The sequence below is a fragment of the Arachis hypogaea genome, chromosome 15 (genome assembly GCF_003086295.3).
Source record: "Arachis hypogaea cultivar Tifrunner chromosome 15, arahy.Tifrunner.gnm2.J5K5, whole genome shotgun sequence".
Classification (NCBI taxonomy): Eukaryota; Viridiplantae; Streptophyta; class Magnoliopsida; order Fabales; family Fabaceae; genus Arachis; species Arachis hypogaea.
In genome coordinates, this window is record NC_092050.1 from 10,532,744 (window position 1) to 10,599,544 (window position 66,801).

A 66,801-nucleotide genomic window follows, 5' to 3' on the forward strand; every position below is an offset into this window, starting at 1 on the left:
ATACATATATGAATTTTGGTGTATTAAAATATTTTATATAATTATTTAACCGCATTCAATTTTTTGAATAATTATTCATACGGTCAATATAAAAAATAATTATTTTATTGATATGATATTAAATAATAAATATACTAGTAAAATTATTTTATATTAATTGTGCATAAAAATTTTATATATAAAAAATAATTTTTTTATTAACATAATATTATATAATTAAATATAATTAAACATTACTTTATATACAATAAATCAAAATTATATATTATTTTAATATATATTCTATATATATAACTAAGTTATATATATATATATATATATATATATATATATATATATATATATATATTAGAGTCAGATAGTGATATCTATCAATTTGAGAAATGATTTTATTATTATTATTATTTGTTACAGATCCGACCTTCAGATCTCTATCTAAAACAGCCTCCGAAATTGAAATACCGGATCGAATTGCTTTTTTCTTTTAGAAGGACCAAAATCGGCCCACTAAAATTTCTAACCAACATTTAAATTTAAATGACTTTCTTAGCCAAATAAGATAAGATAAGATAATCTATAAAAGGAAGTCTAAGTCCCACTCTCACGCATTCCACTCACCTCTTATCTCTTAGACTCATTTTAACTTGAGTATTAGAGTATCTTTGTAAGTACCATCCATTACCTTACAGCACCATTAAAAGCTTTCTACATATTAGGAGGACACAGTTTGAAAGGTAAATTATAGTGTGGCAGAACCACGAATATGACGACGGGACAGTTACACGTCGACATTGACGGAATTCCATCCCAATCTTTCCACTTTCTCCATACCCTAATTCACCTAGTGCGAATAAATTCCGAGTTTCCGTTTTGTTCTGTTCTTTTAACCCATAGTGTGATTGCATTAGTATAAATAATGTAACATCATCCATGACTATCTCTATAAATTTGGGACCCACCACGCATGAATTGTCTCAAATAATAAGAAAGATAAATTGTCCATCTTAAATAATAGGGAGAATGGACGGTCCATTTATTACGTTAATACGTTTACTTTAAAGGCATATAAGTGTACTGTTAAATTATTCACTATTAATGTTATTTAAATTATATTTTAATTTTTTATGTACACAAACAAAATTTTTATGTACTCCCATATAATAAACAAAATTTTAAATTTTTAAACGAAATAATTAAATATAATTTTTGAATTTTAAAATTTCAAATTTTAAATTTACAAAATTTCGTTTGTTGTATAGGAGTACATACGAAATTTTTATGTACTCCCATGCAACAAATGAAATTTGTAAATTTAAATTTAAAATTTCAAAATTCAAAAATTATATTTAATTATTTCGTTTAAAAATTTGAAATTTTGTTTGTTATATGGGAGTACATAAAAATTTTGTTTGTGTGCATCAAAATTTAAAATATAATTTAAAAAATATTAATAGTGAACTATTTAACAGTGCACTTATGTGCCTTCACAGTAAACGTGATAAATGGACCGTCCATCCTTCCTATTATTTAAGATGGACGGTTTATCTTTTTCTATTATTTGAAATATTTCATTTGGGAAAGTTTGGTCAAATTAAAAGTATTAATATTTTTTATTATTTTTAAAAATTATATTTAATTATCTATAAAGGTATATTGCCAACCCGATCCGCAGCGGGTAGGGTAGGGTGCGGGTAGGGTTCTCGTGCGGGTCGGGTATGGTACGGGTTGAGCCTCAACCCTACCCGACCAACCCGCATTCTATATTTGTTTATGTTATATACTTATATAAAAATATGTTTTAAGTGGATGTTGAATCAAAGACCTCTCACTAAATGTAAAAGATCCGTAACCACTAAAAAAAAATCATTAATTGATAATTTAATAGTTTTTTTTTACATAAAAATCAGTTCTATTTTAAATTATCATCAAGTTATATAATAATGTTGTATATTTTTTATAACCCGCAGGTAGGGTCGGGTACCCGCGGGTTAAGAGTGGGTAGGATTAGGATTGGGATATTCTCAACCCATGGGTAGGGTAGGGTTGAGTTTATATAAAAATCTCAACCCGCAGGTAGGGTTAGGGTTGGATCCAAACCCTACCCTACCCATTGCCACCTCTATATATATCTCATTTACACAATATATAAAAATAAAAAAATTACATATATTTTGTTTATATTGTAAACAAAATACGTACAAAATTATCTCATTTACAGTGTAAACAAGATAAAAAAAGATATTTATTTCGATAAATATTTTTTAAATTATTTATTTCGATAATTATTATATTTATTTTATTTATTAAAATAAAAAATCTCAAAAACTCGACATCCAAATCGAATATGTATGTCTATTCAATTCCCGCCAATATTCCCTCCTTAAAAAGATCTTACAAATGATTATACTATGCTTAGAGGTAAATAAAAAATGATATGTTCTTTCTAAAATAATATATATATGAATTTTGATGTATTAAAATATTTTATATAATTATTTAACCACATTCAATTTTTTGAATAATTATTTATACGGTCAATATAAAAAATAATTATTTTTATTGATATGATATTAAATAATAAATATACTAATAAAAATATTTTATATTAATTGTGCATAAAAATTTTATATATAAAAAATAATTTTTTTATTGACATAATATTATATAATTAAATATAATTAAACATTCTTTATATACAATACATCAAAATTATATATTATTTTAATATATATTCTATATATATAACTAAGTTGTAGTTAATTATATATATATATATATATATATATTAGAGTCAGATAGTGATATCTATCAATTTGAGAAATGATTTTATTATTATTATTATTTTTATTATTATTATTATTATTTGTTACAGATCTGACCTTCGGATCTCTATCTAAAACAGTCTCCGAAATTGAAATACCGGATCGAATTGCTTTTTTCTTTTAGAAGGACCAAAATCGGTCCACTAAAATTTCTAACCAACATTTAAATTTAAATGTCTTTCTTAGCCAAATAAGATAAGATAAGATAAGATAATCTATAAAAGGAAGTCTAAGTCCCACTCTCACGCATTCCACTCACCTCTTATCTCTTAGACTCATTTTAACTTGAGTATTAGAGTATCTTTGTAAGTATCATCCATTACTTTACAGCACCATTAAAAGTTTTCCACATATTAGGAGGAAACGGTTTGAAAGGTAAATTGGAATGTGGCAGAACCACGAATATGACGACGGGACAGTTACACTTCGACATTGACGGATTTCCATCCAAATCTTTCCACTTTCTCCATACCCTATTTCACCTAGTGCGAATAAATTCCGAGTTTCCGTTTTGTTCTGTTCTTTTAACCTATAGTGTGATTGCATTAGTATAAATAATGTAACATCATCCATGACTATCTCTATAAATTTGGGATCCACCACGCATGAATTGTTTCAAATAATAAGAAAGATAAATTGTCCATCTTAAATAATAGGGAGAATGGAGGGTCCATTTATTACGTTAATACGTTTACTTTAAAGGCATATAAGTGTACCGTTGAATTATTCACTATTAATGTTATTTAAATTATATTTTAATTTTTTATGTACACAAACAAAATTTTTATGTACTCCCATATAATAGACAAAATTTTAAATTTTTAAACGAAATAATTAAATATAATTTTTTAATTTTAAAATTTTAAATTTTAAATTTACAAAATTTCGTTTGTTGCATGGGAGTACATACGAAATTTTTATGTACTCCAATACAACAAACGAAATTTGTAAATTTAAATTTGAAATTTCAAAATTCAAAAATTATATTTAATTATTTCGTTTAAAAATTTGAAATTTTGTTTGTTACATGGGAGTACATAAAAATTTCATTTGTGTGCATCAAAAATTAAAATATAATTTAAAAAATATTAATAGTGAACAATTTAATAGTGCACTTATGTGCCTTCATAGTAAATGTGTTAACGTGATAAATGGACCGTCCATTCTCCCTATTATTAAAGATGGACGGTTTATCTTTTCTATTATTTGAAATATTTCATTTTTAAAGGTTTGGTCAAATTAAAAGTATTAATATTTTTTATTATTTTTAAAAATTATATTTAATTATGTATAAAGTTATATATCTCATTTACACAATATATAAAAATTAAAAAATTACATATATCTCGTTTATACTTTAAACGAAATACGTACAAAATTATCTCATTTACAGTGTAAACTAGATAAAAAAAGATATTTATTCGATAAATATTTTTTAAATTATTTATTTTGATAATTATTATATTTATTTTATTTATTAAAATAAAAAGTCTCAAAAATTCGACATCCAAATCAAATATGTATGTCTATTCAATTCCCGGCCAATATTTCCTCCTTAAAAAGATCTTACAAATGATTATACCATGCTTAGAGGTAAATAAAAAATGATATGTTCTTTCTAAAATAATATATATGAATTTTGATGTATTAAAATATTTTATATAATTATTTAACCACATTCAGTTTTTTGAATAATTATTCATACGGTCAATATAAAAAATAATTATTTTTATTGATATGATATTAAATAATAAATATACTAGTAAAATTATTTTATATTAATTGTGCATAAAAATTTTATATATAAAAAATAATTTTTTTATTGACATAATATTATAAAATTAAATATAATTAAACATTACTTTATATACAATACATCAAAATTATATATTATTTTAATATATATTCTATATATATAACTAAGTTGTAGTTAATTTTATATATATATATTAGAGTCAGATAGTGATATCTATCAATTTGAGAAATAATTTTATTATTATTATTATTATTATTTGTTACAGATCTGACCTTCGGATCTCTATCTAAAACAGCCTCCGAGATTGAAATACCGGATCGAATTGCTTTTTTCTTTTAGAAGGACCAAAATCGACCTACTAAAATTTTTAACCAACATTTAAATTTAACTTGAGTATTAGAGTATCTTTGTAAGTACCATCCATTACTTTACAGCACCATTAAAAGTTTTCCACATATTAGGAGGAAACGGTTTGAAAGGTAAATTGGAATGTGGCAGAACCACGAATATGACGACGGGACAGTTACACTTCGACATTGACGGATTTCCATCCAAATCTTTCCACTTTCTCCATACCCTAATTCACCTAGTGCGAATAAATTCCGAGTTTTCGTTTTGTTCTGTTCTTTTAACCTATAGTGTGATTGCATTAGTATAAATAATGTAACATCATCCATGACTATCTCTATAAATTTGGGACCCACCACGCATGAATTGTTTCAAATAATAAGAAAGATAAATTGTCCATCTTAATGGACGGTCCATTTATTACGTTAATACATTTACTTTAAAGGCATATAAGTGTACTGTTGAATTATTCACTATTAATGTTATTTAAATTATATTTTAATTTTTTATGTACACAAACAAAATTTTTGTGTACTCCCATATAACAAACAGAATTTTAAATTTTTAAACGAAATAATTAAATATAATTTTTGAATTTTAAAATTTAAAATTTAAAATTTACAAAATTTCGTTTGTTGCATGGGAGTACATACGAAATTTTTATGTACTCCAATACAACAAACGAAATTTGTAAATTTAAATTTGAAATTTCAAAATTCAAAAATTATATTTAATTATTTCGTTTAAAAATTTGAAATTTTGTTTGTTACATGGGAGTACATAAAAATTTCGTTTGTGTGCATCAAAATTTAAAATATAATTTAAAAAATATTAATAGTGAACAATTTAATAATGCACTTATGTGCCTTCACAGTAAACGTGTTAACGTGTTAACGTGATAAATGGACCGTCCATCCTCCCTATTATTTAAGATGGACGGTTTATCTTTTCTGTTATTTGAAATATTTCATTTTTAAAGGTTTGGTCAAATTAAAAGTATTAATATTTTTTATTATTTTTAAAAATTATATTTAATTATGTATAAAGTTATATATCTCATTTACACAATATATAAAAATTAAAAAATTACATATATCTAGTTTATACTTTAAACGAAATACGTACAAAATTATCTCATTTACAGTGTAAACAAAATTATCTCATTTACATAGGAGTACATAAAAATTTCGTTTGTGTGCATCAAAATTTAAAATATGATTTAAAAAATATTAATAGTGAACAATTTAATAGTGCACTTATGTGCCTTTACAGTAAACGTGTCAACGTGATAAATGGACCGTCCATCCTCCCTATTATTTAAGATGGACGGTTTATCTTTTCTGTTATTTGAAATATTTCATTTTTAAAGGTTTGGTCAAATTAAAAGTATTAATATTTTTTATTATTTTTAAAAATTATATTTAATTATGTATAAAGTTATATATCTCATTTACACAATATATAAAAATTAAAAAATTACATATATCTCGTTTATACTTTAAACGAAATACGTACAAAATTATCTCATTTACAGTGTAAACAAGATTAAAAAAGATATTTTTTTCGATAAATATTTTTTAAATTTTTTATTTCGATAATTATTATATTTATTTTATTTATTAAAATAAAAAGTCCCAAAAACTCGACATCCAAATCAAATATGTATGTCTATTCAATTCCCGGCCAATATTCCCTCCTTAAAAAGATCTTACAAATGATTATACTATGCTTAGAGGTAAATAAAAAATGATATGTTCTTTCTAAAATAATATATATATGAATTTTGATGTATTAAAATATTTTATATAATTATTTAACCACATTCAATTTTTTGAATAATTATTCATACGGTCAATATAAAAAATAATTATTTTTATTGATATGATATTAAATAATAAATATACTAGTAAAATTACTTTATATTAATTGTGCATAAAAATTTTATATATAAAAAATAAATTTTTTATTGACATAATATTATAAAATTAAATATAATTAAACATTACTTTATATACAATACATCAAAATTATATATTATTTTAATATATATTCTATATATATAACTAAGTTGTAGTTAATTATATATATATATTAGAGTCACATAGTGATATCTATCAATTTGAGAAATGATTTTATTATTATTATTATTATTATTTGTTACAGATCTGACCTTCGGATCTCTATCTAAAACAGCCTCCGAGATTGAAATACCGGATCAAATTGCTTTTTTCTTTTAGAAGGACCAAAATCGGCCCACTAAAATTTCTAACCAACATTTAAATTTAAATGTCTTTCTTAGCCAAATAAGATAAGATAAGATAATTTATAAAAGGAAGTCTAAGTCCCACTCTCACGCATTTCACTCACCTCTTATCTCTTAGACTCATTTTAACTTGAGTATTAGAGTATCTTTATAAATAGCATCCATTATTTTACAGCACCATTAAAAATTTTCCACATATTAGGAGGAAACGGTTTGAAAGGTAAATTGGAATGTGGCAGAACCACGAATATGACGACGGGACAGTTACACTTCGACATTGACGGAATTCCATCCCAATCTTTCCACTTTTTCCATACCCTAATTCACCTAGTGCGAATAAATTCCGAGTTTTCGTTTTGTTCTGTTCTTTTAACCTATCGTGTGATTGCATTAGTATAAATAATGTAACATCATCCATGACTATCTCTATAAATTTGGGACCCACCACGCATGAATTGTTTCAAATAATAAGAAAGATAAATTGTCCATCTTAAATAATAGGGAGAATGGACGGTCCATTTATTACGTTAATACGTTTACTTTAAAGGCATATAAGTGTACTGTTGAATTATTCACTATTAATGTTATTTAAATTATATTTTAATTTTTTATGTACACAAACAAAATTTTTATGTACTCCCATATAACAAACAAAATTTTAAATTTTTAAACGAAATAATTAAATATAATTTTTGAATTTTAAAATTTTAAATTTTAAATTTACAAAATTTCGTTTGTTGCATGGGAGTACATACGAAATTTTTATGTACTCCAATACAACAAACGAAATTTGTAAATTTAAATTTGAAATTTTAAAATTCAAAAATTATATTTAATTATTTCGTTTAAAAATTTGAAATTTTGTTTGTTACATGGGAGTACATAAAAATTTCGTTTGTGTGCATCAAAATTTAAAATATAATTTAAAAAATATTAATCAATTTAATAGTGCACTTATGTGCCTTCACAGTAAACGTGTTAACGTGATAAATGGACCGTCCATCCTCCCTATTATTTAAGATGGACGGTTTATCTTTTCTGTTATTTGAAATATTTCATTTTTAAAGGTTTGGTCAAATTAAAAGTATTAATATTTTTTATTATTTTTAAAAATTATATTTAATTACGTATAAAGTTATATATCTCATTTACACAATATATAAAAATTAAAAAATTACATATATCTCGTTTATACTTTAAACGAAATACGTACAAAATTATCTCATTTACAGTGTAAACAAGATAAAAAAAGATATTTATTTCGATAAATATTTTTTAAATTATTTATTTCGATAATTATTATATTTATTTTATTTATTAAAATAAAAAGTCCCAAAAACTCGACATCCAAATCAAATATGTATGTCTATTCAATTTCCGGCCAATATTCCCTCCCTGAAAAGATCTTACAAATGATTATACTATGCTTAGAGGTAAATAAAAAATGATATGTTCTTTCTAAAATAATATATATATGAATTTTGATGTATTAAAATATTTTATATAATTATTTAACCACATTCAAATTTTTTGAATAATTATTCATACGGTCAATATAAAAAATAATTATTTTTATTGATATGATATTAAATAATAAATATACTAGTAAAATTATTTTATATTAATTGTGCATAAAAATTTTATATATAAAAAATAATTTTTTTATTCCCATTATATTATATAATTAAATATACTTAAACATTACTTTATATACAATACATCAAAATTATATATTATTTTAATATATATTCTATATATATAACTAAGTTGTAGTTAATTATATATATATATAGATTAGAGTCAGATAGTGATATCTATCAATTTGAGAAATGATTTTATTATTATTATTATTATTATTTGTTACAGATCTGACCTTCGGATCTCTATCTAAAACAGCCTCCGAGATTGAAATACCGGATCGAATTGCTTTTTTCTTTTAGAAGGACTAAAATCGGCCCACTAAAATTTCTAACCAACATTTAAATTTAAATGTCTTTCTTAGCCAAACAAGATAAGATAAGATAATCTATAAAAGAAAGTCTAAGTCCCACTCTCACGCATTCCACTCACCTCTTATCTCTTAGACTCATTTTAACTTGAGTATTAGAGTATTTTTGTAAGTACCATCCATTACTTTACAGCACCATTAAAAGTTTTTCACATGTTAGGAGAAAACGGTTTGAAAGGTAAATTGGAATGTGGCAGAACCACGAATATGACGATGGGACAGTTACACTTCGACATTGACGGAATTCCATCCCAATCTTTCCACTTTCTCCATACCCTAATTCACCTAGTGCGAATAAATTTCGAGTTTCCGTTTTGTTCTGTTCTTTTAACCTATAGTGTGATTGCATTAGTATAAATAATGTAACATCATCCATGACTATCTCTATAAATTTGGGACCCACCACGCATGAATTGTTTAAATAATAAGAAAGATAAATTGTCCATCTTAAATAATAGGAAGAATGGACGGTCCATTTATTACGTTAATACGTTTACTTTAAAGGCATATAAGTGTACTGTTGAATTATTCACTATTAATGTTATTTAAATTATATTTTAATTTTTTATGTACACAAACAAAATTTTATGTACTCCCATATAACAAACAAAATTTTAAATTTTTAAACGAAATAATTAAATATAATTTTTGAATTTTAAAATTTAAAATTTTAAATTTACAAAATTTCGTTTGTTGCATGGGAGTACATACGAAATTTTTATGTACTCCAATACAACAAACGAAATTTGTAAATTTAAATTTGAAATTTCAAAATTCAAAAATTATATTTAATTATTTCGTTTAAAAATTTGAAATTTTGTATGTTACATGGGAGTACATAAAAATTTCGTTTGTGTGCATCAAAATTTAAAATATAATTTAAAAAATATTAATAGTGAACAATTTAATAGTGCACTTATGTGCCTTCACAGTAAACGTGTTAACGTGATAAATGGACCGTCCATCTCCCTATTATTTAAAATGGACGGTTTATCTTTTCTGTTATTTGAAATATTTCATTTTTAAAGGTTTGGTCAAATTAAAAGTATTAATATTTTTTATTATTTTTAAAAATTATATTTAATTACGTATAAAGTTATATATCTCATTTACACAATATATAAAAATTAAAAAATTACATATATCTCGTTTATACTTTAAACAAAATACGTACAAAATTATCTCATTTACAGTGTAAACAAGATAAAAAAAGATATTTATTTCGATAAATATTTTTTAAATTATTTATTTCGATAATTATTATATTTATTTTATTTATTAAAATAAAAGATCCCAAAAACTCGACATCCAAATCAAATATGTATGTCTATTCAATTCTCGACAAATATTTCCTCCTTAAAAAGATCTTACAAATGATTATACTATACTTAGAGGTAAATAAAAAATGATATGTTATTTCTAAAATAATATATATATATGAATTTTGATGTATTAAAATATTTTATATAATTATTTAACCACATTCAATTTTTTGAATAATAATTCATACGGTCAATATAAAAATTAAATATTTTTATTGATATGATATTAAATAATAAATATACTAGTAAAATTATTTTATATTAATTGTGCATAAAAATTTTATATATAAAAAATAATTTTTTTATTGACATGATATTATATAATTAAATATACTTAAACATTACTTTATATACAATACATCAAAATTATATATTATTTTAATATATATTCTATATATATATAATTAAGTTGTAGTCAATTATATATATATATATATATATATATATATATATATATATATATATATATATATATATATATTAGAGTCAAATAGTGATATCTATTCATTTGAGAAATGATTTTATTATTATTATTATTATTTGTTACAGATCCGACCTTCGGATCTCTATCTATAACAGCCTCCGAGGTTGAAATATTGGATCGGATTGTTTTTTTCTTTTAGAAGGACCAAAATCGGCCCACTAAAGTTTCTAACCAACATTTAAATTTAAATGTCTTTCTTATCTTAGCCAAATAAGATAAGATAAGATAATCTATAAAAAAAAGTCCTAAGTCCTACTGTCACGCATTCCACTCACCTCTTATCTCTTAGACTCATTTTAACTTGAGTATTAGAGTATCTTTGCAAGTACCATTAAAAGTTTTCCACGTATTAGGAGGAAACGGTTTGAAAGGTAAATTGGAGTGTGGCAGAACCATGAATATGACGACGGGACAGTTACACGTAGACATTGACGGAATTTCATCACAATCTTTCCACTTTCTCTATACTATAATTCACCTAGTGCGAATAAATTCCTAGTTTCTGTTTTTTTCTGTTCTTTTAACCTATAGTATGATTGCATTAGTATAAATAATGTAACAGCATCCATGACTATCTCTATAAATTTGGGATCCACCACGCATGAATTGTTTCAAATAATAAGAAAGATAAATTGTTCATCTTTAATAATAGGGAGGATGGACGGTTAATACGTTTACTTTAAAGGCATATAAGTGTACTGTTAAATTATTCACTATTAATGTTATTTAAATTATATTTTAATTTTTTATGTACACAAACAAAATTTTTATGTACTCCCATATAACAAACAAAATTTTAAATTTTTAAACGAAATAATTAAATATAATTTTTGAATTTTAAAATTTCAAATTTTAAATTTACAAAATTTCGTTTGTTGCATGGGAGTACATACGAAATTTTTATGTACTCCAATACAACAAACGAAATTTGTAAATTTAAATTTGAAATTTCAAAATTCAAAAATTATATTTAATTATTTCGTTTAAAAATTTGAAATTTTGTTTCTTATATGATATATGAGAGTACATAAAAATTTTGTTTGTGTACATCAAAATTTAAAATATAATTTAAAAAATATTAATAGTGAACAATTTAACAGTGCACTTATGTGCCTTCACAGTAAACGTGTTAACGTGATAAATGGACCGTCCATCCTCTCTATTATTTAAGATGGACGGTTTATCTTTTCTATTATTTGAAATATTTCATTTTTAAAGGTTTGGTCAAATTAAAAGTATTAATATTTTTTATTATTTTTAAAAATTATATTTAATTACATATATATATCTCATTTACACAATATATAAAAATTAAAAAATTACATATATCTCGTTTATACCCTAAACAAAATACGTACAAAATTATCTCATTTACAGTGTAAACAACATAAAAAAAGATATTTATTTCGATAAATATTTTTTAAATTATTTATTTCGATAATTATTATATTTATTTTATTTATTAAAATAAAAAGTCCCAAAAACTCGACATCCAAATCAAATATGTATGTCTATTCAATTTCCGGCCAATATTCCCTCCCTGAAAAGATCTTACAAATGATTATACTATACTTAGAGGTAAATAAAAAATGATATGTTCTTTCTAAAATAATATATATATATATATATATATATATATATATATATGAATTTTGATATATTAAAATATTTTATATAATTATTTAACCACATTCAATTTTTTAAATAATTATTCATACGGTCAATATAAAAAATAATTATTTTTATTGATATGATATTAAATAATAAATATACTAATAAAATTATTTTATATTAATTGTGCATAAAAATTTTATAAATAAAAAATAATTTTTTTATTGCCATGATATTATATAATTAAATATACTTAAACATTATTTTATATACAATACATCAAAATTATATATTATTTTAATATATATATATATATATATATATATATATATATATATATATGTATGTATAAAAGAGTCAAATAGTAATGAGAAATGATTTTATTATTATTATTATTTGTTACAGATCCGACCTTTGGATCTTTATCTAGAAAAGCCTCCGAGGTTAAAATATCGGATCGGATTACTTTTTTCTTTTAAAAGGACCGAAATTGGCCCACTAAAATTTCTAACAAACATTTAAATTTAATTGTCTTTCTTATCTTAGCCAAATAAGATAATATATAGAAGGAATTCCTAAATCCCACTCTCACGCATTTCACTTACCTCTTATTTCTTAGACTCATTTTAACTTAAGTATTAGAGTATCTTTGCAAGTACCATCCATTACTTTACAGCACCATTAAAACTTTTCCACATATAATGGAGGAAACGATTTGAAAGGTAAACTGGAGTGTGGCAGAACCACGAATATGACAACGGGACAGTTACACGTCAACGTTGACGGAATTCCATCCCAATCTTTCCACTTTCTCTGTACCCTAATTCACCTGGTGCGAATAAATTCCGAGTTTCCATTTGTTCTGTTCTTTTAACTCATAGTGTGATTGCATTAGTATAAATAATGTAACATCATGCATGACTATCCACCACACATGAAATGTTTCAAATAATAAGAAAGATAAATTGTCCATCTTATCCATCTTAAATAATAAGGAGGATGGACGGTTCATTTATTACGTTAATCCGTTTACTTTAGAGGCACATAAGTGTACTGTTAAATTATTCACTATTAATGTTATTTAAGTTATATTTTAATTTTTTATGTATACAAACGAAATTTTTATGTACTCCCATATAACAAATAAAATTTTAAATTTTTAAATGAAATAATTAAATATAATTTTTAAATTTTGAAATTTCAAATTTTAAATTTATAAAATTTCGTTTGTTGCATGGGAGTACATACAAAATTTTTATGTACTCCCGTACAACAAACAAAATTTGTAAATTTAAATTTGAAATTTTAAAATTCAAAAATTATATTTAATTATTTCGTTTAAAAATTTGAAATTTTGTTTGTTACATGGGAGTACATAAAAATTTAAAATATAATTTAAAAAATATTAATAGTGAACAATTTAACAGTGCACTTATATGCCTTCAAAGTAAACGTGTTAACATGATAAATGGACCGTCCATCCTCCCTATTATTTAAGATGGACGGTTTATCTTTTTAATTATTTGAAATATTTCATTTTTAAAGGTTTGGTCAAATTAAAAGTATTAATATTTTTTATTATTTTTAAAAATTATATTTAATTATGTATAAATTTATATATCTCATTTACACAATATACAGAAATTAAAAAATTACATATATCTCGTTTATACTGTAAACGAAATACGTACAAAATTATCTCATTTACAGTGTAAACAAGATAAAAAAAGATATTTATTTCAATAAATATTTTTTAAATTATTTATTTCGATAATTATTATATTTATTTTATTTATTAAAATAAAAAGTCCAAAAAACTCGACATCCAAATCAAATATGTATGTCTATTCAATTCCCGGCCAATATTCCCTCCTTGAAAAGATCTTACAAATGATTATACTATGCTTAGAGGTAAATAAAAAATGATATGTTCTTTCTAAAATAATATATATATATATATATATATATATATATATATATATATATATATATGAATTTTGATGTATTAAAATATTTTATATAATTATTTAACCACATTCAATTTTTTGAATAATTATTCATACGGTCTGTTACGGTGGGTAACCGGAGATTAATGGGCTGGATGGCGTTGGTTGGCCCAAACGTAAGAAGGAGGTGGCTTTCGAGTGGATCTGTTACTCGGTGTTCCTCCGTCCGACTTGTACGTGTGAGAGAATGGGGGGTGGTACCTGCAAAGACACTCCGATGCCTAAGTTAGCAAGAGTGTGAGCAGGTTAGAGAGTATTGGGACTTAGAGATACCTGAATGGTGTCAGTGTATTTATAGTGGTGAACCAATAACCACCGCTGAAGTAGTGCCACCTTTTTAGGTGGATAACCGTTCCCATATCTTAGGGAGGTTAAGATATGGCTCTATGAAGTGGTTAGAGAGTTTCTAGGGGCAGTTACTCATTCGAATGAGTGTTATCTGCCAGCTAACCCTCGTATCCGACTTCTTTGGAGCAGGTCGTGTTCAGTACCGACTTCTGGGGATGAAGGCTGGTACTGGGTGAAGGCCAACCCTTTGGGTTGGGCTTTTTTGCTTGGATCCTGGACCTTTATTATTGGGCCAGGGTATGAACAGTGCCCCTACTCGAGCCCAATTCTTTTTAGGATTTGGGTTCGAGTATTCAACTCGGGGTCGTAGCCGATTTGCAAGAGGACCGACGTGACGGTTTAAGAACCGACGTGATTTTTCGTGACCTTTTGGTTCTGACAGTTACGTCTAATCAAGCGTCGTGTCCGTTAGGGGCGTGCATAGGGATTCAATAGCCTTGGTAACGGTGCATCTTCATTAATGACTGCCCCTATTTTACCATTATGCCCCTAACGTTCTTATAAATACTTTCCCTCTCTTTCATTGTTTCGTTTCTGCAATCTTTCAAATCTCTTCTTCATTTGTTCGTGCTGCATTCTTGTGTTTCGAAGGCTTTTACTTCCTCCAGTCTTGATTTCAGACTTAAAGGTTAGCTTTTTCCCCTTCTGTAACATGCTTTCTATTTGCGTGCCTTTATTTTGTAGGTAGGTTGGTTTGTAGGCTTTAGTTCCGTACCCCCTCCCTTTAGAGACCGTGTGTTGATTTTCCTTTTCTTTTTGTAGGTTTCTTATCACCCCTTTTTAAGAAAAGAAAATGACTTCCGTAGATGTTCTCTCTCAGTGGGTTGATGTCACGGTCCTAGGGGAGGAGCCTTCAGTCGATACCGAGTTTATCACCCACCTTCGCACTCACCACAGAATTTGTACTTCTGAAGAGGATGAGCCGAAGTATGAGTTGGTAGTCCCGGGTCCAGAAGACCGGGTTTGCTTCGGGAGGGCCGACGAGGCGGCCCCTCATTTCTTTTTTGTGTATGAGAGTATGGTCACCCGTTTGGGTGTTTTTCTTCCATTTTCAGAGTTTGAAATGTCTGTGTTACGTCATTGCCGGGTTGCTCCCACCCAGCTTCACCCCAACTCTTGGGGTTTTTTGAAAATTTACCAATTTATCAGCCAGGCCTTAGAGTTTCTGACTTCTCTGAGGATTTTCTTCTATCTCTTCCATATGACCAAGCCCTTCAGTGGGCTAAATAATAAGCAACAGTGGGTGTCCTTCCGAGCCATACAAGGTCGGAGGCTTTTTACCCTTTTTGACGAATCCTTTCACGATTTTAAAAGTTATTTTTTCAAAGTTCAAGCAGTAGAGGGTCACCACCCCTTTTTCTTAGATGAGAGTTCTTCTCCTCGCTTTCCTCTATACTGGTTAGAGGCCTCCCCCTGTGAGAAATATGGTCTGGACGACCTGGACGAAGTGGAGGCGGCCATCGTAGGGTTCCTCCGAGAAGTGTGGGGGAGGGCCCATACTTGGATACTAAAAAATTTCTCCAGGGGTCGCCGACTTTTGTCCAGTCACAACTAGGTAGCTTTTTGCGTTTCTCATTTATTTCCGACTTGCAATTTCTTTTACCGACTTGTCTGACTTTTAGCTACCAATTTGTTTTTGCAGAGATGGCAAAGAAAAACGCTCAAGAGTCTTACCAGAGGGTTCAGGAAGCCAAGGCAAGGTCTCGTGCCAGATCTGGTGGTGCTAGGGCGGTTGTCTCTCCTCCTCCTCCTCCTCGGAACGTCGGGACTCCCTCCCAACCTATTGTAATTTCTTCCTCTGCTTCCTTTCTGCCACCCCCTTCTGTCCGACCTACTCCTGAACCAGAGCCGAAGAAGCGCAAGACCTTAGAGTCTGGCGCTTCTGGTGAGGCGGACGCTCTTGCGTTCGTCCGAAAGAACATTTATCCCCGTGCTCGTATGAGTATGGATGATGTTTCTGTTCGGCACTACCTCACCACTGTGGTTGAGGAGAGTCTCAAGACGGCAGGGGTTTGTGGCAAACTCTTAGATATATTTGAGAAGACTCCTCTCAGCTCTTTAGGGACGACCTCGAGGGTCGAGGAGCTGGAAGGCAGGCTTCGCATATATCAGGAGCATGAGAGGGAGTTGGAGGGGGAAGTTGCCAAGCTGAAGGAGGAGGGGGACAGCCTCCGGGAGAAGGAGAGGAAGTTGCAAGCCCAATGCAACATGGAGGTGGATTTGAGGAAAGCAGTGCAAGCCAGCTACAACAGTTTATTTGCTGATCTTGTGTCTGTAAAGAATGACTTGCTGAATGCCCGGAAGGCCTATACCGAGTTGGAGGACTCTATTGCGGATGGTGCTGATGAGGCTTGGAGGGTTTTTAAGGAGCAGGTCAGAGTCATTGCTCCTGACTTGGACCTTTCTCCTTTGGACCCTGATAAGATTGTTATTGATGGTGCCATCGTGGATCCTCCTGTCCCCGTGGTGGAGTCTGAGTCTGATTTGAAGACTCGGGGGCAGAGGATCATAGAGTCCCCTCCTCGCTCTAAGGACGCTCCGAGTTCTTCTGCCGCTCCTCCGACTTTCTCTCCAACTCCTGGTCCTGGTGGTGGTGATCCTTCTACTCCTCTTGCTAAGAAGTGATTTGTTGGCTATTGGGGCCCGGCCTGTGGGCCCCTCTTTTTAAACTCTTTTATCTTTATTTGTTGATGTTTGCAACAATTTTTTGGCCTTTTAGGGCCGTAAACAAAACAAATTTTCGATATCCTTTTTAATAAGGGTTTAATTTAGCGTTTAAATAAATGCCCTTTTTTGGATAAGGGTCTTGAGTTACCTTATGCGCGCATGCTTTTCTATTCGTGGTTCTTTTGACTCTTTGATCTTTTCTGGAAAAAACCTTTCCTTTGGGGCTTGCCTGCTTTTCTGAATCTTTTTTGATCTTCAAGGCAGCCTTATAACTTTTTCTTAGTTTTTCCTATCTCTTTTTGTTATTCCTAGTACTCAATTTTGTTTCATTGAGTTTTTCGTGACTTAGCCTACTTTTGCGATTCATTTTAATTTTACTCGGCTTCGCTTTCCGACTTATGAGTCGGATTGCTCCCGAGTTTATCATGATCGACTTCTATAGCCTCTTTACGCCGACTTGTACCTCGTCGTTTTATCCTGACGACCATCTAGGTCGGTTCATGGGATTTTCACGTTTTGTCGAGCTTAAATCGGCGCGTTTCGTAGAAAGAGAATAAAAAGGGAATTTAAAAGAGATATTTAAAATGAAAGAGATCTTTATTGATTGAGGAGGTACCTTATTGCTACTAAGGGCTTTTGATAATTTATTTTTTCTTAGCCCCTACTATGATGCCTCGTTAAAAACCCTTTTCAGAAAAAACCCTTTGATTTTGGGAAAAAATCATGAAATTGGGAAAAGAGTACATCAGGGAGTAGGGTTCGCTTTTAGCTGTAGTACCTTTTCATATTACAAGCATGCCATGATCTTGGTAACTCGTTGCCGTCGAAGTCGGTTACCCTATAATAGCCTTTTCCTAAGACCTCGTTGATCTTGTATGGTCCTTTCCAATTAGCAGCGAACTTTCCTTCCCCCGATTTGTTGACTCCAATATCGTTTCTGATTAGGACCAAGTCATCTGGGGTGAAACTCCTTCAAATGACTTTTTTGTTGTATCTCGCGGTCATCCTTTGCTTCAATGCTGCTTCTCTTATCTGAGCTTCTTCTCGGATTTCGGGGAGCAAGTCGAGCTCCTCTTTGTGCCCCTGTATATTCCCGATCTCGTCGTGGAAAATCACTCTTGGGCTTTGCTCATTGACCTCTATTGGGATCATGGCTTCTACGCCATAGACTAGTTGGAAGGGTGTTTCTCCAGTGGCGGATTGGGGGGTTGTTCTGTAAGCCCATAGTACTTGTTGGAGCTCTTCAGCCCAAGCTCCTTTCGCATCTTGTAATCTTTTCTTCAGCCCTGCCAGTATGACTTTGTTGGCTGCTTCGGCTTGCCCATTGGCTTGTGGGTGTTCCACTGAGGTGAACTGGTGTTTGATGTTCATACTGGCTACTAGGCTTCTAAAGGTGGAGTCGGTGAACTGGGTTCCGTTATCTGTGGTAATGGAATAAGGTATCCCATACCTTGTGATTATATTTTTGTAGAGGAACCTCCGACTTCTTTGTGCAGTGATGGTGGCCAGTTTTTCTGCTTCTATCCACTTTGTGAAATAATCTATTCCCACTATTAGGTATTTGACTTGTCCTGGCGCCTGGAAAAAAGGACCTAACAAATCCATTCTCCATTTTGCAAAGGGCCACGGGGAGGTGATACTGATGAGCTCCTCTGGGGGGGCCACGTGGAAATTTGCATGCATTTGACACGGTTGGCACTTTTTCACAAAGTCTGTGGCATCTTTCTGCAAGGTTGGCCAGTAGAATCCAGCTCGGATCACCTTTCTGGCTAATGACCTTGCTCCGAGATGGTTCTCGCAGATTCCACTATGTACCTCCTCTAATACCTCGGTGGCTCTTGAGGTCGGTACACACTTTAACAATGGTGTTGATATCCCCCTCCTATAGAGAATATTTTTCACCAAGGTATAGTGTTGTGCTTCCCTTCGGATTTTCTTGGCCTCCTTTTCCTCCTTGGGGAGGATGTCGAATTTCAGGTATTCGACCAAGGGGTTCATTCATCCGAGGTTTAATCCGACCACTTCAAAGACTTCTTGTTTGTCTTCCATTTTTACCACTAAAGGTTCCTGGAGAGTTTCTTGTATCAGGCTTCTGTTATTTCCTCCTGGCTTGGTACTTGCTAACTTGGATAGGGCGTCTGCTCTGCTATTTAGGTCCCGAGTTATGTGCGTGACCTCGGTTTCTGCAAAGCGCCCAAGGTGTTCCAGAGTTTTTTCCAAGTATCTCTTCATATTTGGGTCTTTTGCCTGATATTCTCCACTTATTTGGGAGGTCACCACTTGAGAGTCACTGTATATCATTACCTTCGTAGCACCGACTTCTTCTGCCAGCTTCAATCCTGCAATCAAGGCTTCATATTCTGCCTGATTATTTGAAGCTGGGAATTCAAACTTGAGGGAAACCTCTATCTGGGTTCCCCTTTCATCTACCAGTATTATGCCTGCGCCGCTTCCTGTTTTATTGGAGGATCCATCTACATAGAGCTCCCATGTAGTTGGTTTATCCTCCTGATCCCCTGCATATTCTGCAATGAAGTCGGCGAGGCACTGGGCTTTAATCGCTGTCCGAGTTTCGTACTTCAAGTCGAACTCGGAGAGCTCTATTGCCCATTGAACCATTCTTCCTGCAACATCCGTCTTTTGGAGGATTTGCTTCATGGGTTGGTTCGTGCGGACTCTTATTGTGTGAGCTTGAAAGTAAGGCCGTAGCCTTCGAGAGGCTACCACTAAGGAGTAGGCAAATTTCTCTAATTTGTGATACCTTAGCTCAGGGCCCTGTAGAACTTTACTGATGAAATAGATTGGGTGTTGACCGTCCTCGTCTTCTCTTATCAAGGCTGCTGAGACAGCCTTGTTTGCCACGGATAGGTATAGGACGAGGTCTTTTCCGGCTACAGGTCGGGTCAAAATAGGAGGTTGGCTCAAAAACTTTTTGAATTCCTGGAACGCCTCCTCGCATTCGGGAGTCCATTCAAACTGGTGTCCCTTTCTCAATAGGGAGAACAGTGGAAAGGATCTTAGTGCTGATCCTGCCAAAAATCTGGAGAGAGCTGCTAGTCGGCCATTCATCTGTTGGACCTCTCTCAAACAAGTCGGGCTTCTCATTTCTAGGATAGCTCTACACTTGTCGGGATTGGCTTTGATCCCTCTTTGTGTTAGCATGAATCCTAGAAATTTTTCTGCCTCCACCGCGAAGGCGCACTTTGCAGGATTTAGTCTCATCCCGTGCAACCTTATGGTGTCAAAGACTTGTGAAAGGTCAGACAAGAGGTCGACTTCTTTCTTGGTCTTTACCAGCATATCATCGACGTACACTTCCATTAAGCTCCCTAGGTGAGGGACAAACACCTTATTCATCAGCCTCTGATATGTGGCCCCTGCATTTTTCAATCCAAATGGCATGACCACGTAGCAAAAGTTAGCTCTGGGCGTGATGAATGATGTTTTTTCCTGGTCTGGTTCATACATCGGGATTTGGTTATACCCTGAGTAGGCGTCCATGAACGACAAGTATTGATACCCCGAGATAGAGTCTACTAGGGCGTCAATGCTTGGTAGTGGATAAGGGTCCTTGGGACATGCCTTATTTAAGTCGGTATAGTCGACGCACATTCTCCATTTACCATTTTATTTTTTGACTAGCACTACATTGGCTAGCCATGTTGGATACTTGACTTCTCTGATGAAACCGGCTTCTAGGAGCGCTTGTACTTGCTCCTCTACTATTAGAGCTCGCTCTGGGCCGAGCTTGCGTCTTCGTTGTTGTACAGGTCGAGATCCCGAGTAGACCGAGAGCTTGTGGGACATGAGTTCTGGATCTATCCCAGGCATGTCGGAGGCCTTCCAGGCGAAGAGATCGGAATTATCTCTTAGGAGCTTAGTCAATTCTTGTCTTAGGGTTTCCCCCAGGTTGGTTTCTATGTGAGTGTTTTTTCCTTCCTCTTCTCCGACCTGAATCTCCTCGGTTTTTCCTCCGGGTCGTGGTCGCAGCTCTTCTTTAATCCTTGCTCCACCGAGCTCTATTGTGTGAACTTCTTTGCCTTTTCTCCTCAGGTTTAGGCTTTCATTGTAGTATTTCCTTGCCAACTTCTGATCTCCCCTCACCGTTGCTATCCCCGCTGAGGTTGGGAATTTCATGCAGAGGTGGGGTGTCTTTTTGATATGGACTGTGAGAAGGGACCTTCTCTAAGACCATTGACTAGCCCCATGATGACTGCTTCGGTGGGCAAGTCTTGAATCTCCAAACATGCTTTGTTGAACCTTTCCATATAGGCCCGTAAGGACTCCCCGACCTCCTGTTTTATTCCCAGGAGACTTGGTGCATGTTTTACTTTGTCTTTCTGGATGGAGAACCTCATCAAGAACTTTCTTGAGAGGTCTTCAAAACTGGTAATTGACCTCGGAGGGAGGCTGTCGAACCACTTCATCGCTGCTTTTGACAAGGTTGTCGGAAAAGCTTTGCATCGCGTAGCGTCAGAAGCGTCAGCCAGATACATCCGACTTTTAAAGTTGCTCAGATGATGCTTTGGATCAGTGGTTCCGTCGTAAAGGTCCATATCGGGGCTTCTAAAGTTTCTCGGAACTTTTGCCCTCATTATGTCCTCGCTAAAAGGATCTTTCTCCCCTAAGGGCGAATCTTCTCTACCGTTGTGGGAGTTCTGACCTTTGAGGGAGGATTCTAACTTTAAGAGTTTTCTTTCTAACTCTTTTCGTCGCTCCATCTCCTCTTTTAGGTTCTTTTCGGTTTCCTTTTGTCGTTCCCGTTCCTGTTCTAGCTGCTCGAGGCGACTGTGGACTAATCCCATGAGCTCAATTGCGTGGGATGGTCCTTCTTTTTCTGATTCGCACCCCTCCGAGGAATTTACCTTCGGGTTTTTGATTCCGGAGGTGCCTTCCCTGTGTTGATCATTGGCTTCCTGGTGAAGGGTCTGGTCTGCCTCATTGTTTCCAGTGTTCAGATTCTCTTGTTCAGAATCTGTCTCCACATGACCCTCTTCATGGGATCTATCCGCCATCACTGGTTGATCTCTCGGGTCCCCGGCAACGGCGCCAATGTTACGGTGGGTAACCGGAGATTAATGGGCTGGATGGCGTTGGTTGGCCCAAACGTAAGAAGGAGGTGGCTTTCGAGTGGATCTGTTACTCGGTGTTCCTCCGTCCGACTTGTACGTGTGAGAGAATGGGGGGTGGTACCTGCAAAGATACTCCGATGCCTAAGTTAGCAAGAGTGTGAGCAGGTTAGAGAGTATTGGGACTTAGAGATACCTGAATGGTGTCAGTGTATTTATAGTGGTGAACCAATAACCACCGCTGAAGTAGTGCCACCTTTTTAGGTGGATAACCGTTCCCATATCTTAGGGAGGTTAAGATATGGCTCTATGAAGTGGTTAGAGAGTTTCTAGGGACAGTTACTCATTCGAATGAGTGTTATCTGCCAGCTAACCCTCGTATCCGACTTCTTTGGAGCAGGTCGTGTTCAGTACCGACTTCTGGGGATGAAGGCTGGTACTGGGTGAGGACCAACCCTTTGGGTTGGACCTTTTTGCTTGAATCCTGGACCTTTATTATTGGGCCAGGGTATGAACACGGTCAATATAAAAAATAATTATTTTTATTGATATGATATTAAATAATAAATATTCTAGTAAAATTATTTTATATTAATTGTGCATAAAAATTTTATATATAAAAAATAATATTTTTATTGCATGATATTATATAATTAAATATATTAAACATTACTTTATATACAATACATCAAAATTATATATTATTTTAATATATATTCTATATATATAACTAAGTTGTAGTTAATTATATATATATATATATATATATATATATATATATATATATATATATATATATATATATAGTCAAATAGTAATATCTATCAATTTGAGAAATGATTTTATTATTATTATTATTTGTTATAGATCCGACCTTGGGATCTTTATCTAGAACAGCCTCCGAGGTTGAAATATCGAATCGGATTGCTTTTTCTTTTAGAAGGACCAAAATCGGCCCACTAAAGCTTCTAACAAACATTTAAATTTAATTGTCTTTATTATCTTAGCCAAATAAGATAATCTATAAAAGGAAGTCTTAAATCCCACTCTCACGCATTTCACTCACCTCTTATTTCTTAGACTCATTTTAACTTAAGTATTAGAGTATCTTTGCAAGTACCATCCATTACGTTACAGCACCATTAAAAATTTTCCACATATAATGAAGGAAACGGTTTGAAAGGTAAATTGGAGTGTGGCAGAACCACGAATATGACGACGGGACAGTTACACGTCGACGTTGACGGAATTCCATCCCAATCTTTCCACTTTCTCTATATCCTAATTCACCTAGTGCGAATAAATTATGAGTTTTCATTTTTTCTGTTCTTTTAACTCATAGTGTGATTGCATTAGTATAAATAATGTAACATCATTCATGACTATCTCTATAAATTTGGGACCCACCACGCATGAAATGTTTCAAATAATAAGAAAGATAAATTGTCCATCTTATCCGTCTTAAATAATAAGGAGGATGGACGGTCCATTTATTACGTTAATACGTTTACTTTAAAGGCACATAAGTGTACTGTTAAATTATTCACTTTTAATGTTATTTAAATTATATTTTAATTTTTTATGTATACAAACGAAATTTATATGTATTTCCATATAACAAACAAAATTTTAAATTTTTAAACGAAATAATTAAATATAATTTTTGAATTTTAAAATTTCAAATTTTAAATTTACAAAATTTCGTTTGTTGCACGGGAGTAAGTACGAAATTTTTATGTACTCCAATACAACAAACGAAATTTGTAAATTTAAATTTGAAATTTCAAAATTCAAAAATTATATTTAATTATTTCGTTTAAAAATTTGAAATTTTGTTTGTTATATGGGAGTACATAAAAATTTCGTTTGTGTGCATCAAAATTTAAAATATAATTTAAAAAATATTAATAGTGAACAATTTAACAGTGCACTTATGTGCTTTCACAGTAAACGTGTTAACGTGAAATGGACCGTTCATTCTTCCTATTATTTAAGATGGATGGTTTATCTTTTCTATTATTTGAAATATTTCATTTGGGAAAGTTTGGTCAAATTAAAAGTATTAATATTTTTTATTATTTTTAAAAATTATATTTAATTATGTATAAAGGTATATATCTCATTTACACAATATACAAAAATTAAAAAATTACATATATCTCGTTTATACTGTAAACGAAATACGTACAAAATTATCTCATTTACAGTGTAAACAAAATAAAAAAAGTTATTTATTTCGATAAATATTTTTTAAATTATTTATTTCGATAATTATTATATTTATTTTATTTATTAAAATAAAAAATTCCAAAAACTCGACATCCAAATCAAATATGTATGACTATTCAATTCCCGGCCAATATTCCCTCCTTGAAAGGATCTTACAAATGATTATACTATGCTTAGAGGTAAATAAAAAATGATATGTTCTTTCTAAAATAATATATATATGAATTTTGATGTATTAAAATATTTTATATAATTATTTAACCACATTCAATTTTTTAAATAATTATTCATACTGTCAATATAAAAAATAATTATTTTTATTGATATGATATTAAATAATAAATATACTAGTAAAATTATTTTATATTAATTGTGCATAAAAATTTTATATATAAAAAATAATTTTTTATTACCATGATATTATATAATTAAATATACTTAAACATTACTTTATATACAATACATCAAAATTATATATTATTTTAATATATATTCTATATATATAACTAAGTTGTAGTTAATTATATATATATATATATATATATATATAGAGTCAAATAGTAATATCTATCAATTTGATAAATGATTTTATTATTATTATTATTATTATTTGTTACAGATCCGACCTTCGGATCTTTATCTAAAACAGCCTCCGAGGTTGAAATATCGGATCGGATTGCCTTTTTCTTTTAGAAGGACCAAAATCGGCCCACTAAAGTTTCTAACCAATATTTAAATTTAAATGTCTTTCTTATCTTAGCCAAATAAGATAATCTATAAAAGGAAGTCCTAAATCTCATTCTCACGCATTTCACTCACCTCTTATCTCTTAGACTCATTTTAACTTAAGTATTAGAGTATCTTTGCAAGTACCATCCATTACTTTTACAGCAGTTTTCCACATATAATGGAGGAAACGGTTTGAAAGGTAAATTGGAGTGTAGCAGAACCACGAATATGACGACGGGACAGTTACACGTCGACGTTTTCGGAATTCCATCCCAATCTTTCCACTTTCTCTATACCCTAATTCACCTAGTGCGAATAAATTCTGAGTTTCCGTTTTTTTCTGTTCTTTTAACTCATAGTGTGATTGCATTAGTATAAATAATGTAACATCATCCATGACTATCTCAATAAATTTGGGACCCACCACGCATGAAATGATTCAAATAATAAGAAAGATAAATTGTCCATCTTATCCATCTTAAATAATAAGGAGGATGGACGGTCTATTTATTACGTTAATACGTTTACTTTAAAGACACATAAGTGTACTGCTAAATTATTCATTATTAATGTTATTTAAATTATATTTTAATTTTTTATGTATACAAACGAAATTTTTATGTACTCCCATACAACAAACAAAATTTGTAAATTTAAATTTAAAATTTTAAAATTCAAAAATTATATTTAATTATTTTGTTTAAAAATTTGAAATTTTGTTTGTTACATGAGAGTGCATAAAAATTTCGTTTTTGTACATAAAAATTTAAAAAATATTAATAGTGAACAATTTAACAGTGCACTTATGTGTCTTCAGAGTAAACGTGTTAACGTGATAAATGGACCGTCCATCCTCCCTATTATTTAAGATGGACAGTTTATCTTTTCTATTATTTGAAATATTTCATTTTTAAAGGTTTGGTCAAATTAAAAGTATTAATATTTTTTATTATTTTTAAAAATTATATTTAATTATGTATAAAGTTATATATCTCATTTACACAATATACAAAAATAAAAAAATTACATACATCTCGTTTATACTGTAAACGAAATACGTACAAAATTATCTCATTTACAGTGTAAATGAGATAAAAAAAAGAGATTTATTTCGATAAATAATTTTTAAATTATTTATTTCGATAATTATTATATTTATTTTATTTATTAAAATAAAAAGTCCCAAAGACAACATCCAAATCAAATACAAATCAGATATGTATGTCTATTCAATTCCCGGCCAATATTTCCTCCTTTAAAAGATCTTATAAATGATTATACTATACTAAGAGGTAAATAAAAAATGATATGTTCTTTCTAAAAATTTATATATATATATATATATAACCACATTCAATTTTTTGAATAATTATTCATACGATCAATATAAAAAATAATTATTTTTATTGATTTTTTTTTACCGAAGATATGGAGACTTGAACCCACAACTTCTTAATTGAATATGAGAAGACTATGTCATTTGAGCTATTGCTTCTTGACAATTATTTTTATTGATATGATATTATATAATATAATAAATATACTTGTAAAATTATTTTATATTAATTATGCATAAAAATTTTATATATAAAAAATAAATTTTTTTATTGACATGATATTATATAATTAAATATACTTAAACATTATTTCATATACCATACATCAAAATTATATATACTATTTTAATATATATTCTATATATATAACTAAGTTAGTAGTTATATATATATATAAGTGTCAAATAGTGATATCTATCAATTTGAGAAATGGTTTTATTATTATTATTATTATTATTATTATTATTATTATTATTATTATTATTATTATTATTATTTGTTAGAGATCCGATTTTTGGATCTTTATCTGGAACAGCCTCTGAACTTGAAATATCGAATCGGATCACTTTTTTTTTTAGAAGGATCAAAATGGATCTATTAGAGTTTCTAACTAACATTTAAATTTAAATGTCTTTTTTATCTTAGCCAAATAAAATAAGATAAGATAATCACCATCACTTGTATAAATGGGAATCCTAAGTCCCCTTAGATACGTCACTCATTCTACTCACCACTTATCTCTAGATTCATTCTAACTTGAGTGTTAGAGTATCTTTACAAGTATTATGCCATTGTTTCAATCATACAATTTAGCCACCATTCCCATCGATAAGTTCCAATCCACCTCACAATCCATACTAAAATAATCTTGTACATTATTATTATTATTATTATTATTATTATTATTATTATTATTATTATTATTATTAGGTCAATTAACGATTTTTCGTGTGGCTGAGCTTAGCTTGACGTTCAAAGATCCTTAATTAGCTTACTATCCGACAGCCATACCGAATTGCCAACAAGGATCATACCAATATTCAGGTCAGATAGTGTTCACGGATAATTAAGAAACCTTATCCAACAGCAATAATCCAAAATATTATCATCTAGTAACTACTTATTAGGCATGTTTTTTTTTTTTGACAATTAGGCATTTATTTTTACTTATTTATTAGGTATATATTAAAAGTTTTCCACATATTAGGGAAACGGTTTGAAAGGTAAATTGGAGTGTGGCAGAGCCACGAATATGATGACAGTTACAATGACGTCGATATTGACGGAATCCTATCCCAATCTTTCCACTTTCTCTCTACACTAATTCACCTAATGTGGATGAATTTCAAGTTTTCCTTTTTTCTGTTTTTTCTGTTCTTTTAACCCATAATTCGTATCTCGTGTAATTACATTAGTATAAATAATGTAACATCATCCATGACTATCTCTATAAATTTGGGACCCACCATACATGAGCTTTTCACTGCTCACTGCAATCTTTTTCTTCTGATCTTCTTGTTCGTTCTCTTCTACTTTATATCTATATAAACGTGTGAGGATTAAGGGTGGTGATATATGCAGCTGGCTTGCCGATCCTCAAAGATCATATCATATACATAATTGCAATTATTGGAAAAGTAGATAGCCCAGGCAGAGAGATCTGATCTCTGATAATTAAGAATTTAAGATGGAGCGGGGTGGTGGTGGAGACGAAGGCCAGTTCAACAAATATGCTTTGGCTTGTGCTGTGGTTGCTTCCATGGTGTCCATCATATTTGGTTATGGTAAGCATCACTTCAATTCTCTCACTCTTTCTCAACCCTTTGTTGTTTTAATATATTTAGATTTCGCTATATTATTCTCTCTCCAACACAAACTAAGCTATATATATAGTGCGTTTATATACTTTCAATAATTTATGCATCTTGATCTATTTTGATGTCTCTAAGTTTAACTTATAATTTAATTTTAATATTTTAACATCATAAATTATACTAATATCTAAAAAATAAAACAAAAAGTGGCCAACAACGTGCTGTTAAAACGTTAGTAATAATATTTGAAACTATATTTTGATTAGCTTGATAAATTATAGTAAATAAATTCATAGTACAAATATTTTGTATTTTTTGTCAATATACTATTTTCACCAAATACAACTTAAGATTAATCTCACCATTTATTTAGACTTAAATTATAAATATTAAATCATACTCTTTAACTTTATCTATACTTATCACAATAAAAATTATCTTTTAACTATTTTTTACTTTTTATTTTATTTTCTTTTTCTTAGATTTCAATTTTATTATCTATTTTGTTTTTTTTTAAGTAAAACATTATATGAGTTAACTAAAGACAAATATTAAGATTATTATTATTATCAATAAAAGAAATAAATAATAAATGCATTAATAATTTAAATTTTATATTTTTATACAATTTTTTTCTAATTAGTAACATTAATATGTGAATATAAACTAGAATAAAAATGTTATGTGCATGCAAAGAAAATAGTCACTAAATTATACGGTATGTATTTATATATAAATATATTATTTAATTTATTTTTAAAGTATATTTTATATGTTAATAATTTAATCTGACAATTAATGATTTGTGTAAAAATATATACTAGTATGTAGTTTATTTTTAATAGGAAAAGTCTAGGAGACCAGCAATTTTATTGCATTTTGGCCAGCATGTAACCAGCAGAAAAATATGAGTTATTGGATGAAATCTCACATCAATCTCACACCATCAAATCATCATTGATGGCTAGTTGATAGCTACCAATCACAAATGTTGCTGCCCTAGCATTGCTCTTTTTAATATTCTTGTGTTTGGAAATTACATTTCAATATTAATTTGCTAATAAACGCATGCATTGCATGAGCTGAATTCAGATACGGGTGTTATGAGTGGAGCCATGATTTTCATCAAAGAAGAACTCGGAATCAGCGACACACAACAGGAAGTCCTCGCCGGAATCCTCAACATATGCGCATTGGTTGGCTCCTTAGCCGCCGGAAGAATCTCCGATTACGTTGGTCGACGCTATACAATCTCCATGGCCTCCATCCTCTTCATGCTTGGTGCAATCCTCATGGGCTACGGCCCAAACTACGCAATTTTAATGACTGGAAGGTGCGTCGCCGGCGTTGGCGTGGGTTTCGCACTCATGATAGCACCCGTTTACTCTGCAGAAATCTCCTCCGCCAAATCCCGCGGCCTTCTAACCTCCCTCCCCGAACTTTGCATCGGTATCGGAATCTTACTTGGCTACATACTAAACTACGTATTCGGGAAATTCTTGCCATTGAAGCTTGGTTGGAGATTGATGCTTGGTGTAGCCGCAGTTCCTTCACTCGCCTTAGCTATAGGGATTCTCTTCATGCCAGAATCCCCAAGGTGGCTTGTGATGCGTGGCCATCTACCAAAGGCAAAGAAAGTTCTGCTGAAAATTTCGAACACCGAACAAGAAGCAGAGAATCGGTTCAATGATATAAAGCTCGTGTGAAAATTAGTAAAGCTAATTTTAGAAAATAAATAAATAAATAAATAATAACTAAATAAAATGAAAGGTAATAAACAACCCTAGTTTATAACCTTAGGATTTTAATGGTTGAAAAAGAAAAGAATTATATACCTCTAATTGATGGATGGTTCATATTGAAGAGACTCACCTATAAATTGAGTTTTTCTTTAATTCATTTCAATCAAGTCATCCAAAGAGAATAACATAATATTTCTTTGAGTAGTTTTCTTCTATATATATAGAGAGAAGTGTGTTCTCCTTTTGTCAAGAGAGAGTGTTATTGTAGTCTCCTTGTGAGAGAGAGAAGTAGTAATTCTCAAAGAAAGTTATTCAATTGTTTCCATATTTTATACAAATTTCTAATTTTTCATCTCTATATTTTGCTGTGTCATTTGTCTGGTACCTAACAGTGGTATCAGAGCCAAAGGTTGCTGATTAAGATTTTTTTTTCCGCTGCGAGTTACCGTCTAAAAAAAAAAATGACAGCAAAATATGAAATTCCAAAATTCAGTGGGAGTAATTTTTCCATATGGAAATTGAAGATAAAAGCCATTATGAGAAAAGACAATTGCGTGACAGCAATTGAAGGTAGACCCACTGGAATTACAGATGAAAAATGGAAGGAGATGGACAACAATGCTGTTGCAAACTTACACTTGGCACTAGCTGACTCAGTTTTATCAAGTGTAGCAGAGAAAAAGACAGCAAAGGAAATTTGGGATGCTCTCACAAAATTATATGAAGTCAAGTCACTTCACAACAAGATATTCTTGAAGAGAAGACTTTATACTCTTCGAATGAGTGAGTCCACATCGGCAACGGATCACATCAACAATCTAAATACGCTATTTTCCCAACTCTCATCGTTGGAATATACCATAGTGGAAAATGAACGTGCAGAGCTCTTACTTCAAAGTCTACCAGATTCATATGATCAGCTAATCATTAACTTAACTAATAATGTTTTGACTGATTATCTTTCTTTTGATGACATGGCTGCTGCGATTCTTGAAGAAGAATCTAGGCGCAAGAATAAGGAAGATAGATTAGAGAGCTCAAAACAAGCAGAGGCTTTGTTGATGACAAGAGGAAGATCAATGGAGCGTGGTTCCAGTGGGAGTCAAAGTAGACCAAAGTCACAAAGTAAGAAGCAGATCAAATGCTACAATTGTGGTAAGAGAGGGCACTTCAAGAAAGATTGTTGGAATAAGAAGAGTATAGAGAAGGTTACAGAAGGATCAAGTTCTCAAGGATGTGTTGCGAGTACCTCTGATGATGGAGAAATCCTGTATGGCGAAGCAACAATTGGTTCTAAAGGCAGCAAACAGCTCACTGATGTTTGGATTGTTGATTCAGGAGCAACATGGCACATGACTCCTCATCGTGATTGGTTTTGTACATATGAACCTGTCTTAGAAGGATCTGTGTTTATGGGAAACGATCATGCCTTAGAAATTGTTGGAATAGGTACTGTCAAAATAAAAATGTTTGATGGTTCTATTCGTTCACTTCAAGGGGTAAGACATGTGAAGGGCTTGAAGAAGAACTTGTTGTCGATTGGGCAACTGGATGAACTTGGCTGCAAGACCCATATTGAAGGTGGGATCTTGAAAGTTGTTAAAGGAGCTCTTGTGGTAATAAAAGCAGAAAAGATTGCAGCAAATCTATATATGCTTGTGGGAGATACTTTGCAAGAAGCAGAGGCATCAGTTGCTTCAACAAGCCAAGAAGAAATGACGATGATATGGCATTGCAAACTAGGCCACATGTCAGAACGAGGTTTGAAGATTCTTGTAGAACGTAATCTCATTCCCGGGCTCAAATCGGTAAACTTACCGTTTTGTAAGCACTGCGTTACAAGCAAACAACATAGATTGACGTTTGGTAGATCAACTGCTCGGAGCAAGCACATATTGGAGTTGATTCATTCTGATGTGTGGGAATCGCCGGAGATGTCCCTAGGAGGAGCAAAATATCTTGTATCATTTATTGATGATTACTCTAGGAGGCTATGGGTGTTCCCGATCAAGAAGAAGTCAGACGTGTTTGCGATGTTCAAAGAGTTTAAAGCAAAGTTAGAACTTGAATCTGGAAAGAAGATCAAGTGTTTAAGGACAGATAATGGAGGAGAATATGTCGATGGCGATTTTCTAACATTTTGCAAGCAAGCAGGTATTCAACGACAATTCACAGTTGCATATACGCCTCAGCAAAATGGTGTAGCAGAGCGAATGAATAGGACTCTCCTAGAAAGAGCACGAGCTATGTTGCAAACTGCAGGTTTAGCCAAGTCTTTTTGGGCAGAAGCTGTTAAAACTGCCTGTTATGTGATAAATCGGTCACCATCAACTGCAATTGGGTTAAAGACACCAATGGAGATGTGGCAAGGTAAGCCACCTAATTATTCTTCTTTACATATATTTGGTTGTCCTGTGTACGTGATGTACAATTCCCAAGAAAGAACAAAGCTAGACCCAAAGTCTAGAAAATGTATATTCTTGGGTTATGCTGACGGTGTTAAGGGGTATCGCCTGTGGGATCCCACTGCCCGCAAGGTAGTTGTCAGTAGAGATGTGATATTTGCAGAAGATGAATTGCAAAAAGAACAAGAAAATGACAGCACTATTAAAGAGATAACCACTGTTCAAATAGATGAAAAATGCAGAGAAGGTGATCTTTCTGAAGCAGAACCACAGCACGAAGAACAAGAAGCAGAGGCTAATGACATAGAAGTTCGTCGATCCACTCGACAAAGAAGAACACCATCATGGCACTCAAATTATGTTTTGACAAACCATGATGCATATTGTCTTTTGACAGAAGATGGAGAGCCAACAACTTTTATGGAGGCTATGCGCAATCCAGACGCTTCTATGTGGATGACAGCAATGCAAGAAGAAATTGAGGCATTATATAGGAACCATACCTGGAAGCTTGTTGAACTTCCAGCAGGTCGGAAAGCCATTGGTAACAAATGGGTTTACAAGATCAAACGAGATAGTAATGATCAGGTGGAACGATATCGTGCGAGATTGGTTGTCAAGGGATATGCTCAGAAAGAAGGTATTGACTTCAATGAAATATTTTCTCCGGTGGTGAGACTAACTACTATTAGAGTAGTTTTGGCTATGTGTGCTGCATTTGATTTACATCTAGAGCAATTAGATGTAAAGACTGCTTTTCTTCATGGAGAACTTGAAGAAGAGATATATATGCTCCAACCAGAAGGTTTTGAAGAACAAGGAAAAGAAAACTTGGTTTGCAGGTTAACTAAATCTCTGTACGGTCTAAAGCAGGCGCCAAGGTGTTGGTACAAGAGATTTGATTCTTTCATTATTAGCCTTGGATACAACAGACTTAGTTCAGATCATTGTACTTATTACAAGAGGTCTGGTGATAATGATTTCATCATTCTACTGTTGTATGTGGATGACATGTTGGTGGTAGGTCCCAACAAAGATCAAATCCAAGAATTGAAGGCACAGTTGGCTAGGGAGTTTGATATGAAAGACTTGGGACCAGCAAACAAGATTTTAGGGATGCAAATTCACCGAGACAAAAAAGATAGGAAGATTTGGCTATCGCAAAAGAATTATTTGAAGAAAATATTGCAACGCTTCAATATGCAAGAATGTAAGCCAATTTCAACCCCACTTCCTATGAATTTCAAATTATCCTCAAGTATGTGCCCTAGTAGTGAAGCAGAGAGGATGGAAATGTCTCGAGTACCGTATGCATCAGCGGTGGGAAGCCTTATGTATGCCATGATCTGTACAAGGCCAGATATTGCTCAAGCAGTTGCGGTGGTAAGTCGATTTATGGCAGATCCGGGTAAAGAGCATTGGAATGTTGTTAAGAGGATCTTGAGATACATCAAAGGAACCTCAAATGTTGCATTATGTTTGGAGGATCAGAATTCATTGTCAATGGATATGTCGACTCAGACTTTGCAGGTGATCTTGATAAACGAAAATCTACTACAGGCTATGTGTTTACACTTGCAGGAGGAGCTGTGAGCTGGCTATCTAAATTACAGACTGTTGTAGCTTTATCTACTACAGAAGCTAAATATATGGCAGCTACACAAGCATGCAAGGAAGCTATTTGGATCCAAAGGTTGATAGAAGAACTCGGGCACAAACAACAGAAGATTTCTGTGTATTGTGACAGTCAGAGTGCCTTGCACATTGCAAGGAATCCTGCCTTTCATTCAAGAACAAAACACATTGGAGTACAATATCACTTTGTTCGGGAAGTAGTAGAAGAAGGAAGTATTGATATGCAGAAGATTCACACTAAAGACAACCTAGCAGATGCCATGACAAAACCAATCAACACAGAAAAGTTTGAATGGTGTAGATCCTCATACGGCCTATGGAATACATAAGCAACATGAATTTTGAAAATTTATCAAAATTAGCTTTAAGTGGGAGATTGTGAAAATTAGTAAAGCTAATTTTAGAAAATAAATAAATAAATAAATAATAACTAAATAAAATGAAAGGTAATAAACAATCCTAGTTTATAACCTTAGGATTTTAATGGTTGAAAAAGAAAAGAATTATATACCTCTAATTGATGGATGGTTCATATTGAAGAGACTCACCTATAAATTGAGTTTTTCTTTAATTCATTTCAATCAAGTCATCCAAAGAGAATAACATAATATTTCTTTGAGTAGTTTTCTTCTATATATATAGAGAGAAGTGTGTTCTCCTTTTGTCAAGAGAGAGTGTTATTGTAGTCTCCTTGTGAGAGAGAGAAGTAGTAATTCTCAAAGAAAGTTATTCAATTGTTTCCATATTTTATACAAATTTCTAATTTTTCATCTCTATATTTTGCTGTGTCATTTGTCTGGTACCTAACAGCTCGCAGCAGGTATTGGTGATGAAAATAACTCTTTAGCAGCTAAGGAAAACCAAAATGGCAAAAGCGTTTGGAAAGAGTTGTTGTTGCATCCTTCTCCTCCGGTTCGGTGGATGCTCATTACGGCGGTTGGGATTCACTTCTTCGAACACGCCACTGGGATCGAGGCGGTTATGTTATACAGTCCAAGAATCTTCAGGAAAGCCGGTGTTACGAGCAAGGAGCATCTTCTACTAGCGACGATCGGGGTTGGACTCACGAAGATTACTTTCTTGGTGATAGCGTCGTTCTTGCTTGACAGAGTTGGGAGGAGGAAGCTCTTGCTGGTAAGCCTCGGCGGCATGGTTTGTGCGCTTGCGGTGTTAGGGTTCAGCTTAACAATGGTGGAGGGATCCCCCGAGCAGAGGCTCGCGTGGGGTTTGACACTAAGCATAGTTGCTACTTACACCTTTGTTGCGTTCTTTAACATTGGGCTTGGGCCTGTGACGTGGGTCTATAGCTCAGAGATATTTCCCTTGAGACTGAGGGCCCAAGGGGCCAGTATTGGTGTTGCGGTGAATAGAGTGATGAATGCTACGGTTTCTATGAGCTTTATTTCGATCTACAAGGCCATTACTATAGGGGGAGCGTTTTTCATGTTTTCTGGAATATCTATAGTGGCTTGGTTGTTCTTCTTTTTCTTGATGCCTGAGACCAAGGGTAAGGCCTTGGAAGAAATGGAGATGGTTTTCACCAGAAAAAGTCATAGAGATGTTGCTGCTGCTGGAACTCAAAATAATACGAGATAGTACGTATGATATATATGTTTGTGTTTGTAGAGAGATATACGGTATTATTATTACTACTACTTCTACAAAACAAATATGTATATGGGACATCAATTTTGATGTTCAAATTACAATTTTTATCAGGTTATACGTGTACTGCTTGTTGACAATTTAAACTTGATTTCACTTTGAAATCCTGGTTGTGATTGAATCTCTATGTATATTACAATGGATTTAAGATGCTTAATCTAGATTTGAAGCTTTTACTAATATAAGGATGGAGTGGAGTTGATCATAATTAAATGCAATGGAAAGATAGAAAGGAATGAAAAGTGGGATGAAATAAAATATCCTACATGCCTTACCTTTTTTCTTGGACAGCCTTTTTCTTTGTTGCCATTAAGATCTTCATATTTATTGTGTTAACTTTTTTCCTTCAAGAACCAGTTAAGAATATACATAAAAAACGCTACATAACTGGTTTGAATAACATAGCTAATCAATGAAAATATTAAGACAATATTTTAGTATAAACTAGTTGTATTGATGTCACAATATTGATCTACGGTATCAAACTCAAAACCCCCCATGTCATCATATATTTCTTAATTCGTTTAACTTCTTCTTAATTTCTTAAATTTTGTAGCTACAATATAACACTTTATTAATATACTAATGTTATAGGAATAGATAACACAAAAATTTTGTAAAAAAATTCTTTTTTTAATTTCTTTTCGGGATCGGACCTAACAAGAATGGTTGGGACAACAAACATTCATCTCGTTCGTATTTTTGGATACCCGTATAACCATCGAAGGATGTTGAGGTGACTAATTCCGAGAAATTAAGCGGCGTTGAAGACAAAGATATTGTTGGAGTTATCCTTTTTATTCAGTACCAACAAACTTTACTCTTATTGTTGATAATATCTTCCCCCTTCTTATTAGAACTACTATCATACTCAAAATACAACTCATCACATTCGATAGACTCTTCTAAAAATTTATTGTTATCGATGTTCATGCTTATAATAAAATTCTATTTGAAAAATAAATTATAAATACAAAAATAATTTTAAAAAATAAAAAAATTATAAATTAAGTAATTATCCCAACAAACTAATTACCAAATTTTTAAAAGTTTAAATAAAAAAATACTAACAACTATTTAAATGATCTGATATAATCACCTGTTATGCTAAGGTAACAGAAGGCGTGGAACTAAATATAAAATTATAAAAAAACAATTATTCTAAAAGATTCTTTAATTCAAATAAAATCGGATATGAAGATACAAATTAAATAAGAGGATTATCTATCTCAATCTATATAGACATATAGCTCAAAACATTGTATTCATGACAACAAATTTGATCCATAAATTAAACGTGATGACAATACTAATATTTGATTTGATAATTATCCAGAAAAAGTCAATAAAATACAATTTATGGTTTGATCAGAAGGTACAACCAAAACAAGTCCAAATAATAACTAAAATAAGTACAGAGAATAATTTGAAGAATAAAAACCTAACTTAATGTCATCGTTGGCTCTGTTCCCTGATTCGAGAGGGAGAAATAGACTGCTACCGCTATGGCGAGATAGGATGGCGCTGTTGGAGGAGCCGGATGCGGGCAGCGCGAATAGGGGTCACGTGTGGATGTGAGTGGGGTGTAAATTACCGAACGGGACCGAAAGTTATCGCAGAACCGAACCGAATTTTACAACAATCGATTGGAAAACCGAAAAAATTGGTTTTTTTATTTTTTTCGAACTAAACCGATCGGTTCGGTTCGGTTTTTGGTTGCCTTTGTTAAAACTGAACCGAACTGGACCGAACCGAAGAATGAAGGTTCAGTGGAGTGTGAATTTACTAAGTTACCCCTTAACCTAGGTATAAAAGGGAAACTCAGAAAAATAACCTAGCTTTCTTCTTCAGCCGCGAACCCTATCCTATACCCACTTACCCAGTCTGCCAGTCACCCACGCATCTCTCCCCCATTCTTTGAAGGTTCCACGGTTCCACCTCCGACCTCCATACTTGAGAGAAGGAGAGGCTGAGGGAGACAGAGAACTCGCCAGTCGTCACTCGAAGCCTCGAGGTCGTTCATCATCGCTGTCGAAGGGTCGCCGTCGCAGGGTCGCCGAGCAACAAAGCCAAAGCCGAGCACTCGAGCAGCACTCCAACATCCAACCAGTCCAGCCGCCGAGCAAGACTCCAGTGGTCGAGTCGCGGAACAACCAGTCTCTCTCCTGCAAAAACCCAAAACGAAACAGAGCTATGTCTTCGTCGGAGGTAAGATTTTGTGTTTGGTTATTTGTATTGTTATGTGAGTTTCTAATTGTATGTTTAGTGATTTGGAAGACTTATTTAAAAATATACAGAATTAATGAACAGAAAAAATGAAGTTCTGGAGTTGTTAGATCTGAGAAAAACTTTGCAACTTTTGTTTTTTAGTTAACGTTGCTGTGTTGTTTTTGTTAACTACTAGTGAGTCTCTTTGATTGCTCTTTCTTGTTCTTGTGATACTGATCATTGCTGAAGCCTTAGAAAAATTTATGTTGCTGTGTTGTTTTTGTTAACTCCTTGCTGAACAACACAAACAAGAACAATGCCTTTTCTACACTACTTTATTATAACTACTTAGAAGTTTCTCTCATCACTACAAATTAATATTAAAGTACTCTTACTTTCTTTTAATTTAGATCTCTCATGTGCCCTTATCGACCATCTGCTGCTACTAACTATTATCACTCTATGACTCTTTGAACACATTCATCACCATTTGACTACCATTTTTCTAAGTTTAGGGCAATCAATCTTTATTCTAGTAGTCTTTTTATCATTTAAATTTGGACCAAGAGATTACTCGTTGTTGGTTAAGCTATTTGAAAGGTTAAGAAATACATTAAGACAGACTTCTAAAACAAAAATGAAGCATGGTGCCCTTATTCCTTCAACTACAATTCATGTTCATGTCTTGTGATATAATAATATTGAAATGTGTGTTTTTAGTACCAATAGTGAATTCGTGAGGTTCCTAGCTAGTAGCTATAACTATGCATATTAAGATAAATTAAATGTGTACTTATCTATTTATAAATAACTCAGTAACTAACTTTTTATTAGTAAATATTAATCAATCTTTTTAATATTGTAAAATTATTTTTTTAACTCTTATTTGTGATACTGATCATTGCTGAAGCCTTAGAAAAATTTATGTTGCTGTGTTGTTTTTGTTAACTCCTTGCTGAACAATGCCTTATAAATATGCACATATACATAACAAGCTTTGCACCTTATAAATATGCACATATACTTATAAATATGCACTCCTTGTTTTTGTTAACTTAACTCCTTGCTGTGTTGTTTTTACTGTATGCTTGGACAGGAATTTGGATAGAAAATCCTTGCTGTATTGTTTTTACTCTTATAACAAATATCATTTTGACTTCAGTATTGATATCAACCAAATTTATTTTCTTTGTTAATATATAACTAATGGTTGATTAGCTGCTTATGAGCTGTTGTGGTTTTGTTGATGGAAACAAAACTGTTGGTTCTGTTTATGAGTTAAAAATGCTCATTTTTCATTGTTCTATTTATATGTATGCAGCCAACAAGCAATGAGGTGCCCAATGAACGGACGCCTGAAGTTGGGGGTGAAAATGTCGATTCCGTGGTACGTTCCTCAACGGACAGCGGCGCGCTTACCAAACCCCCGCCCCATCCTCAATCAAAGAAGAGAAAGGTTGATTCAACTAATGTGGGTGCAACTTCGGGAGCAACTCCTACAAATCCAGCTCCAAACAATGTGGACACTGATGAAGAGGATGGCAAGGATGAAGCCAATGAAGGTAACGGAAAACCTTCTAGACCTAGATCCTGGACTTGGGAACACTTTACAAGGGATCCTAAGTCCAAGCCATCACATCCTAGGGCTAAATGTAATTGGTGTGGTGCATCATATGCATGTGACTCTCATAGAAATGGTACAACTAATATGCGTTATCATTTGTTGAATCAATGTAAAAAATTTCCTAGGGACTCGGGTGACTCTAGTCAAACAATCCTTACCTTCCAACAAAAAAAAAAGAGGGTGAAGGGGTATTTACTGCAGTTACTTTTGATACTGAAATGTGTAGAAAAGCCCTTGCTAGGATGATAATTGTTGATGAGCTACCGTTCAAGTTTGTTGAGGGGGAGGGATTCAGATTCTATATGAGTATTGTGCAACCTATATTTCCACTTCCAGGAAGGATTACTGTTGTTAAGGATTGTTGGAATCTTTATATTAGTGAGAAGAATAGGTTGAAAACTGTGTTCAAACAACCGAATCAATCTGTTTGTTTAACTACTGATTGTTGGACTTCTGTGCAAAATCTGAATTATATGTGTCTCATTGCTCATTACATTGATCATGATTGGAAATTGCAAAAGAGGATTATCAATTTTTGTCTTATTAAAAACCACAAGGGAGAAACAATTGGTAAAAAAATTGAGAGATGTCTTTTGGGGTGGGGGATTATCTAGAGTGTTCACAATTACTGTTGATAATGCTAGTTCTAATGATACTGCAATATCTTATTTAAGAACTAGAATGGAGGATTGGAATTTACATCCTTTGAAAGGAGAACATTTGCATGTTAGGTGTTGTGCACATATTCTTAATCTTGTTGTTAATGATGGATTGAAAGAGATGCATGAATCTATTAGTAAGATAAGAAATGCTATTAGATATGTGCGTGCTTCCCTTAGTCGCATGAATAGGTTCAAAATTTTCATAAAGGAAGCTAGGATACAAGACAAGTGTACTGTTCAACTCGATGTTCCCACTAGATGGAACTCTACATACACTATGCTTGAAAGTGGTTTGAAGTTTCAAAAAAGGCGTTCAAGAGGCTAGGAGAGAGAGATATAGAATATGCTCTAATGCAAGGTGGTATTCTGCGGAATATTGATTGGGACAATGCAAAACACTTTATGGAATTCTTGAAAAATTTTCATGATGTTACAAAGAGTGTGTCTGGTAGTTTGCTTGTGACTTCTTCTCAATATTTTCATGAGTTTTGTAAGATTTTGTGAGTGTTCAAGGCTTCTTGTGGTAGTCGAGATCCATTACTTGGGAGTATGGCTGAGAGGATGAAGCTTAAGTATGACAAGTACTGGGGTAACATAAAAAATATCAATATGATGATTTTTGTTGTTGTGGTTCTTGATCCTAGATACAAGTTGAAGTTTGTGAACTTTAGCTTTGAAAAGCTATATGATAAGGATGATGCTAATTTTTTGGGTGCAAAAGTGAAAGAGACCTTCTCCAAGATGTTTGATTGCTATGTGAGTGCAAATAATGGGGGTAGATCTTTTACTTCAGCAATAATGGATGGTGCATCAGATGTGGGAGTACCTGATAGCGACATGGCTGGTGATTTTTTCAAGGAGGTACATTTTCATGAGATCATCAACAAGAATGAGGTGGATTTGTATTTGATGGATGATTTAGAGAAGCCTCATGATCAAAATACTTTTGACATATTGAATTGGTGGAAGGTAAATTCTAGGAAGTATCCTATCTTATCCCAAATAGCTAGAGATGTCTTAGCAATGCCGATCTCGACTGTTGCTTCAGAATCAGCTTTTAGCACTGGTGGATGAGTGCTTAACAACTATAGGAGTTCTTTAACTCCAAAGACAGTTGAGGCATTGATATGCACACAAAATTGGCTTCGTGCTTTTCCAATGACAACTGATTTTGAGGAGCTTATTGAAGAGTTTGAGAAACTTGAATTAGGTATGCAAAAAAGAAATTTGTAGTTCCTTTTATGGTTTATGTTTATAATTTATAATCTATATTATGTTTATAATCTATATTGATTTTCTTGTTTTATTTTTGTAGAAATTGCACCAACCGGAGAAGATGAGGATGAGTCTGGTGTGGATTCTGATTAAACATGGTGGCTGTTTGGCTTTTATTTGTTTTAAAGTGAATATTTCGGTTTAAACTGTGTTTATTTTTGTTGTTTTGCTAGACATTTTTAATTGTTTTTGTTTTATGTTTAATTAAGTTGAATTTGTATTGGATTTGGATGTGATAAACTCTTGTTATTCTAGTTTATTAAAGGTTTTAAATTTCATTTTATGGTATTTTAAATTCAGATAAGTAGGTGTAAAAAAATCGAAAAAACTGACCGAACCAAACCGCTGTTGGTTCGGTTTGGTTTGGTTCGGTTGCTCAAACAGCAGCCAACCGAACGGTTGGCTTCTTTGAAGAACCGATCAGGTCGGTTCGGTTGGTTTTCGGTCCAAAACCGAACCGAACCGAGCCGATTACATCCCTAGATGTGAGAGACGGTGATGGAGATGCAACGATACTGACGGATCGGAGGAGGCGGACACAGAGGTCACGGAGGTTCAGGACATGAGAAACAATGGCGAGACACAACAGTGCTGGTATTGTAGGCAGAAACAGGGGTGATGGAATCGGGGTCACGAAGGTTAAAGATGGGATAAATGGTGATAGAAATAGAAAAAAGAGTGAAAGATAGAAGGAATGTGATAATGTTGGTGAATAGTGGTGAACGACAGTAATGGAAAAGCTGCCAGTGAAGATTCAGATATGAAGGAGGTGAAGTATTTCTCTGAATTGAAAGATCGCTATTCTTTAGTGTTTAGGGATTAAGAGAGTATGAGAGAAAAGAGAAGAGAGATTTTTTTATTTTAATTTGTATTAATTTTAATAAAATATAATATTTAACTATGATCATATATAATTAATGTATATACAAATTTATATTTGTACACAAATAATATTTAATATATTTTTAAAATATATTAAATTTTAATTTTTTAAAATTATTTAATTATTAATTGACTAACATTTATGATACCACGTATCTATATTATATTGGCCCATGTATACAAGATATGAATTCTTTCACCATTTTTGGGGTATGGGGCAATCCCCTTGTAGCATTCGTTGTTGGTGGCGATGAAATAGAGCAAGAATAATTAAGATATCGTTGCTTACTTGCTTTATTATAGTACGCTCGAATTCAAATGGATGTTATGCATGGCACAACGGAACTTCACCAAATATTAATTAGTACTTGTTATCACATGCGCGCACCATGTTTAAATTAAAATTAAAGTTCAGATTAAATTTGGTGTTAAAGAGCATGCACAATTTTGGACCTGACATTATAGTTGATTTGACAAAGATTGATGACTCTAATTTATGCCCACACATGAGCTACAAGCAAGGAGAGCCTTTAAGGAAAACAATACATCCATCTTTATCCTCTCCACACATACAAACCTAGCTCTCTCTCTAACATACCACACCATACCACAAGAAATTAAAGAAACAAAACACATAGAAACAACTGATGAAACAAGCAGCTGCAAAGTCATCGTTGAGGAGGCTTTGTCCGAACATTGATAAAGACGATGGGTTGGAGACTGTTCTGGAAATACCAATACCGGAGGAAATGTTCGCAACCATGGGAAGCAACGTGACAGTGAGGTGGCAGAACATGCTGACGTGGATGAAGGCTCAAACCGAGGACAAGTTATCATCCCCTGCCGTTTCTGCACGCTTGAACGAGCTTCGTTTTCTTCTCTACCTCGTTGGATCCCCTCTCATCCCTCTTCAGGTCCAGTTAGGCCATTCCATCCACCGTCCTGTCAGAGATAGTTCCATCGTAAGAAATGAAAACAAGCCATCATATATCATCCTCATTATTATCATTATTAACGTATAACAATCCAACTGCTATATATGATGATGTAGGAAGCATCAACCGCTAAGTATATAGTGCAACAATATATAGCGGCGACGGGAGGGCCGCCGGCGTTGAATGCCGTGGAGAGCATGTGTGTGACGGGGCAGATCAAGATTAGTGCTTCGGATTTTCATCAAACGGAAGGGGTATTAGAAGTGAAGAAGACTTCTGAAGAGATTGGGGGATTTGTTTTGTGGCAGAAGGATCCTGATTTGTGGTGCTTGGAGGTGGTTGTTGCCGGTTGTAAGGTTGTTTGTGGTAGCAATGGCAAGCTCTCATGGCGTCATTCCTCTAACCAACAAACTCCCATTTCTAAAGGTGCCCCTAGACCCCTCCGTCGCTTCCTTCAGGTATGCATCCTACAAATTTCAATGTTAATTCGCATAGGGATACAAACAAAACATTTATCACTAAATTAATTCCGTACAAAGGATGACAGGTTGCATTCGTTTCAAATTTTAATATCTACCTAGCTATAGTGTTATATCCTAGACACTTAGCTGAGTTGTTGTGTCTATCGTACATATTTTAGATACACTTTGACACATTTAAATAAATATCATTAGGTTTCAGCAAGTTCAATTTTATTCTTAACATATATTCTTGAAATAAATTTAGATACAGTATATATTATTATTTATTAAAATAAAAAGATATTTTAAATATTTGATATAATTAAAATAAAATATTAAAATTAATTAAAAAATTAATTTATTTTTTAATATCAATAAAATATCAAAAAATCATTACGATTTATCTAAAAAAAATTTATATTTTATATGTATGTATGTCTCCATATCTTATAAAATTTTAAAATTTATACGTGTCAGACTCTCTATGTTTGTACCAGTATCCGTGTGCATCGTAGGAACTTATATCAAATCAAATATGAATGATTTTTTCTTTATTTTGGGTAAGGAAATATGAATGATTTGCTTTTGGATTTTAGGGATTGGATCCGAGAGCTACGGCTAACTTATTTTTGAATGCCGCGTGCATAGGAGAGAAAATAATAAACGACGAAGAATGCTTCATTCTAAAGTTGGAGACAAGCCCGGCTATTCGTGAGGCCCAAGGAGGCCCAAACTTTGAGATCATCCACCACACCATATGGGGGTATTTCAGCCAACGATCCGGGCTCATGGTCCAGTTTGAGGACTCTAGGTTACTCACTATGAGAACCAAAGATGACAATGATATTTTCTGGGAAACAAGCCTAGAGTCAGTGATGGAGGATTATAAGTATGTTGATGGGATAAATGTGTCACACAGTGGTAAGACTCGAGTCACAGTTTCAAGATATGGTGAGCAATCAAGTAACCATAAAAGAGAATTGGAAGAGAGGTGGAAGATTGAGGAGGTAGATTTTAATGTACGGGGTTTGACTGCTGAGAGCTTTATGCCTCCTTCTGGCTTAGGAAAGACACCAAATACTTTATAATAGAAAATAAGCCTATGTATTTTTGCCCACATCAAATCATATCATATATATTATGTAATGACAAGCATGAAATTGATTCCACAGCAGATTGTGGTAGTACTCATCTAGCAGTGTGCATATACTCATACGTCCTAAAGTAAAGCACGTTTTACAAATGAAATGCATTTGTTTCACAATTTTTGCTCCATTTTATTCATTGAGAGATGTGACCAGCCCAAGAAGTGTTATTATGTAAGTTTTACATAATCTATTTCTTAAATACTAAATTAATAATGCTGATCAATGAGACAACGACGTACTACAATTAGAGTGCGTGACACTCCCAACTCTTGAGAAGTGCAGCAACGTCACCCTTTAAAATTGACAAAATTGCTAAATTGTTACCACAGTATTTCAATGCCTGTGACGCACGTACTTGTAAATTTGAATTATTAATTGTTTTGCGTTTTATATGTTGAATTCTTTTCTTTGCTTGATCTCTCCTGTGAGTGATTGCTGATTACTTTGTGCCGTTTTTATCTTGTGGGTACGAATCTGGAAAAACAGATAAAGATCAGAAAAGAGAGAATACAATAGCAAAGTGTGAGTTACATTGTGAAGCGACTCTTAATTCTTCATCTTAGTAGAGGACTATAGCCGGGTGGTTCCTGAAGGCTGAAGTGTCACCTCGTGCCAACTAAGGAACTAACCAGTACCCAGGTCAAATGAAATCGCATACAAAACGATGTCGTCTTGGTGTCGGTTCGCACCGATGTAAACATTCACATTAAATGGTATCTTTCAAATCAACGCTCGCGATTATCCCACATCAGACCAAAGTCATCCAAATCAAAGGTAACAAAATGTGGTGCCCCACACGGCCATTAAATCCGTCGTTTTCTTTTTTTTTTTTTTTTTTTCTCAAAAAAATAAATGAAAATGCTGCTTCATTCACTCTCTCGCATCGCAGAGTATCTGAGTGAGTATTAGTAACACACCAAAACGCGGTCACACTCACTCTCACGTTTATTCATATCAGATCGGGCTCAATATTTTCTCCCTTTTCGCAAATCTGAGTCCGAAAGTGGTGACGCCACTGCACCACCGCCAACTCAAACAGGGAAATATTTCCAATTTTACATAACCAAAAAAAAAAAGAAAGAAAATTATCACCTCAAAATTGAAATTCGATTCGTTTAATCAACTTAGCTTCGTGGTTGTTGTCTTGTTCAATTAATCGAGAGAGAGAGAGAGAGAGAAGAAATGAAGGATGAAGACGCGCTTCCAACGACGACAGCGAGCACGAAGAAGGAAAGTTCGGACTCAGTTATGTTGGGGAAAGGAAGGTACAAGTTCTGGGCACTTGCGGCCATATTGCTTCTGGCGTTCTGGTCCATGTTCACCGGCACCGTTTCCCTACGGTGGTCCGGCACACTCAACTCCCTCTCCAACGACCTCGACATCCCAATCCACGACGACCTCGACGTCCTTGTATGCTTCTTTCCCTTTCTCTCTATGCTTTGCTCTGCAGGTTGGATCTTGTAATTTTTATTTATGTATGATGCATGCTGTTGCAGGAGATGGAGGAGAGGGAGAAGGTGGTGAGGCACATGTGGGACGTGTACACCAACAGCCGCAGGATCAGGCTGCCGCGGTTTTGGCAGGAGGCATTTGAGGCTGCCTATGAAGAGCTCACCAGTGACGATGCTGCCGTCAGAGACGCCGCCATCACTGAGATCGCCAAGATGTCCGTCCGCTCCATCGATTTTGATCCCCCTCCCATCCAATCCGCGGTCAGTCCTTCTTCTTCTTAATGTCTAACTCATGGTGTTCATTGTTATGGTAGAGGAAAACTGATTCTGTCTTTCCGCATATACATTGCATTCAAGTGTATGGATTGTTTCTATTTGTTAGTGAGGAAAACTGAAAATTGATTAAGTATGATCTGGTGTGTTTTCTGGTTGGGAAATTGCTTTATAGCTTGCATTTTTGTAGTTTTACATGGATTATTTTGCACACTTTGATCGATATCAATTTGAAGGAGGTTTTAGATTGCAAGATGTTGACAGCTTCCATTATGAGTGATATGCAATTATGTTGAAAGCCTGAAACAGAAATCTTGCTAGCTTGGATTTGGAATTCTTTTCACTTCTTACTGCTGTGGTTGATTATTACGACTTATTGTTAAGATACTCTGGTCAGAACTTCGTCTAACGATACTTCTCCCCTATCACATCTCTCTCTCTTTTGTTTCTTGAAATGGATTTTGTGTGTGAGATATTTGGTCCTTTGTTTATTTGGAGAAAAATCAGAAAATAATATAAGTACCCCTTGGGAGGATAAAGTTTCCTTTATAACAGACAAGGCATAATATAGGCAAGAGCTTGGAAAATTTCAATTATAGATGCTCGTTTTTTCCATGAATTATTCAGGAAGTAAAAATGCATTATACATTAGGCTAGTTTTTCATAAATTTGGAAACAGTATTTATTATTATTTATCAGATCACTAATCAGATTTTATAAGACTGTGATCGGTTACCCTACATCTGTAGAATTTATTCAATAGTCATTTATGATGTATTGGATGAGTAATGCTGAGGAGTCAATATTCAGTTATATGTTTAGCTGCATTGTTGACCTTGTTAGCAAAAGAAGCTCTATGAATTCTTCCTTTTTGTCTTGATTACACTTTGGTTCATCTTGGTTGCTAAAGTTTAATTTTTCTTACCCCGGTTCCAACTTCATGGACTTCCACTTCCCCATGGTTTTAGAATTGATGCAAATTAGTGCATCCACATGCCTTGTGATCTCTTTATTACAATGTTCTTTCAATGCCAGCAAAATTTGCAGATTTGGCAATGTATTTGTGGATGTGGATATCTTTCTCCTTGCAAATATGTTTGCTTGCATGACACGACTACATGTAACAATAAAAATCATGAGAAGTTTTGAAATTGGGAGGCATATAAAAAAGAAGTGTTGCAAAAGAAGGGATATTGACAAGCACAGATAGTTTCTAAGCTGAGATTGACTTTGTTGTATTGCTAATTTTCTTCACTGGCCTTCCTGTTTGCTCTTGTGCGTCTTTAAAACTTATTTTAGGTTATCATGTTACTCTCAAGTGTAGTAGAAGCATTTTGCAGAAAGCAGTTAGGAAATTTAAATTTTAATGCAAGTTAGTTTACATAATTATTCTGGCATCTTTGCATGAATTAGTTTCTCCTTCCTTGTTGCAGTCACTTGGATATGGTTGGTAAGGGTTTGTACATTTCCATATTGCAACTGTTTTGCATGTTGATAAACAAAAATAAGGTCAGTTTCACTTTTAGATTCAAGCTTGTTCCTATTGATGTTGGAACTTGTTTTTCTAGAATTCTGAATGTATGGTTGCTATTGGTGTTGTTTATTTACAAGTTATGTCAATAAAATATGCAGTTTGATACCTAATAGGTAAAGGCTTTGTTGTTGTTATTGTATTCCTGGCTTTATGATTTCACTGTGTACCATTTCAGAGAGCAAGGGAATTTAGCAAGAACCTCGATCAAGTTGAGAAAGGAAAAGAAGCAACTAGGCGTGCTTAAGGGTTAGAATGTGGATTATTCAAGGGATTTACTTTGCACTGGAACATGCTCATCTGCTACCATAAGTTTATGAAGACAGGTAGTGATGGGCGAGGCACATTATAATTATGTATTTTAATAGGTTGTGGTTCTTTCAAATTTTGCAGTCACGAATTCACAGACTTCACAAAGAAAATAGTAAAGTGAAACACGGCGAATACAACTGATTATATTGCTTTCAGTGTTCTTATTTCGTAGCAACCAAGTTCTATACATCGTTGTGTTAAGAAATTTCTTTTGATCAAGGCCAGCATACTTATCTGTAATCAAGTGATCCATTAAGAAGTCTTTTTTATTTGTTCAGAGGACATTGCTATTCTGAATTATTGTTACGGGTAGTTTTGCTGTGTTGGAGGAGGGGTAAGAGTGGAACATAGTATATTCTGAATTCAAATATGACAAGTAGAGGATTAATACATCAAAATTAAATTCTATTAATAAATGTATTTTGTTAGTTAAGATTCTTTATTAGTTGATGTCATATAAGTTAACAATAAATAAATTTTGAGTCAATAGTCATCATCTTTACTTGAAAGAATCAAATAGAATATTAATATAAATAGTAAAATATCATTTCTACTTACGAAACTTAAAATCGCTGATACATTTACTCATAAAAAAAATTATCATTTGTACCCATAAAATATGAATTTCATACAATAAAATTATTCGAATACTAAAAAATAACATAAAAATTTTAAATTACCTTTATCATCATCCGCATCATCTTTTTTCCTCGCCAATAACCACTCTATCATCCTCATTTGTTCATCACTTTACTACCACCACCACTAACCCTATCCTTTCTCTCTTCTTTCATTTCCTGAGCTTGTCGTTGCTGTCAGAGTCTGTCAACTCCGCTAACTCCTTCCTCTCTCTCTCATTCTGTAATTTGCTTCTTCGAATCCTCAACTCCAAGATGAATCCTCTGTGCAGCACTGTTGATAATCATCTCTTGCCGTATCTCATATTTCAAAACTCGCTTAAAATAGAAACCCTAGAAAAATAACTTTCTTTAGAATCAACATGCAACTTAGAACGAAAATAGGAAATTATAGTTATGGGATTGCAGATTCTACATTGATTGAGTTATGGGAAGTGGAAGAAAATAAAAACAGGAAACTCATGGCGGTGAAGGGCGTGGATGAGTTGGGCCACGAAAGTGACAGAGGAAAAATTGAGAGAGGTGACAAGGACTGTTACGGGAGTACCATCTTTGAAACTGCGGTGTCTCCTCTACTGTTTGAAACCACACCACAACTACAAATTTTTTTCTTTCTCAATTTCATAGCATTTGCTTCTTATGTGGATCTGTCACTATCTTCTTCATTTTTCCTCTTTGCTTTTACTGTTGTTGTTGCTTTATGTGAAGAAGATGATGATGGAGGTACAGTGGTGGTGGTGGTGGTAGTGATGAAGGAAATGAGGTGTGGTGGTGCCCTTGAACTCAGAGTTTGACTCAGATGAGGATTGCTCAATTCATTCAATTTCTCACATGGCCTGTTTGAGTTTGGCAATTGATTTGTTGCAGGGGCATTAGATGGTAGCACTCTGTTCTGAATGCAGTGAAAAGTTGAAAATGATGATGATAAGGGTAATTTGGGATTCTAGGTGATTTTTTAGTGTTTGGATAATTTTGTTGTGTGAAACTCGAGTTAATACTCAAAATAGCCCATGAAATTTGACCCTCGATTCAATTTAGCCCTCAAGGTTTCAATTGACTCTAATTGTACCCTAAAATTTTGACCCGCGCCTCAATTTGGCCCTTCCGTCGTTTTCCGTCACCGGAGAGCTGACCTGGCAAATTTGGTTGACACCTGGCACTATCAAAACGACGTCGTTTAACTCTTGGCGCACAAATTGTTTAGAAACGACGTCGTTTTACATGAGAAAAGGGTTAATACCAAAACCCAAACGTTAACCACTTAAAAATGAAACCCCTAACTGAACCTCCTTATTCCTCCTCCTCCCCTCGTATACGTACCCTCAGAGAAGAACCATGGGTGTCGCTGTAACTAAAGCTTGAAGCTTTTCTTACTTGTTTTGCCCCCATTGTAAATACTAATTGCCTGGGAATCACCATCTTTTCAAAAACAGGTTAGTAATAAAATTGTTGCTCTCAACATACGATGCTGTGTTTTTTGTAAAATGTTGCATGAGATTTGTTCTTCATTTTTTCGCTCTATTTCATCAGTGAAACTTTGGGGGACTTTGGTTGATTACGGTTGTTGATGATGGTAGAGTTCTTGTATGCTAGGGTTTGATTTCTTTGTATGTATGTGGCTATGATCAACTGAATCCTATAATTTTTTGTAATGCAGTCATTGATTCTTCATATTCAATTTTAAAATGACAATCTTACTCCTTCATATTCTATTTTAATTGAAAATTGATTCTATTATTTTTTGCAAAATATTAGCTTTTAATTTGACATTCTAGTTGCGCAGTTCTAGTTAGTTTGTTTATTTGTTCTTTTTAATTGATTTTTCATTGGAAAACTATGTAATTTTAATGGTAGACTCATGCTGTATGTCATTCAATATGTTCTTGTTACCTTTTGATCATTTTAAATCTAATAGATATAATAATCTATGAGGTAAAATTTATGAGATGTGGTATAGAACAACCGAGCAACTTGTGTATATCTTTGAGAAATTGCATTGATCTATAAAATTGCATTGATATATGAAAATACATGTGAGATTTAGTGAGGTGACTCGAAATGCTCCATTAGCACCATATCCTGCTGTTGATGATGCAAAAGCTTCAGAGATTTTACTCACCCAAACCACTTACTCACAGTTAGAAAATCAAGAACAGGTAGTGATTGGTTTCTAATATTTGATGAACTGTTGACTAATTTGTAACAGTTTATTATACACGGTTAAATGTTTTTTGGATCCAATTGATTGATGTTATTTGGTTATCTTCAAGAGACTCTTGCGATTTGGGAAAATTGGGAATGCTAGGTTTTATTTGAAATTTTTAGGGGTTAAATTGATGCCTTCAAACATTTTGCCACGTCATCTAACTGCTTTGTTGTCAGGTGTCAACCAAAATTGCTAGGTCAGCTTTCTGGTGATGGAAAATGACGGAAGGGCCAAATTGAGACACGAGTCAAAATTTCAGGGTATAATTAGAGTCAATTGAAACCTTGGGGGTTAAATTGAGTCAGGAGTCAATTTTCAGAGGCCATTTTGAGTATTAACTCGTGAAACTCATATTTTGTGGATACAAATGGTAATTTTCTTTTCTATGAATAGATGTGTCAGCGTTTTCAATTTTCATGAATAAAAGTTGGTAGTTTATTCTAATATAAAAGAATTTTATATGAATAATAATTCTAAATTTACTGTATGAAAAATAAAGAAGGTAAAACAATAAACGAAGTTTAATATATTAGAATTTAGGATTAAATTCTTTTAAATTAAAAAAAAATAGTAAAGTTAAAAAGAAGATATTTGAATAACTTTTAAGTTAAAATTCTTAAGATTCGATAAAACTTGCCACGTGTGGCCGTCGTGGTCAGCGTAGAGGGAGAGATCTAGAAATCCTGTGGGTACCGGAAGAAATTTTTCCTCTACCCCGATTACGACTACAATAACGACCAGCAGCCTGATCTGTAGCACTTTTGTCAGTCGACATGTCTGCAAATATCGAATTATCAAACATTTAGCAGCGTTTTTCTTAGCAAAATCTAATATATTGAATCTAATCTAACTTAATAAACCTAAATCCACTAATTTTAAAAAAATTAAACTGAACTAACTTCCAAACTGATTAAAAATTAAAATTGAAATTCTAATAAAACTTAAACTAAATTAAACTAAAATTAAACAAATCAAATTTCATAGGGTAAAGTGTATCAAACTTATATTAGGTAAGAAACCTCAAACATTCAAAATTCAAAAACGTTAGTCAATGGAAAAACAACAACTAACTAAACAGTTTAATTAATTCAAAATAGCAAAAACAACAAAATAATAATTAACATAATGAATGAGCACAATCAAACAATTAACCAAATAAACTCAACAGCAATTTCTCCATTGATTCAATCAGCAAACTCAGAATAGTTTCAGACACTTTCAGCAACAATTTAGAACCTATAAATCTAAACTAAACTATCCTAACTACCTAAATCCACTAAAATAAAAAAATAAACTAACTAACAGGATTGAAGAAAAAAAAACAAAAATTTCAAACATTGAACCTTGAATGCAGGGTGCAGAAAGCAATGAAGAAGGAGGGAGAAAGGTGACGACACTGGATTGTTGCCGGAGCTAGAGGTGGCGGCAGTGAGCCGCCGGAGCAAGGAGTTGCGCACTACGGGCTGAGAACGACAAAAGGAGAAGGAGAAACTGACCACGACGACGCTGAGAGGTAGGGGAAGGAGATGAAGGAGCCGTCGGCGGTGGGGGTTGACGACGACAGAGAATGGGTGGCGACGGCGGTGGTCTTGACAGGGAGGGGGCTGGAACGCAAGACAGAGGGATGGTGGTAATGGTGGTGAGGGTTCGAATGAGGGAGAAGGGGTTTGTGATTTGAATTTACGCTATCTTTAGCGTCAAATTATCCGATGGTTAACCATTTCGGGTTATCAAAACGTATCGTTTCACTGAATTGCATTATCGTTGGACTAAAGGACGCGCCAATTTAATTAATTTCTCTCCAAACATTAAGGCTTCTATGGTAATTAAAAAATCTTACGAATTCGGTGTGGTTACCGCTGTTCTCTGACGGTACTCAACATTTTTCTTGTAGTGACACACATACCAATCACTCTGCAGTCTGCACTGCTGTTGGACATGATGTGACTGACATTGCGGGATGCATACCGCTTATGGTGTCCTGGATCTACCATACGTACCCATCATTTTGTCCGCTGAGTATGACGTCATTAGGTTTCCACTTGCATGGACGTTGAACATTACCCTCACATGCTGATCCCCTTCAAGTTAGAATAATCTGTTGGTAAATTCACCGCTCGAAAGATTGTTCAAAAATTTATACGCAACTCGCCCAACTTTCCTGGAACCTATTCCCTCATGTTGCTCAGTATGACAGTCTTTAGCACATGTAGGGTATCAACAAAGTTATGGTTGAGAATAGGAGAATATATATATATATATATAGGGGGTTTAGGGTTTAGGGTGTAGAAATGCCTAGACCATAATAAACATATCTCGGGTGCTGTGACCCAATTTTCGCATTTTATCGTATCTCAGATACTGAAACTGGTAAGCATCTTAGGTGCTCAGTACCCGTTCTTCCACGTGAAATGTATCCCGGATGCATTTAAGATACGTGAGACTTTTGTTGCGTCATAGTCCAAGATCTCAGTACCCAGGAGACGTCCATAATTGAGTTACCCTCACAGTATCCAAGATGTGGTACGTTGTGTATTTAAGTAATTATTCTGTATTTTATGTATTTTCATAAATTATATAATTATTTAATTTAAATAAAAAAATCATCTTATATATCATTATCAATGACAAATTACAAATTTAATAATCAAAATGTGTAACATAACATTCTCTAATTGCAATTAAAATTAAAATATAACTATATTATATATTACTAATTTAACAACTAAAATTGAGATGAAATATTTTCTTCCAAAATTATTAAATTTTTTTTCCATCCTTGTAACTATTGCAGTCCCCGTTCTCTATCTCTCTAGTCTCTATCCATTCTGCTCTATATATAACTTATAATTTATATTTTATATTACTAATTTGACAAACCAAAATGTATCATGAGATATTCTTTCATTACAATTAAAATAAAATATTTTTCTCCAAAATTAACAATATCTCTCTCCTTTTTTATTTCTCTCTCTTTCTCTCATATTCTATCTCCCTCTACATTTTTGTTTTACCAAAAATAAAATAAAAAAAATATATAATAAAATTATAAAAAATACATTAAATTTATAATTAAATATAATTAAAAATATCTCATAATATTATTCACATAAAAAGATATTATTATATGCATATTTTTTTAATTTTTTTATTTAGTTTTAAATTTTTATTATTTATCTTTTTAATTTATATTTTTATTTTTCTTCATTCAAATATTTATTACATATAATTTGAAGAAAATATTAATATTGTGATTAATACTTATAACCAAAATTCAATTATTTCAAACAAAATAATTTTGTGTTAATTTTATAATTATTAATATAAATTTTTTATACTAATATCCAATTATATTTTTATATAGCGAATGAGATATTTTTAATTATAAACATAAAAATTAATTATTTTTATTTGTGTAATAAACTTAATACTTAATCAAATATAAAAAAATTCTTTTAATTTTTAGATAAAAAATATTAAAATTAATTTTTAATAAAAAATTAAATTCCTTCCTATAAAAATAATAACTAAAAAATTTATTATTTAATTTTTTTTATCTACAAAAATTTTAGTCTTCTTGACTCACAGAAATTTGTCTCCTATAACATTTTATTCTATAATTTTTTTCTGCCATAAATTATAATATTAGGATAAAGTCAACATAATTTCAAAAAAATTATATTAGAGTAATATTATTATGCACAAAAACACTAGCTTAAATTTAAAAAATAAATATAAATCAAACCCCAACCCAGTTGAAAAGGGCTTAACGAGAAGCACGGCAGTAAAGGAAAAGAATGAAGTGTCCATTCTGCTCGGCTACGCAGGGGCGGTGCGCCACCACGAGCTCCGGTCGATCGATCACGGAGTGCACGTCATGCGGGCGCGTGGTGGAGGAGCGGCACTCCCACCCACACCACCTGTTCCACGTGCGGGCCCAGGATAACCCTCTATGCCTCGTGACCTCTGATCTCCCCAACCCCGAACCCTCTCCAATCACCAAGGACGACGATCCTTTCGAGCCCACGGGCTTCATAACCGCCTTCTCCACCTGGTCCCTTGAACCCATCCCCCTCTACCTCCAGTCCTCTCTCTCATTCTCCGGCCACCTCGCGGAGCTCGAGCGCACTCTCGAATCCACCTCCTCCTCATCGTCGTCGTCGTCTTCTTCTTCTTCGACGGTTGTGGTGGATAATTTAAGGGCGTACATGCAGATTATCGATGTGGCCTCCATACTTGGCTTAGACTGCGATATTTCCGACCACGCTTTTCAGCTGTTCAGGGATTGTTGCTCGGCTACTTGCCTCAGAAACCGTAGCGTTGAGGCTCTTGCTACTGCCGCTCTTGTTCAAGCCATTCGAGAGGCCCAAGAGCCTCGAACCCTTCAGGTCTTCACTTTTCAATATTGTTGCTAATATGTTGCAATTGTTGATTTTTCGAATTGGTAGTGTTTGGTAGATTGATTCCAATAATGATATTCCAAATAAACTGGACAATTCCGAACTTTGGTCTGAGATAGAATCATCTTTCAGTTATTCTACTCAATATAGTTAGTACTGACAAATATTTCAGTCTTCTTAACGAATATATATGTAAAAGCACTGTCTCTACCGAGGCTAATGCTGTTAGCTTGATACTTTTCTTAGGGATGTATGATTTCTTTGTTTCTACTTTAACGTAGCTAACTTCGACCAGTTCTGGTTTGTTTACTGCATATTTGTATTCTTTAGCCGTCTGATATTGCTTCTCTTGTGGTATTGCAGGAAATTTCAATAGCAGCTAATGTACCACAAAAGGAAATTGGGAAGTATATGAAGATTCTGGGAGAAGCTTTACAGCTAAGTCAACCTATTAACAGCAATTCCATATCAGTCCATATGCCAAGATTTTGCACGCTCCTACAGCTCAACAAATCTGCTCAGGTATCTGAAAATATGTTTTAATTTATAGTTGACTGTTTCATGGATCTTGTTATTTTACTTCTGGGATGATATTGCTATATGTATATTTAAGTTTCTGTTTATGTGTTTTTTTAATCGTGTGATTTGTTTTTGTTCTGCGGTCAACCAATGTGCTTTATGGGTTTGTGAACGCAGTCTATATCTTTATGCCCATGTCATGTATATTCAAGTGTTGTTGTGTTCTAGATGGTGCATCATGTTTGCAATTCCTTATCAATGATCAGAAATTTAACAAAGACATCAATTTCTGCGTAATCAATTTGAAAGTTGACATCACCATCCTAATTTTGTTCTGAAAATGTATGTGCAAATAAAAATCTTTTAATTATCAATTATGCTGTGATTTTACATTCAGCAATGATCAACTGCTCTATGGCGGGTTGTGCAGTTCTAAGACGGCTCTCGTATCACATTCACATAGTTGCTGCTACATTTGCTTGGTCTAAATTTTCAATGCTTTTATTATGTTGTCGAGCATTGGGATTTATATCATGCATAGGATGTAATTTTATGTGCGTATGGCAGAACAAAGTTTGGGTACTGGTGGTTTTTGTTTGGCTGCACACTGAGTAACATGGTTAGGTGCCTTGGGATTAGGTTTTGGTAGTTAGTAGTGACTTTGTAATGTATCCTAAAATGGAAATGAAATCACTCTTGTTATGTTTTTATATTATGAAATTCTGAGAACATGTTCAATGTTGAATTTTAGGAACTGGCTACTCACATAGGAGAGGTTGTGATCAACAAATGCTTCTGCACTCGTAGGAATCCAATTAGCATTTCAGCTGCTGCTATATATTTGGCTTGCCAACTCGAAGACAAACGTAAAACTCAGGCTGAAATTTGCAAGGTAACTGGCCTTACTGAAGTCACTCTACGTAAAGTGTACAAGGAACTACTGGAGAATTGGGATGATTTGCTTCCATCAAATTACACCCCGGCTGTGCCTCCAGAGAGAGCATTTCCCATGACCGTAATTGCTTCTGGTCGCTCCACAACAGCTAAGGTTGATGCAATAGAGGCCACTTTGGACACAGAGAAGTTGCCAGAAATCAAACCTAACAAACCGACTGAGGTCTCAGTCACTGTGCAACAGCCCAGAGGGAAGGATGAGGCCGAAGTTAAAAGCAATGCCCGTGCCGCCAACCATCCCACACAGAATCAACAGTCAACTTATTGGCAATCCCAGCTTCCCAGTGGGACAAACAGTCATCCTAATGTTTTGCAAGGAATGGATATCGACAGATCAGAGAGTAACCACCCCCACACTGAAAAGATGGCAGAGGACACAAATGGCACTGCCAGTGCCAATTCTCTAAACCCAAGCCAACTTTACAGTCCTCCTGGTTCAAGTGCAAGCTCTGTTATGAGGCAGTTTTCAGCTTCCCCTTCATCTGGACACGTGAATGTTCGATTAGCGCAGTCACCTAAGACAATGCCAGGTTATCCGGAGAACTGAGGAATAGTTAATCTAAATGGACATGGTTTTTATTGAATCGGATTTTTTGTGCCAACACCTAACCTAGTAGGTAAACAAATGTGATTGTTTATTCAGAGTATAGTATTGTGTATAGTGTGCCATTTGGTTTGTTTTTGTTTTTGGGTTGTGAACGGTGTGATTATTGCCATATCATCCATTCCTCTTACTTCTAGTTGCAATGTAATTGCGAATACTGTCAAAACTCTGGAATAATTGCAGAGACAGTAAAAGTAGTGCTAAATACTAAATAGTAAATAGTATAGCCGCAAAGCAATGATAAATAGTAGATGTAGATGTAGATGTAGATGTAGATGTATGTTGTGTGTAGACCAAAAATAGATTTGATCACATGCAAACTAATTTGCACGACACTGACAGTGTATATATGACAATATTCCCGGAGAGAATTTGTCAATGCTGTCATCAACAATTATCTCGCAAAGGCTTTCTTTTCTTCTAATTCTATTTAGCAGTGTGTTCTTTTATGGCAAAGGAAAACATTAAGAAATAGTGAAAACTTATAGGCAGATGTTTTTATATGAAGTCATTAGTTGAGATTGTTAAATAGTAATTTAGTTAAATATATTAAATTATTTAAAAAATTTTAATTAATAATTTTACATGAAGATAATTGTATGTAAATTTTTATTTTGAAAAAAATATATGCAAATATTTATTTAGAAATATAAAAGGTTAGTTGTTTGAATATTTTTTTTGTGACTGAAATAAACTAAACAAAGAAAAACAAAACAAACAAAACAAGGAACTGTTTAAATAGAAGGACAGTCTTGTTTAAGACTACTCTTAAATTCCTTCCAAGGTGAAAGAAGTTCCACATGTGAAAGTTGTAACTTCATCGCCATCTTTGCCATAGTATCTGCCACCGTGTTTGCATCTCTCATAATCAAACGAAAGTCAACACGCCGATTCCAATGCATGATATCTCTTATTTTGAGCACCAATGGATCAATAAGCCCAAAACCATCTTGAGTAACAAGATTAAATGCTTCCACACAATCTGTCTCACAAATAACATCTCGTTGACCTACATCCTAAGCTAAGAGATATCCTCTCCAAATGACAAACAATTCTCCTTGAAGAATACTATTACTCTCAATCATTCCCAAACACCCCATTTGCCAACTCCCATTACAATCTCTAATAACACAAGCAAAACCAACACTATCACCCGAACCAAAATAACTAGCATCACAATTAATCTTAAAAGTACCAATGGATGGGGGATTCCAAAAACCATTTAGAGTATAGGGAAGGGACATACGTTGTAATTCAAAAATATTCCTAAGCTCTTTTTCTGAAGATAATGCCAGACAAATCACTTTTTCCGGAGGCCAAGTTTCATGAGGATTAAAGATGTCATTATTCCTTGCTCGCCATATCCACCAAAGTCCAGAAAAGAACTTGAATGAATGCTCTCTGCTATGATACAAGAACCAGTTTTTCAAATCCAAAGGATGACAAGAAATATCCAACCTATGCTAGACAAGCTGAGCTTTTGGACAATCCCGAATACAATGTAAAACCGATTCCTGGCTAGAAAGACATCTTGGACACCTATTTGATGACGACATCCCTCTTCTAAAGCGAAAACTTGCAGTAGGAAGAGCCTCCTTAAGACACAACCAAGCCAAAAACTTATGCTTTTCCGGAACAAGCTGACGCCAAAGCCAAAGCCAATTCTCCCGCTCCTCCCAACCAAATAGCTGCTTACACAACCACAAGTAACAATTGCGTGAGTCATAGACTTTGGCAGCAGACCCACACCAATACCAACCCACTTCCGGACCTGCTTGTTCATCTGAATTGTAAGAGAGAATATTACCTTTTAGATTTTGAGATAAAGGAGAATAAAGAGTATCCAAATGCCACCTACCAACCGACCAAATATCCTGTATCCGGAGATTCGAATCAGAAATGTGAACATAATCCATCTCATTAGATAATCGTCCTTCTCTCCTCCAGCTAGAAAACCAAAAATTCTGGTTCAAATCTCCAATACACCAAGCAAACCCATCTTTCAACACTTCCCAAGCCTTGCAAAGACACCTCCAAATGGGAGAGTCCTTGTTCTTAGGATAACTAAAACAGTCATATAGAGATGATCGGTATTTGGCATCCAACAATTGGACCCATAGCTTGTTTGGCTGCTGAAAAAAAGTCCAAACTAGCTTCCCAAGAAGAGCAATATTTACACAATAAGGATCTCTAACCCCCAAACCTCCATATTTTTTTGGAGTAACCAGTACCTTCCAACTAATGAGATTCAATCCTCTTCCATCAACTTGTCCTTTCCAAAGAAAATTCCTCATAGACTCCAATTTACTCATGATTCCTTTGGGAAAAATAGAGACATGCATCTGGTACGTGGGAATAGCAGCTGCAACAGAATTAACTAAGCAGAGTCTACCAGCCCGATTGAGTAAATTCCCTTTCCAGCTTGCTAGCCTACTCCGAATCTTATCCAGGACACCATTGAAAGCTGAACAAGTTACCCTAGAATGGCTAAGGGTAACTCCAAGATACTTGCCCAAGTCCTGGACAAATCTGATAGAGGATACCCTAGTGAAAACCTCTTTCCTTGTTGCAGAGACATTCTTGGAGCAAAGCGCTTTAGACTTCTCCACATTAATCTTCATCCCAGATGCTTTGCAAAAAGACTCTAAAACCAAAATCACCTTTTGCACTTGTCCCTTTGTAGCTTTACAGAATAGAAGCAAGTCATCCGCAAACATTAAGTGGGATATTCTTGGTCCCCCTCTAGAAATAGCAACCGGCTCCCACAAGCCCAAATCAACCTTATGACTAATAAAGCATGCCAATCGCTTCATACATAGTACAAAAAGATAGGGTGACATAGGGTCTCCTTGTCTAAGACCTCGACTAGGAGTAAAGCCATTCAGATGATTCTCATTCCAAAGAATAGATAAGGAAGAAGCAGTGACACAATTCATAATCAAATTAACTGTAGGAATAGGAAAACCAAAGCTCTTTAGGGTATGAGCTAAAAACCTCCAATCAACTCTGTCATAAGCTTTCTCCAGATCAATCTTAAAGGCCAATGTGCCTTTCTTTGATTTAGTCTTCTTCATAAAGTGGAGAACTTCTTGAGCAATAATGATGTTGTTAGGAGTTCCTCGTCCTGGAATAAATCCTCCTTGAAGCGGGCCAACAATCTCCGCAAGATGAGGACGAAGCCTATTAACAAGGACCTTCGTGATGATCTTGTAAACTACATTGCAGAGACTAATCGGTCTGAAATCTTTCATAGATACCGGTGATTCAACCTTTGGAATAAGAACCAGTAAAGTCTCCAATATTCTCGGATCAAGAGTAACACCGGAGAATGCCTGCTTAACCATCTTCCAAACATCAAGACCAATGATCTCCCAATATTCTTTGAAGAAGAAAGCATGAAACCCATCAGGACCCGGAGCTTTAAAAGAGTTCATGTGAAAAACAGCTGTTCTGACTTCCTCCATAGTAACTGGTGCCATAAGATTATTGCAAGCTTCCACATTCAGAGAAGGAAGAGGCACATCACCAAGGCAACCCAAATCAACATCATCCAAATGACAGAATAAGCTTTTATAGAAAGACTCTGCTTCTTGACTCAGAACCTCTGGATCAGTTTCCCACACTCCATCCTTGAGAAAAAGACCATGAATCTTATTATGCTTCCTTCGGGCAAGAGTTTGAATATGAAAGAATCTTGTATTCCTATCCCCGAACCTTACCCACTGCTCTCTGGACTTTTGGAATCAGAGGAGCTCTTCTTGCACTAGAGTATTATTATAATCATCAAGTAACTGTTGTTCTTTCTGACGCAAATAAATACTATCCACCATTTCCAACCGCTTTTGTAAATAATGAATCTGCTGCTCTAATTCACATTTCTTAACAAAAATGTTACCAAATACCTTCGAGTTAAACTCTAGTGAATTCTTCTGTACTTCCGAAAGCTTGCCATGAATCCCTCTATTACCAGACCACCATGACTGATTCACAATATCCCTATACCCAGGATGAGTAGCCCAAGCAGCAACAAATCGGAAAGGTCGATTCTCTTTAGGCTGAGGACGACCTTTACAACACACCAGAATAGGGCAATGATCAAACTGAAGACTATTTAAAACTTCTGCATAAGCCTCTGGAAAGATAGATAACCAACTACTATTTATACAGACTCGATCAAGCTTTTTTGCCACGTCAACATAATTTTTTACCCTTCTGTACCAAGAAAATCGCCTCCCAATAGTCTTCAGATCAAACAAACCACTATTCCCTAATGAAGTAGTAAACATGTCTGCTCTTTGATGAGAAAATTGACAGCCCTTAGATTCATGAGAAAATTTGACTTCATTAAAATCACCAAGAACAATCCAAGGTCCCTGAAAAATCATAGATTGTGCAACAAGATAATCCCAAAGGAGAACCATTTTATTAAATTGAGGACTGCCATAAATATCACTACACCTCCAAATTAAATTATCAAATTGAACCTCAACAGTAACACCCTGATCAAAAGCATCAATGAACTTACAACAAACACCCTTCATAAAGGATAGAAACCAAATACCTCCCTTATGCCCCTCTACTTCTACTATACCAACAGAGTGATACCCCAACCTTTCCCAAAATAATTTTAAATACTGAAAAGGGGAGTTAGTTTCAACTACAATAAAGAAAATAGGTCTAAATTTTCTTACAAGTTCCTTACAATGCACCTGGGCTAACTTATTAGAAGCACCCCTAATATTCCAAACAATCATATTTAAACTATCCATAAATAATAGGGACAGAATAAATAAGAACATAAACTCTAAACAGAATTACCAACCTCAATAGGTGGTTTGTCCTGCGGTGCTGGCACACTCTGATCCTCAATAATTGCTACCTTCGGACCCCCTAACACTGCACCTGCCATACTTTCATCTAATAAGGTTTTCTCCGTTGTACCACCATTTTTATCAACTGGCGAGTTCTGCAGGGAGGAAGGCTGAGGACACTTCCGTAGAGAAATTCCACGACGTGCAGGAGTTCTGCGCGATGAAGATGGCGCAATTTCATGTTTTTCTCGCTTCCCCATCCTAATGCCAATTGATTTGCCTCCATCACCATGCAAATTGGGCCTTGGAACCCTTCTCGAACCATACTTGTGCTGCTTTCCATCTTGGTCCTTCAAACCTGATGACTGGCCCATTGTGAATTTTTCCTTACGCAGTACTTGTTGTCAGCCCTCTCCATCATCCATGCATGCCTCATTAACATGACCATCAGACACGTGAGGAGCCAATGATTCCGTAACCACATCCTTCCCTTTAACAACTCCTAATTTCTCACCCAAATTACGAGAATTCTCACCCAAATCACGAGCTTTTGATTCAGTCTCTTTATGAAGCTCATGATTGTTGTGTGGCACTAGTGTCGGAGCTTCATTATTTTTTCCTTCACCAAAGGAATTTCTGTTTCCTTCCAAGAACTCCTTCTCCATGCACAACGATTTATCATGCCCATACCGTGTACAAGTAGCACAAATCAACTCTAAACTCTCGTACTCCACTTCATGAGTCACACCCTCCACTATAATATGTTTGATTACAGGCAACCCAAGAATAATTTGAACAGAAGCTCGGGCATATTTTCCTCTTTCTGCAAGCTTAGTGGCCAAATCTACTTTTACCGGAACCCCTATTGCAGAAGCAATTCGCAGCATTGCTTGTTCCTGGTAGCACCAAATTGGAAGTCCCGAGACTCGAATCCATACCAGCGTTGATCGAAAGGATTTTTCGCATGGCCTAAAATTCACATCCCATGGCTTTACTGCAACATAGTGACCGTCTATCAACCACGGGCCACCAAGAATGACTTTCTCACGATCCGCAACAACATCAAATTTAACCAAAAAATACCCAAACCCCACATCCAACAAATCAAACCCTCCTTTGATGCGCCATACTATCCGAAGCTTATGCATGAGAGCCGTGTAGCCATAATGCTTATCCAGCACCTTGATCACGATGGCTTCCTTATAAGGTTCAGCTAGACAGCTCTTTGCCTCCTTGGTAAAACTGACACTTGGTGGGCGAGAATCACCCTGCTTACCTGTCACCGTCGCGATACCATCCACAGATAAAGACCCTACTAATGCAAAAGCCTTAGACTTTTCTGCACCAATGACTTTATCTCTAAAAGAGACCTTGGATGACTTTTCTAACCCCTCTCGAGAAGAACCCTTCTTAACACCGGATACACATCCACCCACACTCTCCCTCTTATCTCTTCCGATGGCATGGCCATCTTCCTCACTGTGTTTCACCCTCAACCGCTCGCCCCCGCTCTCTCCTTCTTACAAAACGTGATATTTTTGAAAGTTAAAATGTATAATTATTTAGTTATATATTTAAGAGTTTAATTTATATATATTCACAATGTAAAATATTTTACATAATCGTTTGATTACATTCGTTGTTTTCGATGACTATTTACATGGTTAATGTAAAAAAATAGTTTTTTTTTCTCATGTGAAATTATATAATTAGATGCATGTATATAATTATTTTAATAGTGTATCAAAATTAAATTATATATTTAATTGTTAGTTTAAATTAAATAATTATATAAAAAATTTTAATAGAATATAATGATTATGTTATTTTGTTAATGACATTTTAATTAAATCTTTTTAAATATACCTACATCCTTTGTGTACACATTAGTATATTTTTTATTTAATTGTCGTTAAATTTTTAGATCTAACAAATAATAATCACAATATAATTTATCACACTTTAAAAATTGTGTAATAGAAAAATCTTATAAGAATTTTTATAGTGGTTATTGTTTTATATTTTATAAATGAATATATTTGCTTTTTCCAAAAACATATAGAAATAGATTTGTAATATTAACTTTTTCCATAATTTTTCTCTCAAATGTCCCTATTTATTTATCAAAAAAGAAAACGAATTGTTTTCTGTTCTTGATTTTTTTTTAAGAGATTAAATAAATGAATAAAATATAGAATAAATACTTATCTTTTTTAGAAATTAATTATAAATTATTTGAAAATTAAATTTATCATATTACAACTTTTTAATATAGCACACGAAAGCACAAATTTTTTATATCTATAAAAATCGCTACAAGATGTAGATGTAATGGTTTCTAATTGAACGTGTTGGACAGAAATTGCTACAGGTAAAGTTGTAATTATAGATATAAAAAAGTTGTAATTTCGTCCGTGATATTAAAAGTTATGCTCTAGTAAATTTGGTCTCCAAACGAGAGAGAGTATAGAAAAATAATAACAAGTATGAACAATATAAATAATAGTTTAAAAAATGAAGGTACATTATAATTAAAAATCAAATTTTTAATTAATTATCAAATTACCATATTTTGAAATTTAAAAAATTAGAATTACCAATTAAACCTATTCACACTATGGACGGTTACTCCTAATATCGTCATATCCTCCTAATCTCTAGTCCCCTCTCGCCGCCGCAGCCTCACCTGCGCTGTTGTAACCCTCCGGCCGACAAGCTCCCTAACACCATCGTTGTTCCTCTGTAATCGAGCGATCTCCGTTCCTCCTCTCGCCGCCGCATCTTCATCGGTGTCGCTGCAACCACCTCGACGGCAATGCATTGTTCAAAACCATGCAGAATATCCACTCCATTCTCGCCTACCACAACCTCGACCGCAAGATCAAGGTCACAACGCCGCACAGCATGGCGGTTCTCGCTTCTTCCTTCCCTCCTTCTTCTGCCACCGTCGCCATGAACCTCACAACGCCACACAGCATGGCAGTTCTCGCTTCTTCCTTCCCTCCTTCTTCCGCCACTTTCACCATGAACCTTGTTCCCGTAATGATCGACATTGTTACTGTAAGAACCCGATTTTCAGTAAATAGATTTTTTTAGCTATTTTAAAATTTATTTCACAAAATTTCGAATCACAGTCCAATAAGAAATAGTGAGGCTGGCCCAACGGTTAAAAAAAAAAAGAAAAAAAGAAAAAATTAAATAGAAAAATATCATTAATAAAGTCAAAATTGACTTTATGAGGGTAATTAATCCCCCTAAGTCAAGTTTGACTAGTAAATAATAAATATTAGCCTACTATTGGTTTATTTTTCTCACTAGAGACTTTTGAGGCAGAAATTTACTTTTAGTGACGGTTTTGCATACGCCAAAAAAACTCTTGTAACCAAAAACTTTGAAATCAATGGTAAAAATAATTTCTACCTTGGTAATTATGTCCCAAGATTAATACTAGCAATCCATTCATGATTTATTTTTTTAAGAATAAATCTTAGCCATTAATTATTTTACCACACGATAAAATTTACTTTGAATTGAATTTCTGACTAGTATTCCGCAAACGACTCCTAAAGACCCAAAATCTTCTTACTTGTCACTCAAGTAACTTGTCTCTCCTTCTCAGCTTCTGGACCAAGACTATCTCAGCTTTT

The 66,801-nt window shown here is 33.6% G+C and overlaps 5 protein-coding genes across 5 annotated transcripts; all 5 read left to right on the forward strand.

The window, feature by feature from the left end:
• The first annotated feature begins 28,139 nt into the window (after nt 1–28,139).
• Nucleotides 28,140–36,417, forward strand: LOC112749089 (probable polyol transporter 3). Its single transcript, XM_025797355.3, has 3 exons — nt 28,140–28,783; nt 29,906–30,513; nt 35,406–36,417. Exons 1-3 carry the CDS (start codon nt 28,687–28,689, stop codon nt 36,189–36,191), a joined length of 1,491 nt encoding a protein of 496 aa, XP_025653140.1. The 5' UTR covers nt 28,140–28,686; the 3' UTR covers nt 36,192–36,417.
• A 1,292-nt stretch (nt 36,418–37,709) lies between these two features.
• Nucleotides 37,710–42,278, forward strand: LOC112747873 (uncharacterized). The gene is made up of 4 exons (XM_029292851.2): nt 37,710–37,826; nt 38,112–38,468; nt 39,790–41,964; nt 42,070–42,278. Exons 1-3 carry the CDS (start codon nt 37,710–37,712, stop codon nt 40,336–40,338), a joined length of 1,023 nt encoding a protein of 340 aa, XP_029148684.2. The 3' UTR covers nt 40,339–41,964; nt 42,070–42,278.
• Nucleotides 42,279–43,443: 1,165 nt separating this feature from the next.
• On the forward strand, nt 43,444–45,496 carry LOC112747874 (uncharacterized). The gene is made up of 3 exons (XM_025796084.3): nt 43,444–43,873; nt 43,963–44,304; nt 44,904–45,496. The coding sequence occupies exons 1-3, from the start codon at nt 43,559–43,561 to the stop codon at nt 45,393–45,395; spliced, it is 1,149 nt and encodes a 382-aa protein (XP_025651869.1). The 5' UTR covers nt 43,444–43,558; the 3' UTR covers nt 45,396–45,496.
• Nucleotides 45,497–45,565: 69 nt separating this feature from the next.
• LOC112749088 (uncharacterized) lies at nt 45,566–49,299 on the forward strand. Its single transcript, XM_025797354.2, has 3 exons — nt 45,566–46,865; nt 46,952–47,167; nt 48,889–49,299. Exons 1-3 carry the CDS (start codon nt 46,638–46,640, stop codon nt 48,955–48,957), a joined length of 513 nt encoding a protein of 170 aa, XP_025653139.1. The 5' UTR covers nt 45,566–46,637; the 3' UTR covers nt 48,958–49,299.
• Nucleotides 49,300–55,567: 6,268 nt separating this feature from the next.
• LOC112749094 (plant-specific TFIIB-related protein 1) lies at nt 55,568–58,562 on the forward strand. The gene is made up of 3 exons (XM_025797361.3): nt 55,568–56,254; nt 56,630–56,788; nt 57,537–58,562. Exons 1-3 carry the CDS (start codon nt 55,664–55,666, stop codon nt 58,284–58,286), a joined length of 1,500 nt encoding a protein of 499 aa, XP_025653146.1. The 5' UTR covers nt 55,568–55,663; the 3' UTR covers nt 58,287–58,562.
• The last annotated feature ends 8,239 nt before the right edge of the window (nt 58,563–66,801 follow it).

Bases quoted from the DNA above. Each gene is read 5' to 3' on its own strand.
- LOC112749094 (XM_025797361.3), top strand. From the start codon at position 55,664: ATGAAGTGTCCATTCTGCTCGGCTACGCAGGGGCGGTGCGCCACCACG. The intron at 56,255-56,629 runs GTCTTCACTTTT...GTGGTATTGCAG, and splicing joins AAGAGCCTCGAACCCTTCAG to GAAATTTCAATAGCAGCTAA. The intron at 56,789-57,536 runs GTATCTGAAAAT...GTTGAATTTTAG, and splicing joins AGCTCAACAAATCTGCTCAG to GAACTGGCTACTCACATAGG.
- LOC112747874 (XM_025796084.3), top strand. From the start codon at position 43,559: ATGAAACAAGCAGCTGCAAAGTCATCGTTGAGGAGGCTTTGTCCGAAC. The intron at 43,874-43,962 runs GTAAGAAATGAA...ATGATGATGTAG, and splicing joins CTGTCAGAGATAGTTCCATC to GAAGCATCAACCGCTAAGTA. The intron at 44,305-44,903 runs GTATGCATCCTA...TTTGGATTTTAG, and splicing joins CCCTCCGTCGCTTCCTTCAG to GGATTGGATCCGAGAGCTAC.
- LOC112749088 (XM_025797354.2), top strand. From the start codon at position 46,638: ATGAAGGATGAAGACGCGCTTCCAACGACGACAGCGAGCACGAAGAAG. The intron at 46,866-46,951 runs GTATGCTTCTTT...ATGCTGTTGCAG, and splicing joins ACGACGACCTCGACGTCCTT to GAGATGGAGGAGAGGGAGAA. The intron at 47,168-48,888 runs GTCAGTCCTTCT...GTACCATTTCAG, and splicing joins CCCCTCCCATCCAATCCGCG to AGAGCAAGGGAATTTAGCAA.
- LOC112749089 (XM_025797355.3), top strand. From the start codon at position 28,687: ATGGAGCGGGGTGGTGGTGGAGACGAAGGCCAGTTCAACAAATATGCT. The intron at 28,784-29,905 runs GTAAGCATCACT...AGCTGAATTCAG, and splicing joins GTCCATCATATTTGGTTATG to ATACGGGTGTTATGAGTGGA. The intron at 30,514-35,405 runs GTGTGAAAATTA...GGTACCTAACAG, and splicing joins GGTTCAATGATATAAAGCTC to CTCGCAGCAGGTATTGGTGA.
- LOC112747873 (XM_029292851.2), top strand. From the start codon at position 37,710: ATGTCATCGTTGGCTCTGTTCCCTGATTCGAGAGGGAGAAATAGACTG. The intron at 37,827-38,111 runs GTGTGGATGTGA...TTTCTTCTTCAG, and splicing joins GCAGCGCGAATAGGGGTCAC to CCGCGAACCCTATCCTATAC. The intron at 38,469-39,789 runs GTAAGATTTTGT...ATATGTATGCAG, and splicing joins GAGCTATGTCTTCGTCGGAG to CCAACAAGCAATGAGGTGCC.